Consider the following 71439-nt stretch of genomic DNA (forward strand, 5'->3'; position numbering starts at 1 on the left):
TAGGCTACAGCACCCCCCGCGACCCTGACGGAGAAGCGGCTTAGAAAATGGATGGCTGGCTGGATGGATGTCTATATCTATTCACGCAGTATATATCAGCAGCCAACATTATTCACAATGAATTATAAAACTTATTAAAATTATTAAAATGGCCAGATATTGTAATTATAGCTGATAATTACAGTGCTTGGATATACACTGAAGTTTTCACAAAAAACATCAAAAAAGAAAAATCTAAAATCTCTTTGATTAATGTCAGATGGAAGGAAAAAAAGAAGAAGAAGATAGATATTTCAAATATTTTTCTTGAGCAAAAGATCCAAGAAATATTATGTCTTCTCTGTTTATTACAGATCAAAGACTCATTCATGAGCAAATCATTTGCTAAAATTGATAGCATAGTGGATAACACTGCTGTCCCATGTGCAGGTTTAATTTACAGTCCAGGCAGGAATAAAACTGCTGTACCAATAACACACTGTCAGCAAGCAAGTGTTCAAAAATAGCATCATATCTCATTGTCTTTGGGATGTCCACACAGGAAATGTTAGGTCAAAACAATTTAATTTGTATGGGTGATCATCTCAGCTATGTAACTTACACTACATTTCCAAAAGTATTCACTTGTCTGCCTTCACATGCATTCTTAATCCATAGGATTTAATATGAAGTCAGGCCACCCTTTGCAGCTGTAACAGCTTCAGCTCGTCTGGGAAGGCTTTCTACAAGGATTAGGATTGTGTTTAAGGGAATTTTTGACCATACTTCCAGAAGTGCATTTATGAGGTCAGACACAGATGTTGGACGAGAAGACCTGGCTTGCAGTCTCCGCTCTAATTCATCCCAAAGGTGTTCTAGTGGGTTGAGGTCAGGACTTCCAAGTCAAGTTCTTCCACACCAAACTTGCTCATCCATGTCTTTATGGACCTTGCTTTGTGCCCTTGTGTGCAGTCATGTTGGAACAGGAAGGGGCCATCCCCAAACTGTTCCAACAAAGCTGGGAGCATGAAATTGTCCAAAATCTCTTGGTCTGCTGAAGCATTAAGAGTTCCTTTCACTGGAACTAATGGGCTGAGCCCATGTTCCGAAAAACACCCACACCATAATCCCTCCTCCACCAAACTTTACACTTGGCACAAAACAGTCAGACAAGTGCTGTACTCCTGGCAACCGCCAAACACACACTCGTCCATCGGATTGCCAGATGGAGAAGCGTGATTCGTCACTCCAGAGAACACGACTCCTCTGCTCTGCTCCTCTGCCCTGAGTCCATTGTTGGCGCTTTACACCACAGCATTTGACGCTTTGCATTGCACTTGGTGAGATGACTTGGATGCAGCTGCTCGGCCATGGAAACCCATTCCATGAAGTTCTCTACACTGTTCTTGAGCCCATCTGAAGGCCCCATGAATTTTGGAGGTCTGTAGCAATTGACTCTGCAGAAAGTTGGTGACCTTTGTGCACTATGTACCTCAGCACCCACTGACCCCGCTCTGTCATTTAACGTGGCCTTCCACTTTGTGGCTGAGTTGCTGTTGTTCCCAATCGCTTCCACTTTGTTATAACACAACTGACAATTGACTGTGGAATATTTAGTAGCGAGGAAATTTCACAATTGGACTTGTACAGGTGGCATCCAATCACGACAACACACTGGAATTCGCTGAGCTCCTCAGAACGACCCATTCTTTCTACAAATGTTTGTAGAAGCACTCTGCATGCTTAGGTGCTTAGTTTTATACACCAGTGGCTATGGAAGTGGTTGGAATACCTAAATTCAATTATTTGGAAGGGTGAGTGAATTTGGCAATATAGTGTATCTTCAATATAAGTCCGATTTTAGATATAACATATTTAGCTACATATTTTGCATGGCAATATCAGTGAATTATTATTTTCAAATTACCTTTGTGGACAAACATTAATAACACAACTAACTTGACTAAATAATGGAACTTTTTTTTTTTTATTCCAAGCTAGTATTCAGGTGGAACAGTGCAATGTGTCAAAAATAAAAACATAAACAGAAGTGCACGACATTGCTCTCTGCCCTTTGTTAATTATAGTTGTTCAGTTAGGACAAGGCACCAGCGTCCTAGAGCAAGACTCCTAGGACTTTCACCCATTACAGCAAGTAATCTTATACTTGCTGCCTTTCATATTGTGGTAATGATGCAGAGTAAGACACAGGGAAGGCCAATGATTCCAACATGAGAAGTGCTCTTTATTAAAGAACAAGGCAGAAAGGCACAGTGAACTCACAACGCCAAAGGCTTCACTCTCATGGTGACCGACCCTAACACAAAATACCCACACCTCCAGACTACCAATAACACACACCCACATCTTTACACCAACAAATAACAACTTTAAAGTCCCTTTCAAGAGAGCATGCATCTACCTTGAGCATCAGTGCTTGGCTGCTCGCATGGCCGTGCCTGCCGAGCCTGCTGGAGACAGTGCCAGCCAATAGCCGGTCACTGCAATATATGGATTATGGTATGAACTTGTTTGATATAGCATGAATTTCATATATGCGTTTTATATATGGTTTGTAGCATGAATGTTTTTGCATGAAATGCAAAAAAGTAATTGTTCATATCATTGTATCACTAATGTATATAACTCACTGCTCTACTCGCACTGAGAGTTCACTTCCCTACCCCCCAAAAAGCATTGGTTGGCTTATATAGTTTATACAGATTATAACTATATAGTGTGGTTTTGTGTTTAAGGCAGTGGAAGTCGTAATATAAATCATGGGAGGTCTGTGGTGGCCTTCACCCTCCCTAACCATTACGAGTGTTCAGCAGGGAAGAGATGTACTACTCTAGGAACTGCTCATGATTAAACTGGGAGAAAAAATGGGGGGAAATAAATAAAAAATTGATTTGAAAAACCACACACACACACACACACACACACACACACACACACACACACACACACACACACACACACAGTCCCCAAAGGAAAATGAGAGCAAGCTTTTCTGAGCCAAGAGAGCAGCAGGGCTGCAGATGGAGTAGAGTGATGGCTCCCCTTCTCTCCCTCAGGTCCGCAGGTTGGGGGTCTCACACCAATCACACACACTCCCACCTCACCTCTCCCCCGCAATGTCTGCTCTTTCCCTGCTGATCCCTAGTCACAACTTCATTTTTATTTTGCTGATGAAATTGAGTTTGACTTTAAACCCATTCCTATTAGTGTCACACCAGTCTAAGGCACCAAGACTGTTAGTGAGAAAGTCAGCGAGTGTATTACTAGATATTTTAAGGGGACACTTCAGTCAAAATTAAAAATGTAGTCATCACTAAATCTACTGCAAGCATTACTTGCTATAGTGGTGGCTCGATAGCATTGAAGAAGAGATTTCCCAGTTTAAAGACTAGGAAAAAACACCTTTAATGAAGTATTATGAAGGTGGGAGGAACTTTTGAAAAACTACATGTACTTTAGGGTGGGTACATGGTGGTGGACTATTTGATTACAATTTTTTGCAATGCAGAAGTAAGCTAGATAGTTAGTGATACTGCTAGAAGGCTGTATATCACATATGTATTTGTATTTCACACTAATTTCTTTATCAGTGTTGTGGGGTGGGGATTCGCAATTATTGTATGACATAATTGTGTAATGCATGCAGGGTATTGAAGTGAAAGAACTCTGATGAATGAAAAATGAAGGATACAAAATCATAAACCCTGTCAAACCAATGAGGCTGATGGGTGCAATGCTAGGCTATAGAGTATTACATTTGTACATAACAATTAACATATTAAATGCTAGTTTTAGCTAGTTTAAGTATATGTATCTGCACTCACTGTCCATTCTATCAGCTCCACTTACCATAAAGGTGCACTTTGTAGTGCCATTACATACAGGAGTCCATCTGTTTCTCTGCGTACTTTGTTAGCCCCCTTTACCCTGTTCTTCAAATGCCAGGACTCCCACAAGACCTCCACAGAGCAGATAGTATTTGGGTGGAGGATCATTCTCAGCACTGCAGTGACACTGACACAGTAGATCAGATAGCAGTGCTGCTGGAGTTTTTAAGCACTGTATCCACCTACCTTGTTTGTACACCTTTCAATTGTAGAGGCAATAGCTCATCTGTTTCTGCAGTTTAGTTCCTCATCAGTGATCACAGAACTCTGCCCACAGGAAGCTGGTCTGTGGGCATCCTGACCATCGAAGATCTTGGTAAAGTGGGGGGTGTTTAAATGAAGTATGCAGAGAAATGGATGGACTGTAATTGTCTGCAATTGTAGAACTATAAAGTGTACATATACGGTAAGATGTGGTTGTCGGTTGGTGTGTTTTCTGTGCACACTGAATAACTGGCGCCAAAGCACACATAAACACATACGTATATTACACGTATGGGGTGTTAACAATGGTGCCAGGCTGCAAATTGATTTAGATGTGAAATCTACGTCAATGGCAAAGTAATTTGTTAAATTAGAATTAACAAGTGTCTGGGAAGGCAGAGCACACCTGGAAAGAGTCTTCATGTTTCCATAGCTACCAGATCTGTCTTCCGTTTCAGCCTCAAACTGAGCAAGATTAACATCGATTGTCATGGAATAAAGTCTTATTCTACAGACCATTACTGAAACATTACAACCTACAAAGTGTTTATTGATTTACATTTAACCACCAATGTGACTTTTCTAGTCTCAGTGCTATTAAGTCAGACTAGTGGCGTTTCTTATTCATGCTCTCATGGTATGTATCTGTGAGCAGTTCATTGGTTAGAGTGGAGCTTTTAAGCTTGGTGTGATGGATCATTTCAGTTGGTGATGACTCTGTCTAGGGGTTGGGAGAAATGTTCTTTCATTACCATAGATGTCAACCCATAGCAAATGAATCATCACCTCTCATTGTCATAGATTGTCTCGCCTTGCTTTGTACTGTGACAGCCTATCAAATGCCAAACAACAGTCACACAATCTGTCAGCTTCATATCGTATTATTACCACTGACGGCAAAGAAATTCATGAAAATAAGATACAGAGGAACACTCATCCACATTGTCATCAGTAGTAAACCAAATACACTTTCCACTCGTTTTGATTGGAAAAAGGGAAGCGGATTCAAAAGGCTTTTGTCACCAGGTCTTTTGCAAGCATGTTTCAAATTCTTGTTGCCATGTGAACAACGAGAGGGGCAGAGTCAGAGGCTCAGTCAAAAGCATCTTCAGCAACTTAGGAAACTATATATAAATAAAAACACTTTCAATCTAGAGGTACTTTTCATTAAAAAAAAAAAAAAAAAAAAAAAGCAAGTAAATTAACTGTCATTCTGTCTATCTAAGGCTTAAAGGGCAATTCTAAAGAATTTTCAAAATTTTTACATAATTAGATGGTTAAGACAAATGCAAGTGACTTGATGTGAAATGTGCCATTCTTGAGAAACTTGGAGTAAGAACTGTTCACAATAATAGTGACAGGAACCACATTCCCAAATTGTTTGATTTTAAAAACCACCACACATTCACTGCCATATGCTGGAGACAGTTTAAAGATAGATTTGTGATATGGATTTTCAACAGCAAGAGTCTTGTAAGGCAAAATATTCCTCATAGAAAATGTATATATTGGATTTACCACCAATATACCATTAGTCACATATAAAAACTCAGACAACTGGTGGTTGGTCATTTAAAATAGCAAATAAAGTAGCTTTATTTTTGCTGTAGAAATAATGACCCCTAAGAACACCACTGTAAGCAAATCTGAGTGTTTCTCCACAAAGTACCATTTCACATCAAAACAGTGATTTTGCTTACATCTTAGCTACTGAATTTTGTAGAAATTGGACTTTAGCCACTTTACCTCTAGGCATACTATTCAACTACTACCACCACCATTAACTATCAAACTGTGAAACTAATTTGAAAGTTTATATAGTTATAAGAGTGAGGAACTAAAATATGGATCAACATACAAGTCATCAGGATTTAAAGGGTTAATTACTTAGCAAGCAAATCTAGGGAAACCTGAAGCATTCAAACTGCTAAGGCCACATTTTTCATTTCTCATATTTATTATTTCTTTTGTAAATCAAACATACATCTCTACAGATCCCAAACAAGCTCCATGTGAGAGACCAGACTGCCTCTAAAACAAGTGCCAGCTGTAGGAGCATCACTGCTTCAGTAAATGTGAGAAGGGTAACAGCATATGAGGACCACTAAATATAGTGTAAAATCACATAATTAACATGATCAAGCCACAGAAGCACATAATGCCAGATGGTATTACCCCAAGAAGTGAACATGTTTCTAAAAAGCAGTCAGGGCCACTTTTGCACTTATTATACACAATATTTACCTTTCATTTAGCATAGTCACTTTATGAAGTACTGTGATTCACAGTGAAAATACTGAAGCTTAAGTGCATTACAATGCAGCACCAACCAACACTGCCACAAGATGCGACCCAACCCTTTTGCACTCCATCTTACCTGCCAGAACTCTCTGCAGTCTCAAATGGACTAGAATCCATTACTGACACTACTACATAACATCAGGCTTAAATCTAGTCTGGGCTAGACAGCACTACTGTCTAAAGAGAATTTAAATGCTGGATGCTGGAATTTCAGACAGATCAATGGAGGTAAAAGCTGTTATACTAAAACTTAAAATCAATTTCATGTATGCTTCACAGTACAGTTAAATACATCTTGCAAAACCTGATTAGTGATGCATTAAAAAAAAGTCCCTTTATATTAACAGATGTTTTTTTTTCCCCTCTTGGCACACCAGGGCTGTTTACCATTAGTGCGGAAAAAAAAAAAAAAAAAAAGAGGTTGACAGTCCTTCCCACTGCCAACATCACTGAGATGATAAATATATTACAGAAATACATTACAATCTGTAAAGTTCATGAATACTGATGTGGGAGGCTGGGCAGGTGGTGTTCATTTATTCTTGGGCTGTGCAGCTATGTAGAGGGCCACTAGGCAGTAGAGAGCACCACCGATCGTCAGGGCCATGGTGGTCCTGTACAGAAGCCGATCAGGAACACCCCGTTTAAGGTGCACTGGAACCCCATCTGAGGACTAAAGAGAGAACACTTAACCCCATACTGAACAAAATGTGCATCTGTCCAGTAACTTTAAATACTGTTTTAATGGACATACCTGAAATATCTTCTGAAGGTCAGGCACCTTGTTGGCACCCATGTACTCTAGAGAAGCTCCTGACTCAGAAACAATTTTTGTTGGGGTTGCAAAGATCATAGTAGGGGCCTCAGAGGGTACATTAGGCCTCAAGCCCTGTAAGAAAATGGTTATATCAGAGACATTATAAATAGAGGACATGGTGTGCTGGTTGAAACATGCAATGGGCAGCTCATAATGCTCAACGTTGTGGGTGTATTATGGAAAGTAACACCCTTCAATAAAAAGGGGCAAATGCCTCATTAGTAAAGGCATAAGGGAGAAATGCTCATGCAAAGATGCCAGAACCACCTGAAAACTACATTGACACAAAAGACCACCAACTATTTACATGACTTGTCAGATTTTACCAGCGATACCAAATATGCTTTTACATATTAGCCTGGCCATCAGTTTTGGGTTTATAAGGCCCAATCCCAATGCCCCTTGCTCATACCACTTACCCCTCCATTTTGGGGGTTCATGTCTAGCGGTAGGGTGTCCCGATTTTTGTTGACACAGGAGTAGGGCTATGTGGCCCTAACAGTTATGGCTATGTGGCCCTAACAGTTATGAAAAGAAAAAAAAGCAGACCAAAGAAACTAAAAGGAGAGTTTTCCCATGAAAGAATTACAATAACCATTGCATAATCTTAATGTTTCAATGTATTATGGCCCTTTTTTTTTATAACAAGCATAAATAAACATTTATAGTATGCTGATGTTTCAGGAAGCTAGCCAAGTAAATTTCCTGTTCCACCTTAAATGGGGTCAGAACTGCTGCACCATTTAAAGTGGAACGGGAAAGTTCTAACAAGAAGATGGCAAATAGCTGACTTTACCATCATATCACCGAAGAATGTGAAAGTATACATTCCCAAAAATGTAACTAAGGACCAGCAGCGAAGTTGCTGAACTTTACTGGCCTCTGCCATCACAGCAGAGTGGAAGGCTTGCCTACAGAGCAGCATTAGTAGCCTGTTAATGAAGTAATGCTCCTTTGTTTGAGGGGTCCCATTTTTGTGGGGGAAGACTTGAACCACTACACCTTATAACTCTGTTTCAAAGGGCAAGGGGACACTCAAACAAGGGGTAGGGGTAAAAATAAATGAAAATTGGGCCTCTATCTACCCATTAAAGTAAATGGGTTCCTGGTCTTGGATGACTAGACAGCCTGGGGGCATTGATAAGACCACCACCAAGTAAGTGGGCAGACTTTCCTATAATGTAATAGGTTATATTCAGTTGTTTGGCTAGTTTGAATAGTTTAGTACAGAAGTCCTAAACTTCAGGAAGTTGGCTAGCCAGAAAGCGTGGTGTCGTGAGCTGGATCTTCAGCTCATTAACGTCACTCCGGTGAAGCGTCCTCTCTTTACTCATTACTGTTGGTAGTATGTAGTTATGGAAGAAAGCTCGATTAGGATTCAAGTTATTATTATTATTATTATTATTAATAATAATAATACATTTATATAGCGTCTTTCACAAACCCAAGGTCGTTAGGAGTTTCATCCACCACCTTTACAAAGTGAAATAAGCATTCCCACCATCATATAATTGAGGTTGCTATAAACCTATAATCAGGTTTATGTCTGTGGCATTCATCATTGATGTGAAGATCATTTATCAGCAAAGATGGATTATATTGACAGAAGGGAGCCCAAAGAAATCTAATGGACAGGAAGCATGCTGATGAAATGACCGATTAAAGACATGCTTCCAGTCTCAGTCTGAGATGTTAGCCTTTATCTAGCACTAATCCCTTCCTAGTCTAAAAGAACTGCCCTTTAAGTCTAAGGCAGAAAGCCTCCACTGTCAGTCATTACAATCAAATGTCAGTTGTCTCACTTTAGAAACACCTAGAAAACCTAGCGTTAACCAACATTAGATCCAACCACAATTATATGATTGTAGCAACGCTTATTTCACTTTGTAAAAGTGGTGGATGAAACTCATAACTTGCATCCTAATCGAGCTTTCCTCCATAACCACATCCTACAAACAGTAACGAGTAAAGAGAGGACGCTTCACCGGAGTGACGTTAATGAGCTGAAGATCCAGCTCACGACACCGAGCTTGCTGGCTAGCCAGGTTAGCTAACTTACTTCCATTACGACCAGCAGAGATGAAGGTCATCAGACTATTTCACTATTTTCTTTCATAAAGAGATTTCCTTTAACAACATACCTGTGGGCTGTATGCTGTAGACAGTACAGTGCCCGTTAGTCTCTGGGTGAAACTGCTGAATTTGTAATACATTTTCTGAGCTGGACACGCTGCTCACCGGCTTCTCCTTCAGCTGGAGGAGTCAACGCGAGAACATGACGTCACGCACGTCCATCTCAGGATGTTGACGCAACGATCAACTGTAGTGTAAAGGAGACAAACTGTCCTCACACAAAAGCATCATTTTACTGAAATAATTACTCCCTCGGAAGTGAAGAGTGGCTACCAAAGAGAAAGAAAGTCGGTACTTTTTTACGCAACAAACTTAGTGACTTCACATTTTCCTGTAATGTTCTACCATACTTACTACCATTCTAACCCTACTTTCACAAGACCCATAGCGCCATACAAAGCAATATTAGCAAATAAACAGATCAGGGGGATGCTTGAAAATAAGACCATACTTACAGTGCCTTGCAAAAGTGGTCACCCCCTTGGCATTTCAGGTTTTGCTACCTCACAACCTGGAATTAAAATGGATTATTTGAGGGTTTGCATCATTTACAGAACGTGCCTACAACTTTGAACGTTTGATTTTTTTTTATTATTGTGAAGCAAACAAATGACAAAATAACAAAACTTCAGTGTGCATAACTATTCACCCCCTAATGTCAGTACTTTGTAGAGCCACCTTTTGCAGCAATTACAGCTGCAAGTCACTTTGGATAAGTCTGTAGGCTTGCCACATCTTGCCATTGAGATTTTTGCCCATTTCTCAAGGCAAAACTGCTCCAGCTCCTTCAAGTTAGATGGTTTCATCTGGTGAACAGCAATCTTCAAATCTGATCACAGATTCTCAACTGGATTAAGGTCTGGGCTTTGACTAGGCCATTCCAATACTTTTACACATTTCCCCTTAAACCACTCAAGTGTTGCTTTAGCAGTATGCTTTGGGTCATTGTCCTGATGGAAGGTGAACCTCCGTCCCAATCTCAAATCACTGATGGACCAAAACAGGTTTTGCTCAAGAATATCCCTGTATTTAGCACCATCCATCTTCCTGTCGACCCGGACCAGTTTCCCAGTCCCTGCTGCTGAAAAACATCCCCACAGCATGATACTACTACCACCATGTTTCACTGTGGGTATGGTGTTCTTGGGGTGATGAGATGTGTTGGTGGCACGGTGGCGTGGTGGGTAGCGCTGTCGCCTCATAGCGAGGAGGGCCTGGGTTCGATTCCCCGGCCGGGCGACTGGGGTCCTCTCTGTGTGGAGTTTGCATGTTCTCCCCGTGTCTGCGTGGGTTTCCTCCGGGTTCTCCGGTTTCCTCCCACAGTCCAAAGACATGCAGTCAGGCCAATTGGACATGCTAAATTGCCCCTAGGTGTGTGAGTGTCTGTCTGTCTGCCCTGCGATGGACTGGCGACCTGTCCAGAGTCCTGCCTTTCGCCCGAAGACTGCTGGGATAGGCTCCAGCATCCCCCTGCGACCCTGACGGAGAAGCGGCTTAGAAAATGGATGGATGGATGGATGTGTTGGTTTTGCGCCAGACATAACATTTTCCTTGGTAGCCAAAAAGTTCAATTTTGGTCTCATCTGACAAGAGCACCACACATTTGTGAAGTCTCCCACATGCCTTTCGGCAAACTCAAAACGCCTTCCTAGGTTTGTTTGTCTGTATGTAGGCTTTTTTCTGGCCACTCTTCCATAAAGCCCAGCTCTGTGGAGTGTACTTATGTACACTCTGTATGTTTACTCTATATCTGTGGCTTATTATGGTCATATGGACAGATACTGCAGTCTCTGCTTGGGAACTCTGCAGCTCCTTCAGGGTTACCTTTGGTCTCTGTGCTGTCTCTCTGATTACTGCCCTCCTTACCTGGTCTGAGAGTTTTTGTGGGCAGCCCTCTCTTGGCAGGTTTGTTACGGTACCATGTTCTTTCCATTTGATGATAATGGATTTGATGGTGCTCCAGGGGATCATCAGAGATTTGGAATTTTTTTATAACCCAACCCTGACTCGTACTTCTCAGCAACTTTGTCCCTGACTTGTTTGGAGGTCTCCTTGGTCTTCATGGTGTTGTTTGGTTAGGGGGGCCTTTTGCTTAATGGAGTTGTAGCTAGGAGTTAGATTGCACACAGGTGGACTTAGCATGTGACTAAGCATGTGACTTCTGAAGGTAATTGGTTGCATTACAACTTTTTAGGGGCTTCGTAGCAAAGGGGGTGAATACATATGCACATGCCAATTTTCAGTTTTTTATTTCCAAAGATTTTTTTAAAATATATTTTTTTAATTTCACTTCACCTACTTAGACTATTTTGTGCAGATGCACCACAAACAATTCAGATTAAAAAAACATTTAAATACAGGTTGTAATGTGACAAAATAGGTAAAAAGCCAAGGGGGTGAATACTTTCACAAGGCACTGTATGCAGGACAATCCTATATTTTCTTTTATATTTTACATTTGTTACACTGCACCTTGTCACAACTTACCAAGCACTTATTCACAGTATTCATAATATTTCCTGCATAGATTTCAAAAGTTGTGTCATCACTCTGTAGTCAGCATCATGCCCATATTAGGAACTCTAAACAGTTTTACCAATTGGTAAGAAGGGCATTTTCACAAATTGGTGCTATTGCAGCCTGTGGCAAGCAAAAATGTCCCAAACTCAATATGTTTATCAGATCCTAAGAAATATGAGGTTGTTAAGGATCAAACATACACATACTGCTTTATGCAAGCTAATACTGCACAGAAGAATGGGAGCCTCATCAAAACACCTGACATAAACCAGCAGGATTTGTCAAATGTAAGTTGTCCTGGCAGCAGCAGCCAACAGAGAGTAAGTTATTTAATGTTATGTGATCATACTCAATATCAGCTATGACATTTTAACACACAGGAGTGGTAGCTGGCTTGTAACCTACAATTAGCATTATTTACAACTGCTATGGTATCTCGTAGCTCAGATAATCCGCTGAATTTCTGGAGGAAAATGTTTGTAGGACAAAACATATATGATTTGGAACCGTTTTGTTTACCACAGGTCATAATAGCAAAATTTTCAAAAACCCCATCACTTCTCCCACAGTCTATGTGGAACGTAAGTTTCCAATATGGACACATTGCCAAAAATAGAATGACACACATCTTCAGAGGTCTAATGGTATGAGAGTTAAAGTGAAACACAGACGACTGTGAATTATTATTAATTTTTTTTGATGGTGGGAGGTCATTTCATTCTGTTGTTTCAGAACATGTGCTATGTGGACAAAAGCATTGGGATGTACCTCTTATTCATTGAATTCAGGGGTTTCATTCAATCCCATTGCCACAGGCATATACAATCAAGCACCTATCTGTGCAGTCTGCTTTTACAACCATTTGTGAAAGAATGGGTCGTTCTAAAGACCTCACTGAAGAGCAGGGTACTGTAATAGGAAGCCACCATTGCAACAAATCGGTTTGCGAAATTTCTTCCCTCCGAGACATTCCATAATTAACTGTGAGTGGTATTGAAAAGTGGAAACATTTAGGTACCTTAGCAACACCTTTGGGACTGTTTGTTTCTGAACTATATAAACTATATGTTGAACTGTTGTGAGTCAGGCCCTCTCGTCCAACATCACTGTCTGACCTCACAAATGCTCTGGATGAATGGGCAAAAATTTCCACAGACACACTCCAAATTATTTTAGAAAACCTGCCCAAAAAAGTTGAAGGTGTTATAGCTGCAAAAGGGAGAACAACTCCATATTCATGCATATGGATTTAGAATGGGATGTCATAAAAGCGCCTGTAGGTGTAATGTGTAGGTGACCCAATACTTTTGTCCATGTAATGTATACTACTTGGCTGTTGCTCACACCCTTCACTTTCAAGCCTGTAGTTTAGACCAAAAGGATCCCAAAAGCAAAATAATACAAATGTACAGCCTTTATTTCATATACTGATGTACTAAGGAGGACTGTAAGTGCTAAAAAGGTCCACTGCAGTTTTCTGAGTCACACTGCTTGTGTTATACCATGGGTGTGTAATAAGAGAGTAACCAGATTAATTTGCTCACAGCTTGGCAGCTTATACTTTTACATACATATTATAGGTTTAGATGTGGATGATATTAATGTATAGGCTAAGTGACAGCTAAATATATTGTCTAATACATATTACATCTATTTACACAAATATTGTTCACATTTGCTAATTCAAATATTTCCATATGCTTTGCAATTCATGAATTTCTGTAATAATTTGCACAGCAAACTCTTAAATTTAAGACAGCAAAGTCTTAAATGAACACTAATGTCTAACTAATCATATGAATGAATATGTTCATTTTAGGCTTAAAATGGTTTGCATATATGAACATATTCGCTAATAATATGAACTGTAACACATACACTACACTGGAATGTTCATATGTTTCTCTTTTTGTTTTATAAGGCCTGTCACATGAATCATGTGGATAAAATGCCCATTCTGAGTGGGAGTTGAAAGTGTTTAAGTGTCTAAGGTCAAAGCAGAAAGTGGAAGAACTGACATATATCATACAAATCAATAAGCATCACTTTATTTTCTTTTATGTTGAAATCTTTTACAATAAAGCTTGCCAAAAATGTTGCCTAAATATAAAATATTTGTACAAATGTTTTAAATGGTAGAAGACATGTATGCACACTTTTAAAATTTTTTTCATCTTTACCTGTGATTATCTACATAAGCAGCCACAGGGAGCATTTAATTACACTTTTGCAATACTCATAGCTTCACAGTTATAAAGCAGCCTGAAATATGTAAAGATGGAATGTGGTGGGAATGCTTAACATTAACTACACCATACTGATGCAGGACAAGCCTTTTCTCCCGTTTCTTTACAATTAATATTAGTTACAATGTACATTGTATTATGTCATCACTCACCAAGCTACTGTACAACACTGATAAGGGTTTCCTGCATAAGTATGACAGTTAAAGCTAAACACAAACCACTACTTGTGGCATTAAGAAGAGAAGACCCTTCTTGAGGCACTCATTCTTAGATTTCCTTCTCGCAATGTGTTTGATATCATCAAGTAAACAAATCTACAGGTGCAATCTTTTCATTAAATGTTTTTAATTGTTTTCTACTCATACTGCCCTAAAAATATGTTGTGACTCATAATCATAAGCTTTGCTTGGCTGGGTTGCTGAATGTTATTAAACCTCATTCAGAATCACTAAACCACTGCACAAACAAGGAGCCAATCCAGTGAAAGAGAGTGACTCGCTTTTGTGTTCACTCTACTTACAGTGAAGGAGGAGGAGAGTGACAGCCCTCCCACTGCTGAGTGTGTGGGTGAGGTGTTTGCTAATCAATTTAGTTAACACCTCTTGGTTTGCGCACTCATATTCCCAGAGATATAGGCTCCAGGTGGTGGCTCCATCCCTGTGCAGCAGAGCAGCTGATGTTTTGTTTCTAGGACTTAGGGAAGCGAACCTTCAGAATGTGACTGCACCGACCAAGATTTATTTTCAGTCACACAGCTGCATTTTGCTGCCATGAAAGGATAAACATTTAATGCCTAACTGTTTCCGCCAGGTCTATGCTCAGCTGTATTTTCATATTCTTTTGCTCCCATCTGCCTCTTCAAATATTTTATTTCTGTATTTCTACCATTTCCCTTAGGCCCTTCTTTCTTGCCCCTTGCTTTTTGCCCTTCATATTTGGATAGCTTTCAAAGCCAAATTGAACTGAATTAATGATCTAACGAGCTGGAGAAATCTCTCCATGGGAACAGAGTGTTTCTGAATGTGAAGCCAGACCAGGGCGCTTGAGGAAAGGCCGGCTATGGTCTGGAGAACAGTCAAGACCTGAAAACCTTGCCAGACACCCCTTATAGACAGCCATGCCATCTGGTGCCGGCTGTTGCCACAGTTGTCCTTTTTGAACACCACCAAACACAGGAAATGCTGTCTCTTTGGATCAGGTTCATTGGTTTTCATCTGTGCAGGGTTACAACGCAAACATTGGCAAGCATCGTATAGTTCCTTTGGACTGTGATTGTTTTGTGTGCTTGGAAATTTTTTCTCGTTTTTCTCCTGTTGCTTCCATGATGGATAAAGCAGAGGCATTCCAGTTTTTAGAGGTAATTTTTACCATTTATATTCAGATAAGTCAAAAATGTGAAGATGCTGCATTTGAAAGGAGCCATTTCCATAGCAGAAGTAGTAGTGTTCCTTACTCTATGTAGCTTAGCTTATAATTCAGGAGGCTGTTCAAGGTTTTAAAACAAAAGGCACAGAAGAGGAGAGACCAGGTGATGGGTAATGGTTTTGGGCTAAGGACCTGAGCGGTCCAGGAAAAATCAATAACTGACAGTCAGTTGAGAAACTCAGCGGAGAGACTTCGCACGCAGCGTGCTGAGCGGAATTTGAGCTCGTGGTAGCACTGCACAAAGCTGTGGTAGATAAAGGTAATAGGAAGAGCCAGGAGCACAATGCCACTCACGACACACACGCCACCCAGCACGCGCCCCGGCATGGTGATGGGATACATGTCTCCATAGCCGACAGTCGTCATGGAGATAATAACCCACCAACAGGCTGCCGGGATACTGGCGTAGTCCTCATTGCTGGTCTCCAGGTCCAGTCCATGCTCCAGGAGCTGGGCCAGGGCGCTGAAGATTGCCATGGCGACGCACACAAACACCAGGAGCATGACCATCTCGCGGTAGCACCTGCGCAGTGTCAGCCCCAGTGTTTGCAGACCCAGGAAGTGCCTCGCTAGCTTAATGAGCCAGAAGATGCGCATCATCCGCAGCACGCGGAGGGTGACTCCTGCTCGCTGCAGCTGCGGGTTCTCCCCTGTCAGGGCCGTCATGGCAACTGACACGTAGTAAGGTGTGATAGCCAGAAGGTCAATGATGTTCAGAGGTCGGCGCACAAACTCACACTTGTCCCGCGAGACAATGAAACGCACTATGCACTCGGCAGTGAACCAGCCAATGCATACTGCTTCAATGATCCTGAGAAAGAGAAGAGTGGGGAGCAAAAGACACAGAGTAAGTAAACTATGACTATGACTGTGAAGCACCAATAAGTGCGCCAATCATGTGTGCACAAACTTTTATCTAATACATAATAGTAATGAGATCAGTGAGATAAGTGTGAGGGGCCAGTTTCCCAGACTTAGATTAAAGGGGAATTACACCAATTGTTCAACATTTCTCTGTAATTCAATAGTTGAGATGCAGACATTGAGGGAGGTCTGATGTTAAATGTCGCACTGTTAAGAAATCTGAGTCAGTAGGTTTCATACAGTACATAGGTGATAGGAACCAGGGGTCAGTGTCCACAACGCAAATATAGCCATTTACAATCCAAAATGACCAGTGAAACTACACATGTTCTGTGTTGTTATAGGTAATGTTGATAAAAGTAAATAAAGATGATTATAATAAACATGTTTTTGTTTTGGACAGTAAAGGTCCTTACTACATTTTGCATGTACCTCTCTGCAATAAAGAGATTAAAATACGATTTTAGACTGAAGCCTTAACTCAAAGTTTTGTAAAATCATGTACCATGCACAAAACAGGCTGCATATTTGTATCCATTTCATTCTTGTCTGGTTCCTATCATCACCACTGTAAATGATGCTGAATAAGCTTCCATAGCACCAATGCACCTTACATCAAACCACTCTGAATGACTTTGTTTACATCTTACTCACTTCATTGTGCAATTCTGAAAAATGGGTGGAATTACCCTTTAAGCCCAAGCTTACAGTAAGAAGCATTTGCAATGGTGAGTCACCATTTGCACTGTAATCTATGTCTGGGAAACTGTCCTACAAATACTTGAGTGATTTCACACTTTTTTGACTTATTATAGACATTTATAAATGTTTAGAATGCAACCATGCAATCTGATTACCTTCTGTGGAACTTTAAGAAGTATAAATGGTTTCATGCAGATAGATATGTGAATAGTTGTTTGACAGTCTGTGGGTCTTGAGCAGCTTAACAGCAGGAAAGGCTGATGCTGCTCAAGGGATATTTTTGCTGAATTATTAGCTTATTAACTCAATTGGCAGCATGTGGAGTTTTTGACATTTCAGACTTTCAAACTGAACAAATTTACTGGTCACTGAACTGTTGACATTAACTGCAGAACAAAACACAGGACAAAGGACAGAGACCAGAAGCAGGGTGGAATGGTGCACTAAAGGGAGAGCAGCACCAGGCCTTACTGTGGGAAGGGGGGAGGCGTGTGGTGACGATGTTTTCACAATGAGTGTGTTTAAGTCTGCTCACAAATGCCAGAGCAACAGAAAAACAAACAACACACTTTATAAGATCTGACTGAAGACAAAACAGCAAATATATCCTCCTTATCACACGTCTCAACTAAAAGATTACAAGGGCCAATGTTTATTGGGTTCGGCTTATTTGTTTTATCATGAATTATTCCAGCTGAGCATATAGATAATGTGTTTAGAACTCATTAATCTGTCTCTGGCATTTTGGCAGTATTCTGAATCCCATGCATGACAAACCTCAATGTCTCTAATTTATTCCCTTTCTGGCTCCTCATAAACATACATTGACACATACCTGACCTCTGTGAAGGAAATGGAATCAGAATGCACAAGGCATGAGGACACATGAACATTTCAACAGACACTGGTAGAAAGAGACATTTGCCAGCAGTTGTAGGGCTGGAAATAATGAAGGAGAAACATCAGCCAATGAAAAGGGTAACATTTTATTTCATCCTGGACTATACATCAGATAAACTATTAAGATGGTCCAGAAACTCACATCTTGGAGCCACTACATAGAAATCAGCCAGTACTCAGAAGTATGCCTTTACTGTTTATCATTTAAAACAGAAAAATAATGTTACTTTGGTTCATGGATTCAGTCTGACATCAATGCTTTCCTCTGCCCTTATTTAGCTGGATCAATTAGCATGTTATGATGAGCTGCACTGATGGATCACTTGATGATGGCTGATAAATGGGCAAGTAATGGGCACAAAAATAGAAGAAGAAACCATAACAATGGCACCAGCTCCTCGAATTAGCACTAATGCTGCTGTAATTCAAATGCATTTCTCAAACAAACAAAACCAGCATGTGTTTGCTTTCCTTGATGGTGATGCACACACACGTATGTATGTATGTATGTATGTATGTATGTATGTATACACACACTGCCCAAAAAAAATAAATCCTAGGTCTAAATGAATGAAATATTCTCATTGAATACTTAGTTCTGTACACACTTGAATGTGCTGACAACAAAATCACACAAAAATCATCAATGGAAATCAAATTTATTAACCAATGGAGGCCTGGCTTTGGAGTCACAAACAAAATTAAAGTGGAAAAATACACTACAGGCTGATCCAACTTTGATGTAATGTCCTTAAAACAAGTCAAAATGAGGCTCAGTATTGTGTGTGGCCCCCACGTGCCTGTATGACCTCCCTAAAATGCCAATAATTTCCACCTGTGGTCTATTCCATTTGCACAACAGCATGTGAAAAAAAAACCCAATTCCAATGAAGTTGGGACGTTATTTATCATAAATAAAAACAGAATACAATGATTTGCAAATCCTTTTCAACCTGTATTTAATTGAATACACTACAAAGACAAGATATTTAATGTTCAAAACTTTATTGTTTTTTGCAAATATTCACTCATTTTGAATTTGATGCCTGCAACACGTTCCAAAGAAGTTGAGACAGGGGCAACAAAAGACTGGGAAAGTTGAGGAATGCTCAAAAAACACCTGTTTGGAACATTTCACAGGTGAACAGGTTAATTGGAAACAGGTGAGTGTCATGATTGGGTAAAAAGGGAGCATCCCTGAAAGGCTCAGTCGTTCACAAGCAAGGATGGAGTAAGGTACCACTCTGTGAACAACTGCGTGAGCAAATAGTCCAACAGTTTAAGAACAACGTTTCTCAATGTGCAATTGCAAGGAATTTAGGGAAGTGTCCTGTGGTCTGACGAGTCCACATTTCAAATTGTTTTTGGAAATCATGGATGTCGCGTCCTCCGGGCCAAAGAGAAAAAGGACTGTCTGGATTGTTATCAGTGCAAAATTCAAAAGCCAGCATCACTGATGGTGTGGGGGTGTGTTAGTGCCACATGGGTTAGACATGGGTAACTTGCACATCTGTGAAGGCACCATTAATACTGAAACTTACATACTGGTTTTGGAGCAAAATATACTGCCATCTAAGCAACGTCTTTTTCAGGAACGTCCCTGCTTATTTCAGCAAGACAATGCCAAGCCACATTCTGCATGTGTTACAACAGCGTGGCTTCGTAGTAAAAGAGTGCGGTTACTAAACTGGCCTGCCTGCAGTCCAGACCTGTCTCCCACTGAAAATGTGTGGCGCATTATAAAGCGCAAAATACGACAACGGAGACCCCGGACTGTTGAGCAACTGAAGTTGTACATCAAGCAAAAATGGGAAAGAATTCCACCTACAAAGCTTCAACAACTAGTGTCTTCAGTTCCCAAACGCTTACTGAATGTTGTTAAAAGGAAAGGTGATGTAACACAGTGGTAAACATGCCCCTGTCCCAACTTCTTCGGAATGTGTTGCAGGCATCAAATTCACGATGACAATACAATACAAAAAACAATAAAGTTTAGCCATTTGAACATTGAATATCTTGTCTTTGTAGTGTATTCAATTGAATACAGGATGAAAAGGATTTTCAAATCATTGTATTCTGTTTTTATGTTTTACACAATGTCCCCCCACACACACACTATATATATATATATATATATATATATATATATATATATATATATATATATATATATATATATATATATATATATATTTTTATATATATATATATATATATATATATATATATATATATATATATATATATATATATATATATATATATATATAGAGAGAGAGAGAGAGAGAGAGAGAGAGAGAGAGAGAGAGAGAGAGAGAGAGAGAGCACTGTGCAAAAGTCAGAGCCCAACCTTAATTTACTTATTTCCTAGTCAAAACGATCTTTAAGAACAAGCTAATCATATTTCAGGAGATAATTCTGAAGGCATGTGGTAATCTATTTGCATAAGGAATGAGAAAGAAAATTAATGTCAGAAGATAATAAGTAAAAAAATCAGATGCAGATCATAAAAATCCACAGGTGTTTCTATCCATCCCTCCTTGTAAGAATATGATTCAGCACTACAGGAGGATGAAAGGATGTGCAAAAAGCCATTATTCACAAAAGGAAAGAGACAAAAAAAAGAAGCTTTGTAAATTTCAACATCACTGTAAGTGTTTGGGATTACCTGGACTCCAAATCAGTGAATAATGCGACCAGTGTCTACGTTCTTTAAAAAGGTGGTTCTTTAGTAAAGAAAAAAGAAAAAAGTGTTCTTTAGTAAAGAAAATGGTTCTATATAGAACAATGAACACTCAAAGAACCTGTTGCATGACTAAAGGGTTCTTGGCATTGTGAAAGCGGTCTTCAGATTGTTGAACAATGTGCTATATAGAACCTTTTTGAAAAGAGTTCTATACAGCACCAAAAAGGATTCTTCTATTGTTACGATGTCAAGCTTGTAACAACAGAAGAACCCTTTTTGGTGCTATGTAGAACCATTATCTTTATTAAAGAACCTTTGAAGAACCATCTTTTCTGAGTGTGTAAGACTGAACTGTGGATGACTGGTAGAATTTCTCTACAGATTTCTTTGAAAAACTGAAAAGAAGATTCTTTTATGGATAGTAGATGCAATAAATAATGAAAAATGTTATTTATTTATACAAAATCTCTTTTGTTGTGACATTGGTGAGAAAGAAATGAGAGTTTTCTCTGACTTTTGCACGCACACACACACACAAACAGACAATCAATTGAAAGGGTGTCTAAATTGTGCACGGGTTACACTTTATGTTTAGTTATTTTTAATTATTAAATTCAAATAAATAAACAGTAATCTTGAATAAGGATTTGTAGAAACATGTCATATTGAATTTTATTTCATGCAGATATTGTGTAACTTCTCAAGACAAAAGGAGATGTCCAAACTTTTGCATTTATATGTGTATTGTGTGTATATATATATATATATATATATATATATATATATATATATATATATATATATATATATATATATATATATATATGCGCATAACATGCTTTCTAATGTAATGTTTCAAGCACCAGTAATCTTTTTTCTGTTATTTTATCTATTGTCATATCACGGTTTCTCACGAACGATTTGCAGTGACCCCTATCGGACAGAGGGAGACTTCATTACGATCAGAATAGAACCTTTTACTGACAATGGCTAATTGACTATTATCAGCTCTTACAGATGATGTAGGCTTTACAGTTAGATTTTTTCCCTGTGCTCACGGAAGCCCTTCCTCAAACAGGCTCTGAAAAAATGAGGATCGTCCAGATCGTTTCCCAGTGTCGTAAATGACTGCGGGCCGAATTTAAAACTTGCCCGTTACTCTTCCTCAGATTGTGGCATATGAACTGCACATTAGAGTCAAAACACTGCGCAAGTTGATTAATAAACAAAATCTATTGCGCTTCCAGCAGCTTTTAGCTCTCCTGCAGACACACAGACTGAACTGGGAGTAAAGTGAACTTTTATTCTCTGTAATACATTTTTGTTAACTCTGAATCTGGACTTTACATTGTGTTTTATACAGTCCCATCACCTCGGAAAGGCAGAGAAGGGGAGAGGAAAGATGAAAGTGTGGGCGTCTGTAAAATAAACCAGAACATGTCATAATCTGGGGCACAAACATGGACACAAAGACGAGACATGAGAGAGAGAGAGAGAGAGGGGGGGGGGGTGTGTGGGAGAGAGAGAGAGAGAGAAAGACACACAGACAGAGAGAGAGAGAGAGAGAGAGAGAAAGACACACAGACAGAGAGAGAGAGAGAGAGAGAGAGAAAGACACACAGACAGAGAGAGAGAGAGAGAGAGAGAGAGAGAGAGAGAGAGAGAGAGAGAGAGAGAGAGAGAGAGAAAGACACACAGACAGAGAGAGAGAGAGAGAGAGAGAGAGGGAGAGAGAGATTCTGTTCCAAGGCTGCTTATGATTCGCCGTAACACCTCATATCCAGATTATTAACTGCTTTAGCTGCTTCTCTCTCAAGATAAACGCAAAAACCGTGAAAGGAGTCTAAATGGGACCAAATGGCTGAGAGGGCACCGTTCAGGTGAAGTGGTCACATCACTTCAATCAGGATTACTAAATACAGAATGAAGGCTGAGAGAGGTTGAATCTGCTGTATCATCAGGCTACCTCACATTTATGCTCAGCGGCGGCTAAACTCAACGTTTTGTCAATGAATATGAATGGCCAGCAGGTGCCACGCTGTTAACTAAGGCAGGGGGCCCCGGATCCTCACACAGCTCTACTTCATGCTTGTATTATTTGTACAATAAAGTAGTGAACACTTTCTGAAACTTGACTCGTTGCCTGTTGTTCAACAAGAGCCTCGGCATCATTACGTATTTTGGAAATATAAGTGTGGATGGCAGGCGCCATGCTGCAAACTACCCAGAGCAAAAACTTCCAAGCACACAGCCAACACACGCTCGCACGCTCATCGTATACTCCTGTCCTGTCTACTCACCTGTGCTCCTCCACCGTATTATTTTTCGCCGTGTCCCAGTCGGGCAGCGTGCTCGCGCACAGGATGACCATGGAGATGATGACGAAGATGACGGAGACGGAGGCGAGCACCTGTGCCGCCACGGAGGACGCGGGCTCCTCGAAGGTCCTCCTCATCCTGGCCAGCCAGGAGCGCGTCTCCTCCGCCTCGTCCTCCGCCGCCTCCGCGCGCCGGGCCTCTTCCTCGTCCGCGCCCATCAGCTCCTCCTCGGAGAAGCACGTGTACGTGTCGGACATCCTGTCGTCCAGGCGTCGCTGGCAGCAGAACTCCAGGTGCGAGCTCTCGAGACCCCAGTAGAGCATCTCGTTGTAGAAGGACAGCTCGCACATCCGCGGCACGAAGCGCAGCTTCCCGGAGCGCACGTACAGCATGATGAAAACGAACGCCTCCGAGTGTCTGTCGAAGAAAAACTCGTTCCTCTCACGGTCGTAGTCGTCGCACACCTCCAGCACCTCCTTCTCGGACGAGCAGCTGTGCAGCCGGCTCACCCGACGCAGGGGAAAGTCCCGGATCACCTCCCGCGTGAAGGCGTACTTGGTGCCGCCGACGTTTAGAATACAGATGTTCTTGCCAAACTTCATCTTCTGCTCCACGAAGAGGAGGAGAAGGGGGAGGAGGGGAGGAGGAGCGGGGCGCAATAGCTGTTCACCTGTGTTTAGGTGAAAAAGCGCGAAGTGTCTTGGCCAAGCATAGCTCTTTTTTGCGCAATCTGGAGAGCGCTGTTTGCGCGCTGCGTTGCGCGGGAGGCTCCTGCACGCACTACTGTGGCTGTGTTTGTCCGTGCGTATCCCAGAACGTTGAGCTGAAGCCGCTGCTGCGAGTTTGCTACCAGGAGGAGCAGCACAACTAGCTGCTGCGAGTTGCCTCCTCGTCTGAACTCCAGCCCCCCTGAAGGGGCAGTTCGTACGGTGATGTCACGCCGGCGAGACTCCAGTCCCTTTACGCACTGTTACGCACGCGTGGCCGGCCACGCTGGTGCTTTTCCGCAGGGGAGGGCTGATCGATACTGTATTGATACCTCTGGTTCCGTTTCATTTTCACGATCGATCCTTACGTAACAATACAGAAGTCGAAGTTTCTTTTTTCTTTAACCAGTAAATATACCATAATTTTAATCTAAGTGAATAGACAGAAAACGTGAAAACAGACCAATGTAGCAATGAAGTAAACAGAAAAAGGTCGAAAATGAGTTTGTGGGAAAGGAACACACACTCAAGCATTCGTGATATTAGCCTAACATTAGGTTGTTTTAATCATTTTAACACCTGTTATTTCTTGAGGAGCACGCTTTTATAACAAGTTAGTGAATGGGCTGAAACAGGTTCTGACTGGAAAGTTTAGTTCACTTTTTAAGTGCATAATAAGACCTCTTAAAGTAACTGGATGGCTTAGGACTTTAGTCTCGGTATTACTGAAGTAAACACTGGTGATAGTGTCCATCCCTACTTTTCTGACTTCATGAGTTTGGGGTTAAATTTCGTTGAACAAGTTTGCTAATGCATCCTTTATATTTCTTCTGTCCTCTTTGCCGCCACAGTGTAGATACTAATCATTATTAGAGCGAGACCAGTGTCTTCAGTGCGCCACAGGCTGCCGAATTAGATTTTTAACTGCATTAAAGATATTTTCCTCCGTTTTTAAAATCCTCATTCAAAACCAAAACACGGAGTGCCAGGTGTGCATTTTGTACAGGTCCCCTTGAAATAAAAGCGCCAATGGCCTTAAGGAACGGATCCGCATGTCTCGACTATACGTTTTAATGTAATTCCTGCTTCATGAAATGTCGCTGAATCGCTCTTAGACATAGCGCGATTGGTTCCAAACCTTTTGACTCGTTTCTCTGAGTCTCTCACTCTCTTGTTTTTTCCATCCCTCCCTCCACTCTCCTCCTCCTCCCTCACTCCCTCCCTCATGAGGAAGCTCGTCTCCCTCCCTCCCTCTCCTCTGAGTTACCGTATTGTACTGTGAATCTTAGGAGGGGGCTCCTCAACAAAAACACAGAAAAAAGGGGGAAAAACAGAAAGTGGTCTCCCGCTCCTCTCGAGGGTCACCCCCACTTCTACTACAGTCTGTATTGTTTTACTAGTATTAAACACAAACGTTTTAGTCAGTTATTTATTATTATTTTTATAGTTTATGGTTTGGTTTTTAACACTCCGGGAGGGCAGAAATGGCGGCCAACATGTACCGGGTCGGAGGTATGTCAGTCTGGTATTTCTGTTAGCCAAAACACGGTCAGCTCACACATTTTGTGGCGAACTTTTAGCGTTACTTAAGCTGAACTCGAATAAGTGAGTACTTCACAGAGGCGGACAGACGCAAGGATATTTTGAAAGCGGTCGGTAACGTGGATTTGGGGGAAATGTTTTGGGGATTGATGTGGGTCAGGCCTCTAAACTCTGTTAGCCGCACTAGCATGCTAGCGGGAGAGCTAGCATAGCAACGCTCGCTAGCCTTATCAGAAACACCTCAATCAGCTAATCTGGCTATCAAACGGATGGCGATAGTGCATAAAACCAACTTTCCTCATAAATCCACCCTTAGTCTAGCGAAGCGCATTCCGTTTGAGTAATGAGTGGTGTGATTTTTTTTTTTTTGTTTAACGACGAAGTTTATCTTTGTGGCCATTTCTCTTCGGTTTGGCACACGTCCATTAGTTATGGATCCTCGAGCTAAGTTAAGTTAGCATTTTACAGCCACAGTGCTCACCTCGCCGTATCGCCGTAACATTAACTACCGTACAAACATTGTTGGTTTTATTTGACGTTACTGAATTTACTTGGACATTATTGTTGCTTACGTTACCATGTTTGCACAACAGTCCGCATTTTTGCCCCACGTACTCATTTTAGCTGTTTATCTTCGCCTTAATATTTTGGCATCGCCGTTTCGTGCAATTAGCCGGCTACAAAGTAGTAGATTAGCTGGCTGTGTCAGGCTGGCCGACATTGTTTCAATGGCGTCGGTTAAGCTGTAGCAGGAGTAAACGAATCTAAATGGGACAAACTGTTCCGTTTGTGCTCATGTTTGGGCTCTAAACTCTATTGAGATAATTGTGTCTTAAATTGCAGTGTTTTCTATCAGACTCAGTGCATCAGAATGTCACTGAAGTGCCCGTTAGTGTAAAGGTCGCTTACAGTCAAATATAGAGTCAGGCTGGTGGTTGTAACATAAATAACTGTGCTCTCATTCGCGCCATCGGGTTTATAGGTGTGAAAATGAGATCAGTTATTAAGAAGACTTCATTGTCGAGAACGACGAAATAGACCCTGTCACGAAAGCACTGATGAGACAGTTTTTGTCTGGTTGATCATATCCCCAAACCCAGTTGGTACGTCTGATTTTATAAGCTGCTTGTCCACAAAGTCCTGATTGTGTACGATGCACCCTGGAGTTTTCATGATTCCCGTGCAGCACTCAGTTACGATTGTGGGAGAAATTGATTGTCTTTTGCTGAAGTCTGTCGTGTGAGTTCCGAAGCTGTAATTACATCAGGTTTACTGTACTGTGAAGAGCACAGTGTTGTATCAGTTGTAAATAACTGTATTTTCTGCTCGTTTTTTCTGTGTACAGGTTCTACCTAATGTTATGATTTTGCTTTTTGGATTAACAAGCCAGCCTTGCAAAATGAAATACCATCTTTTTTTTTTCTTGCAGATTATGTCTTTTTTGAGAATTCTTCAAGCAACCCTTATCTGATCCGGAGAATAGAGGAATTGAATAAGGTACAGTTCTGTGGGAGAGTGAGAGCTGTTGTGGGTCTTTTTTGGGAGAGGAGTGAAAACTAGAAGGACAAATGGAAAGCAGGCCAGCACATCACTGGGGAAAATGACCAGGGTGTCTTTATGTATGTCAAATCTGTGGAAGAACTGGTCAGAAACGTTCAAGATGTAGAAATTATTAAAATGGAGCAACATGAACTTTCAATGGGCTTCACAAATGATTGACTTGCCGGCAGTTGTCAGAGCAGCTTCCTTCTGTTTTGCAAACCAGATGCAAATTTTATTGAGTCGTTCACAGAAAAAGATTTACAGTTTAGTCCTGGTCTCACACATTGTTGATCAGTCAAGACTTGTTCAGTGTGCGAAGCTTGCTTCTTTAGTTTTGCATCGGAGCTGCAAAGCTAACATGAATGAAAGCCTTTCACCTTTTTGGTGATGTAGTTCTGTTATATTAGTCTTGTAACCACAGCATAAAACTAAGGAAGCACTCTTAAGGAACACCAAATGTTTGTGGCTGATCAGTTATGTTTGGGCCGAGGGTAGAACAGCGTAAATATATTTTTTATTTTTTTAGTGAACTATTCCTTTAAGTTTTGAAGAATACTTTCGATTAGGTTTGTAAATGTGTGAAAGCTAGAAGTCCTGTTTTGTATATTGTATATACAAATATATTTGTATATAAGCAAGAGTCACAACCTTTTTGAGTTATCTTTTTGAATGTCTTTATTAAAATGATCAGTGATAATCATGCCTTAAATGCCAGCATACAGTGCAATTATTATTATTATTATTAGTATTATTATTATTATTTATTTTTTTATTTTTTTAAATTCATAATGATTGTCAGTTTTCAGATTGGATCCTGATGAGATTTGGACATTTTTCCCTACGTGTTGATATTTGTCTCAGAAATGTCTGTAACATGATACATGGTAGCAGGTGTTAAAACTGTTTTTCATATGGCAACAGAGGTTACATGGCACACACCTCTGCATTCCCTGTAGCTGTATATATACACAGTGTAATTATTTCATTCATTTAGATTTTTTCTTGTATTCTGAATAAATTCCACAGCCATTATGTAGTTGAACAGCAATGCCCAGTTCACACATTACATTAAAAAGTATTGGTAACTAGTTCTGACTTCTTAATAGATTGATTTCAGTAGTGCATCCGGTTAGTATGCTGTGCACTACCATGGTCCTTTTGAAATTATTTTTTTCCTGATCTACTTTTTTGAATTTTAAATGATATTAATGCAGGATCCCCTACTAAAAATGTCCCCTACTAAAATATGATAGATATCATATTATAAGCATAGATTCACAAATTTGAAAAAGTGTGTGGATTCTTTGCTGATATCATGAATTTTCCAGTTTGGCGGGTTGGTCTGTCCATTTGTTGTTGGTGTGACTTATCTTATGGCACGTCTGTCAAAACTAATGATTCACTTGTCTGGCAAATTTAATTAGCTGATATTTTCAGGCTGTTACTCTGGTTTTGCTTGGGTAATTCTGCATTCAAACAGACATCACATATCGTCTGCAGTGTTATGATGGCCTTGGCTTTAATAGGTTAAGTAACAGGTCATCTTTTTTGATTGATCAGGCTTTGATTATCTGGATAGAGAAAGCAGTGTGGACATGGTCAGTCTCATTAGGAAATGATGCAGTCATAAATCTGTATGAGTTTTGATCTTCAAGCTTTCGCTCGTGGGAAATTACATGTGTGAAAGACATAGTCAAACATTATACAAGTTTTTTTTTAATGAACCAGTTTGCATCAAGCTGCTGCCAGACTAACCTTTCACACCAGACTATACAATACAAGACCAGACGGTCTGGGGAGTGTCATTGATCCCCATTACCAGCTGATCTGTGTGCTAATACTTTGAGCAGGCACAAACACTGGTGTATGCACTGTATGTGCTGCCAATCGGAACTGGGCAGTATGTGCAATATATAGATCCTATCTTGCTTGCTCTGTTTAAGGGAGAGAAATGGTACTTTATTATCCATGCAAAAAGATTAGACAATCCAGTTTAAAAAAAAAAAAAGTTATGTGACTTGCGTAAAGCATATTTGCTTCATTATGCTTTCTGTTGACAACAACTTCAAAGGGGCTCCCCAGACAGCTTGGTCTGTAAAGCTTGCTGCAGCAGCAAGCAATATGGCTTATTAGATGAACTTATTAACAAATGCCTGTTCTGTGTTTTGTTTATATTGATGTACTAACTTTTTAAATTGCTTCCTTTGTGATCCTGAGTCTGTCTGAGTGATGCTAATTTCCTGTCTCTGAATGTACCTTAAGGTACATGGTTCTTAGTAGTATATTAGCATCTGATTTTTCAGCAATAATTTTTCATCGTCCTCTCTGTACTGCTGAATTGTACATGGTGGTCTGCAGTTTGTGTTCCTATATTAATGAAGTTGGTTTAGGAGACCAGACATGTATTTAAAGTGTGATGTGGCGACCTGATGGTGACCCTGTCTCTCTTGCTGCTTTCAGACGGCAAGCGGCAATGTGGAGGCGAAGGTGGTCTGTTTCTACAGAAGAAGGGACATCTCACAGAGTCTCATCCAGCTGGCAGATAAGCATGCAAGTGAGTGAGATTGCGTGAAACTAAATGGTGTTTGGTGGCAGTGTATGAGCATGTGTTTTAATGAAGAGTGTGTTTTAGTGCGATCCTGTCTATAAACAGTCAGGCAATATGCACTCACTGAAGGCTTTATTAGGAACACCTGTACAACTACTCACTCATATAGTTATCTAATTTGCATATTGTGTGGCAGCAGTGCAGTGCATAAAATTGCGCAGATATGGTCCAAGAGCTTCAGGTCGAATTCACATGAACCATCAGAATGAGGAATATGACCTCAGTAATTTTTAATCGTGCCACGATTGTTGGTGCTAGATGGGCTGATTTTAGTATTTGTACAACTGCTGATTTCCTGGGATCTTCATGCACAATAGTCTGTAGAGTTTTATTTTTTAGAATGGTGCAGTAAAGGAAAGAAAATTCAGGAAGCGCCAGTTCTGTGGATGGAAATGCATTGTTGATTAGAGAAGTTGATGGAGAATGGCCGGACTGCTTCCACCTGACAGAAGAAATCCGATAACCACTCTGTACATTTGTGGTGGATAGAAAAGCATCTCGGGATGCACAAGATGTCGAGCCCTGAGATGTATGGGCTACAACAGCAGAACCACGTTGTGTTCCACTTCTGCCAGCCAAGAACAGAAAGATGACGCTGCGGTCTTTCCAAAACTGGACAGTTGAAGACTTAAAAAACAGCCTGCTCTGATGAATTTCGATTTCTGCTGAGGCACAAATAGTAGGGTCAGACTTTGGTGCCAGTTGCATGAATGCATGGACCCAACCTGCCTTGTGTCAACAGACCAGGATGGCGGAGGTGATGTAAGGCTAGGTGGAATGTACACTTTGGGCCAGTTAATATCAGTCAGTCATAGCTTGTATGCCACAGCCTATTTGAGTGTTGTTGCTGTTGGCTTCCAGTATGGTTATGGACCATGTTACAAAGCAAAAGACATCTCAAACTTGTTTCATGAACATGACTATGAATTCTGTATTCTTTAGTGGCCTTCCTAATCATCGGATTTGACTCAAAGAGAGCACCTTTGGGATGTGGTAGAATGGGAGATTCACAGCATTAAAGTGCTCCTGAAAACATGGACCAGAATCTCAAAGGAATGCTTCCAGCATCTGATGGAATCCATGCCAAAAAGAATTGTGAAAGCTCTGTTGCTAATACTAGACAGCGGTAATTGCTTTGTTGGGGTTTCCTAATCCATACTTCAGGGGCCTAGAACTGCTTAAAAATGGTCATTGATGAGTCAATCGGAGTACATCTTCTGGAAAGTTTTTTTTTTTTTTTTTAATGCTATATTTAAAACCATGCATCGTTTAAGTTTTACTCAAGATGTTTTGCCTTTGGAGCTAAACTTAATGGACAAATGTTTTCACTGCAGGATCTCTCTGCTATATTTGAACATATTGACATAGTTCACTTTCAGTCTCAATAAACAGTGATAGACACTCATTATACTTGAAATTATAATGATGTCCATGGTGCCACCAGATCAGACAAAGACCAGCCAAATGACTTGTGTTCATAACTGTAGCTTGTCCCACCAATCAGATTATTTGATTGCCTAATGCATGCTGTCATCACTGGCCATGAGTAGAAGCATGCTGTGGAAAAAGTCTTTAAGCAGCTTTAATAACTTTTTGCTTGTAATACAGGTGGATCTCAGGGTGCAGTATAAGAGATGTTTCTGTGTTTTCCATAACATATATCTTACCTATTCACTTTGTGGAATAAATGAGTTTAAGATCTCCATTTAAAGTGGGTGTTTGGATGGTCTTATGTAATAGTCTGTGATTTTGTGTTTTGAGGACATTGTCTGCATTGGCTGCTTATACTGCTGCTTTTTTGTGGTGAAGCTCTTTAATACCTAATGATGAATGAACTGTGAATGTGGCACTTTGCCTGATTTAATGCTATGCGTTTTTGTGTGCAGAAGACTTGGAGGAAGAGAAAGAGAGCCCTTCAGAGCCAGAGCTCAGCGAGAAACAGAAACACCAGCTCAGACACAGAGAGCTCTTTCTGTCTCGCCAGTACGAATCGCTCCCTGCAACACACATCAGGTAAACACACCAGCTCGTTCCTAGAGCCTGCGTACATCAGCATATGGTCAATAGGTGGAGGAGTAGCCGTTATTTAAATTTGGGCTATGTGAGCTAAACTGCCAGTGTTAACCAGACACAAGCAAGCAGCACCACTAGCATTGTGTAGAAGGTTCCTTTGAGGCTCTAGTGATAAATGCATTAGTAGCTTGGAGCTTTTAATTAAACGGCAGTCAGAGTGAGTTGTGTGAGGTTAGCTGAGACCTGCTGTGTGCTCCCAGATTGGTATTGCCCTCAAAAGAAAGGGAAAATGTTTTTTTTTTCTTGTTGTTAATCTCTTTTTGGGGGGGTGGAATTGAGTCATCGTGGTAGGCTATAGTTCTATGTGGGATTCTAGACATCTCATGGAAGACAAAAACCCACAATCCCATTACACACATATCTCTCTACTGGAGTCATACAGAATAGGGGCTCACCCCTTTGTCCTTATGTAGTCTGACAGTATCGCCCAGTTGCCCCAAATGTTTCTTTTCACGCTCCGTTCTCTCATCTGTGCTTATTTCTCATATCTCACCCTTTCCCATATCACCTCTCACCTCTTTATTTTTTCTCACTTTTTCTACTATGATCCTGTCTCTTTCACACACTCACACTTTCTCCAGTACTTGTGCACTCCTTCCCCCCTGCTATGCTGGGGCCTGCTGTAAGGGCGTCTGGGGGAGATGGTCTGTGTCGGTCTGTAGTTCTGAAGACTGGTGTATGTCGTTTATTTTTTCTTTTTCAGGGGGAAATGCAGCGTTGCCCTCCTGAATGAGACTGAATCTGTGCTCTCCTATCTGGACAAAGAGGTACCTGAGTACTTGCTTCTGCTGCTGTTGTTGCAGAATTTACATTACATTTAAAATAATAAGCTGACTTAAATGCATTTCCAATGGGATAATTTAAGAAACCATGTTTTGGATTTAATACACTTTCCTCCCTCATCTCTCTGTTGCACGGGCTCCCTCATGTGCTCTCTTGCTCTCTCAGGACACCTTTTTCTACTCGCTGGTGTACGACCCCACACAGAAGACTCTGCTGGCAGACAAGGGGGAGATTCGTGTTGGCCCCCGCTTTCAGGCTGATGTCCCTGATATGCTACCGGAAGGTGAGCAGAGTACATGCTCAATCTAGCCCTGCACTACTCCATCAATATCTGTGATAGTGTAGGTGTCAGTTATTCTATATATATATATATATATATATATATATATATATATATATATTTTTTTTTTTTTTTTTTTTTTTTTTCCACCATGAGAGACAGGGAGAGAGGTCTGGTTTTAAACTGAACTGTAATCTCAGGACCTTTGTTTATATGCACTTGATGAATAATGCTGCATAATGCACTTGATGAAAGATGATTTCTGCTTCCTAGGTTTGGGTTCTGTAACTTCTTTCCTTGCTCTGACAGGGAGGGTTTAAGGGGTGGTGCTGAGTATTTGCTACTGCAAAATGTCATGATAAGCTTGATTTGTGGCCACTAGTGCATCACAAAAGGAACAGTGTAGATTACAGTGTAGAATATCAGCAGCTACAATCAGTCAAGTGTGAAATTGCTCTTCTGTCAGTCTTTGACTTCACCTCCTGCTTTGAGCATGCATACTTTAACTGATTATATCCCCTTGTGCAAAGATCTTAACAACTCTTGGCATCGCCTGTTAAACATCATCCTTACAGCCTATTTTGTATATATTTTTGAATGAGTTTGCACAGCTCACAGTATTAAAATTAAGCTTTGATTCATAGTCCTTTGTCAAAAACCCTGCTCCTTATGAGAGGCACTGATGGAGTTTTGGAGAGATGCCGTTGTTGTTTGTGTACTTTCCTGTTACATATACTTTCATAAAATGTATAAATTTGGATTAAAATCAACCTGATTTAGCATTAAAGGAAAATCTAACACTTATTTCTGTAATCTAACAAATGCAATAAAATTATAAAACAGACAGTTTAGCGGTTTCCCAGTGTCACCTAAATTTTGTGCTCTTCAGAGTTATTGCAAATACATCATGTATTTATATGTACACGATACGTATATGTATACGAATAGTAAACAATCTGATAAATGCTTCTTCTCCCCATACAGTTATCTTTTTTCAAATCAAAGAAATGTAAAATGAAATGCCATTTTGCATTGACTTGATGCTAACTTATTTAACCAATAAGATTTTGCCTTTAATCAGTAGGTTTTATCACTTATTCAGTGTTGCAGGCAGTACTGTAGAGGTGAGAGTGATTTGTAGTTGTGGAGGCACTACCTTTTAATAATGCCCCCCTGCTTTCTACCTTTCTCCTTCACTGCTATTTGGTGCTATTTGTACACTTTGGGAATTTTGATTGCTATATCAGTAGGCCCTTTACTGCCTGCCTTGACATGTCCCATTTGTTATGAGTCCTGCAGTGGTTTCTGGAATCTGAACATTTCACTGTGGAATTGAAGGAAACTGAGTTTGGTTGCCTGCACCAGGCTTAAAGAAGAGTGTAGTAAATGTGACGTCATTGTGGTTCTGTGTGGTTTGATTTATTGGAAGAAATTGACTGACTTGTATTCGAAGCACACTTCCTTTTTCAAATAGGAGGACTGCCTGTGTAATCATGGCTCTACTTCAGCAGGATGCTACCTACAACTGCTGGAACAGAAGTGATTGTCTGGACTATATGTCTTGATGGTTATGCATTGTAACACCTGGGATGCCGAGACCTGGTGTGTTTGTTTCTGTAGGAGATAGTGTGACTGGCCCACTCAATTATGGTTTAAGTTGAAAATCTGTGGTGTTCAGCGCTGCTCAGTGGTGTTTGGGAAGTGTGTGCTTTATCATAGAAAGTCTAAAGATTTACTGAAAAACAGTGCACAGGGCTAAATTGTGGGAACACTAATTGCATGCAGCCTCCTTGTCCATTAAATTTTGTATTCTTATGTTTCAGGATGGTGATGACTAACAAAACAAATAATTGTAATGCCATTTTATAGTAGCACATCATCCCTAAATAATTAATTTGTCCTGTTGCCTTGGTCACTATAGATGTATTGAACTCCACTGGCTAATATGGGTCTGGTGCTGCAGGCAGTTCCACACACCTACAGTTCATCTGTGAAGTAAATAATCAGTGCTCTGCCCCCAGCACCCCCTTTTACCCATGAGAGTATTTCCTCAGTCTCTTCCCAATTATAAATTTGCCAAGTCCTTTAGATTAGAGTTGATTGGGATTTGAGAAGTTAAAACTAATGCTAGGCCACTGTTATCACTCTGACGGCTTTGATTGTATCCCCTCTTAACAAGAAAATGTGCTTCATTTCTCACTGTAGTGATTGATTCACTAAGTGCTTTGAATGAAAATGACTCAACATTGTGTGATAAAAGCTGGCACTATGCTTTCCTTTTTTTTTCCGTTGTACGGGCAGTCACCTGATATTTCCAGACATATGAAATGAGTAAATTAAATTTTTTTTCTTTTTTTCAAATCAGGGGAAGCAGATGACAGGGACCAGTCCAAGCTGGAGGTGAAGATGTGGGACCCAGAATGCCCTCTGACTAATAAGCAGATAGACCAGTTCTTGGTGGTAGCTCGGTATGGATGAGCATTCTGGGTTCATTTTGGTTGTATTGTTGTATTAAAATTATGTTCCATTAAAGTTGCAACAATTATAATGCTTTAACCAACAGTACACAATCTGCTTATATATTTGTAAAATATGTGTGTGTTGTGGTTGCATCTGCTTATCATTGCAACAAGTATTCATAATAAATATCAATGTAGATCATGTCTTGTTACAGTAAGGTTTCCAGTTTTATCTGTGAAGCTTTATGCTGTACAAAAAGTATGCTTTTACTTATAAACTGTGATCTTAATGCCAATATTGAATGTCACTGTGTTGCCAATTATGGTTGGTATATTATGTGAGAGAATAGAGTTTAAATTGATAGTTGTATTTTTTTTGTGTGAAGGGCGGTAGGCACGTTTGCTCGAGCGTTGGACTGCAGCAGCTCTGTCAGACAGCCCAGTTTACACATGAGTGCTGCAGCAGCATCGCGGGACATCACACTGGTACCAGCCTCAACAGCACCCTGTCTTGCAGCTCTTCTACCCCTTTCCAGAATAGCAGGCAGATCCCATTAATTTTCTCTATCTTTCCATTCTCTCCTTCTTTCTATAGTTCCATGCAATGGACACGCTGCACCGACATGGCTATGACCTGTCTAGTGCGCTGAGCGTTCTTGTCCCTCAGGGGGGACCTGTGCTCTGCAGGGATGAGATGGAAGAGTGGAGCTCCTCAGAGGCCAACCTGTTTGAGGAAGCACTGGAGAAATACGGCAAAGACTTCAATGATATCCGGCAAGACTTTGTGAGTGCTGCTCATATATGTCCATGCAAACCTCTAGCGTACATGTAACAGAAGCCCACACTTGACACATACCTGCGACTTGGAGACCTGGCCTGAACAGTCCCGAATGTTACAGCTAAATTTGAAGCCTGCTGGCATGCCCTAATGTTGACAGAGATGGGTTATTGAGCAATTCCAAACAAAGCTTTAGGCCGTAACTTGCAAAAGCATGCATGAGATTGCTAAAGTTATGTACATTGTGTGTGTATGTCAATACAATCTTTGTAATTTAAAAAAACAAAAAAAAAAAACAAAGTCTACTACATTAAAAATTAAACATATAAGCCTCATGTTGGACATTACTTTTTCTATTTCCATAAATTTGTAGTGCTAAATTACCTATAGGAACAAAGGGAAACTGGAGACTGGTAAATTGATCTCTGCAGTGGAAGGGGTGGTGAAGTAGAGGGGACTGAGATAGTAGCTGTAGTGACTCAGATAGAGAAATGAAGTGATGGTGGGTTGTGAGAGGGAGTGATGGTCAAGTTTGTTCCTCTCAGATAAGTTAGAACACTGGCCAAGACCAAGCCTGACCTTTTGACACCAAGTTGATTGAGAGAGACAGAAGAACTTGAGCTCATGAGTGTGTCTGTACCTGTGTCAGGGTCTGGTGTGATGGTGGCTGTTTTGGACTGATAGTAGGGTGTAGAACGGTATTTTAGCTCTGAAAAGGCACTTTCGTTTCTCTGGAGAGATGGCTTCTGACGAGACAGTGAAATTGACGTGCCCTTGGCCTGAGCTGCACCACAGGAGGACCAAGAGCAAGGCACCAGATGATGGCAGAAAAACCAGTGGTTATTCAGACACCCACTACACTCATGGTTCAGTAAATTGGAACAGGACTCCTTGTGCTGTTTAAAGAAATAATCCTACTAAGCTTTTTTGGCCTTTGCAAAGATATGCATGTGACGACCTTTGTGCTGTAGAGCTGAAGACTGACATGACAGTGGCTATTCCTGTTTCTAGCCTTTAGGTATGATTAGGCACAGGACCCGACATGGCTATGGCCTGTCGAGTGCACTGAGTGTTCTGGTCCTTCAGGGGGGACTTGTGCTCTGCAGGAATGAGATGGAGGAGTGGAGCCCCTCAGAAATACAGCAAAGACTTCAATGACATCTGGCAAGACTTTGTGAGTGCACAGACATGATGAACAGGGAGAGCTTTACAGGCTCACACTGTTTAAAGTTTGTGCATTAGCACGTTTTGGGAGATGAGAGCTTTTGTCCATGGACCCTGAAAGATTCAGATTATTTATCTGACCAGCAGCAGATACTTTCTCATGGCCTGGGTTAGATTCAAGATTCAAGAGTGTTCTTGCCATATCCCCAGCAAAACAGGCAGTTACACTGTGCAATGAAATTCTTACTTTGCTGTTCCTCCATTTACCAAATATAATCTTAGAAGAAAATAGAAAAAAATAGATAATATAAGAATAACACTAAAAGCGATAGTAAGTGCAGTTTTATGTGCAAAGTTGAAAGAAAAATCGGAAGTTACATGTGTGTATGTGCAAGTATGTAGAGCAGCTGTTAATAAAGTGCATATTGTAAGTAATAGACGCAAACAGTAGTGTTCTGACAACAGCAATACCGTGTATGTAAGGTGCAGTTATTGAGTGCAAGTGTCCTCACATTAAAAGTGAGGGGAAGAAATGGCAAAAAAGGCATACACATTTCAATTTCCTGTGTACTATAGCATTAGCTACCTCCAGAGGAAGCGTCAGTGTTTGTTTTAGTCTTTTCCTCACTGTCATATTCATGGGTGCCAGCGGTAAGGGACCAGAGTGCCAAATATTAAGGTATCTTGAACTGTTTTTAGCATTCATAATCAACGCGTCTGTAGTAGACAGGTGCTCATGAATAAACATGTGCATCTGTATGCGACACCGGAAGTCCTGTGCTGAAACTAAAGTAGCAAAATAAGGTGTTTTTGAGATTGTTCCAGTAATCGCTGTCTTGGCAAAGGCTGCAACAAACTACTGTTTTGGAAGTTAATTAATTTGTCAATTGAGACATGAGATTAAACAAGTGTTTTTTTGTTTGTTTGACAAGCTATCTTTTTAGGTAGCCATGCACCTCTTTTCTTCCTTTGGCTTGCAATTTTAGCTTTTTAGTCTTTGTAGAGCATTTCAGTAGATGATTTTTCATTCACCTTTTTTATGCAGAGTATGAATAAATATATGTAGAAAAACCTGGATGGCAAAGCCAAAAATAAAGAAATGCATAAATGTCACCAAAAAACATTTTTATGCTTAGACAGGGTGGAATAGTTTGTTTTAATAGTAAAGGAGAATTAAAAAAAATGTAATGGAAAAAGATTTATAAAAATCAAAATGATCATGTAGCGAGAGCAATAGTCACGTTTCAAACATGGTGGCAGATAAAAACGAGCTAGACCCGCACAGGGATAGAGCAAATATAAGGACAGGCTGAGGATCACTGATGACTGGTTTGAGAGCCACATACCTACGTTATTAATGTTTTTGTTTTTTTTTTCTTCAAGGATGCTGCTAATCTGTAAAGATGTTTCTTAGCAATTTTTGTAATCAGTGTCTGTGTCGGGTAGGGCCATGTATAGACATACAATACGTATTACAGTACCACATTTTTTTTTTAATCTTAATTTTAGGAAAACTGTCATGCGTAAAATCTTAAAAGGTGACTTTTTATGCAGGTATGTAGGTGCCTCCCTATAGGATAGGATATTTTGATTCACCTGAAATGATGCAGGATTTATTATTACAACACCATAGGTGCCAGAATGTACATACTTTTAAATACATTCACAGTGATGTGGGAAAATTCTAACAAAAAGCTGGAGAATAGGAAGCTGACTTCAGCCTCATCTAAATGTACTTACCAGAAAATGTTACCAGCATTAAAAGAATAAGTAGGATTTTTGATATCCTAAATCACCTTATCTGGGAGTAAGTAGTAATATTAAGTTGGACAATACAGTAGACTGTATGATATACTTGAATTAAGGCTGAAGTAACATGAAAAATACAAGCTACTATGCAATAATAATGATACGGGCATGGTGCTCGATAGGTAGGACAAATTGTTAGAACACTGAAGGGTTTCAGATTTAGCCATTGGTGGTGATGTTACTAGCCAGCTAGGTTTGCTAATGCTAGTGCTGTACCTCATTGTTTACATTGGACTGGAAGAGTAATCGCTGAAGATAGATCCAAACACTACCATTTAGCAGTTGGGGTTTATTTTCTTACAACGTTAATGTGAGCAACTAGATGTTGCGGTCTCGGTTTGAATTCAGTGCTACATTGAAGACGTCAAAGTTAGTTTCAATGACTTTGTGTTACTACTCTTGGAGTTAGTGTGATCTCTCTCATTTGTGCCATCTTTCTTCTTCCTTTCAGCTTCCGTGGAAGTCTCTGACTAGCATTATTGAGTATTATTACATGTGGAAAACCACAGACAGATATGTGCAGCAGGTGAGCAAATTTTAAAGTACATGGAAAAAAAGAAATATCAGGAATTATGTTTGCTCCATGCTGTTACATTAGTAGTTTTTTCGACTCTCTGCATTCCTGATTGTATCTGGTGCTAAAAGTTCTCATTATTTATTCAGAAACGACTGAAGGCAGCTGAAGCAGAAAGTAAACTGAAGCAAGTCTACATCCCCACGTAGTGAGTGTGAACATCATCCTACTAACCCTCCTCTCTTCCTTGAGCTTTTATGCAGTTCACCCTTGTAAACTTTAGTGTTTATTCATTGTGGTGAGGTTTTTTTTTTGTTCCTGTTTTTGCTTTACAGTAATAAGCCCAATCCTAACCAGATCTCGGTCAGTAATGGCAAGATGGCCACTATGAACGGTGCGGCAGGACCAGGCGGTTTCCACACAGCTGGTGGGGGCCGTGCATGTGAGAGCTGTTTCGGTGAGTGCCTCAGGACTCTTCACCTAGCTATAATCAATAGAGGTTCAGACAGTTCACTACACTATGCTGGGACATCTGTATGTCTGAAAGTTGCATTCTTCCATTGATAGTGAGAGCTGTTCTCCTGCTCGTTCATTTTCTAATTTGATTTACCGAGCTGTCAAACTGTGATCCATGTGATTAGTCAGAGTTTTAAAGAATCAATGCTGATCATTAAGAATGATCAAATGTGTCTGGGACTGATTTAACATGTAATCCATTACTCTTGAACATTGATTATTGTTTAAATGAATCCAAGAGCAGTTCATGGCCAGGGGTTGAGAGATGGAGAGTGGAAAGGGGGTTGGTTAATTATTTTATTGGTATTTTGCATGTCTCAGTTGCTGGGTTTTTTTTTTTTTTTTTTTTTTTTTTTTTTTTTTTTTTGTGCGAGTTTGCATGGTCAGCTAAGGCTAAAGCAGAGTTTAAAGATGGGTCTTAATTCATATGAAATTCAACAAAATTGTTCCTTTATACTTCATATGAATTATTCATGAATATGAATCTTGAACATAGAACATAATGTAATGTTTCTGCTCTACCACTGACATGTTAGTGTAAGACTGTGGGTCACACTCCTTTTTCTCTTCAGCCATGCAGTCTCCTCAGTGGTATTCCTGGGGTCCTCCGAACATGCAGTGTCGCCTGTGTGTCTCCTGCTGGATGTACTGGAAAAAGTATGGTGGCTTGAAGATGCCAAGCAGAGCTGAGGGAGCAGAAGAGAAAACGCCACCAAGCCCTGCTTCAAATGTAAGCACCTAGATGTTTGGTGATCGTGGCATTATACTGTGTATATAGTATACAAATAGCTAAGTCATCCTGCTCATCTCCTGAGTACATATTTCAAATATGATTTAGTAAGTGCTTTTTAGTGTAGAATGAAATGAATGCCTATTGCTGTGAGCAGTGGTGTGAGACATTGGCTGAAAGTATGCAGAATCACAGAACTCACTTAACTGACAAAAATGGACTAATTAGCTGGCTTAGGGCTAATTATTGTCATTAGGAATGTTAAGGAGAGATTGATCAGATGGTAGCCTAAATGAATCAGTTTTGGTCATAAATAGGCAAGGTAAAATCCTTCTCTCTCACACTCTTTCTCTGTTGTTCATTCTCACTCATTGTCACACACTCTTTTTCACCATCTATATTCCTGCTGCCCTCTCTTTCCGCTGCTGATCTCGTTTTCTTTTCTCCTTCCTCCACCCCTTCTCTCGACATCTTCACCTTTCTCGCCTGTTTATAGGAGCTGCGTTCCCACGGTCACACCCTGCGCCAGACCTCTCACATGGTTCCTGTGAGGAACAGCGGCAGTCCCAAATCCTCCATGAAGACCAAGCAGGCCTTCCTGCTGCAGGCTACGCGTCTCACCAAGCTGGCGCGTCACATGTGCCGTGACCTCATCAGGCTGCGTCGGGCCGCGCGCCGCCCCTTTGTGCCCATTAACTGTGGCGCTATAAAGGCGGAGTGTAAGAGCTCTTTAAATTCCTAACTTCAGTCTTTCTCTCTCCCACACACACTCGCACACAAACACACACACTTGCACACAAACACACGCTCTCGTCACCGCATCCCCCACTCTGCTACCCACTCCCACGTATCCACATCTCGCTGCCATTCCTCCCCTCCATTTCTGTCTTTTACTGTTTTTATTATTGTTATTATATTATTATATTATTTTGTTTTTTGTATTCCCCCCCCCCGTTTCCAATAAAGACTGCCTGTCCTCCATATTTTTGGGTTGCAATCATCTTTTCAGTTCAATTTTTTTAGGTTTTTTTTTTTTTTTTTTTTTTTTTTTTTGTCTCTTTGTTGTAAAAAAATAATTTCTAAAGGGTGGAACACAAATACACTTTACATGTCTCAGTTTGAGGAAGGGTTGGATTACATGAAAAACAGCTGAGTAGATCCCCTGTACCATTTCCTAAACATTATGGTAGATTGTAGTTGTATTTGCAAATTCATATAGAGTAAGCCTTATATTTACTAAAGCTACAATTTAAAATTGACCTTGAAATCTATTTTGCCTACAAGAAACTATATTTTGCACACCCTTTAAAGATGTATACTTCGTAATGCTCACTGTGAATAATACATTTTTATATTTGAGTGTTTCCTGTTCGGTCTGTCTTACCCCACCCTTCTTATTAGAGTAGATGATTCATTTCACTGTTGCTTGCTCCATTTCATCCCAAAGGTCATATCCAGCACACATTTTGTAATTGCATGTGTTTGCATGACCTGAGTTGTAACTCGGGCTAAGTACTGTAACTTTGTGTCCCTGTCTTCAGGCATAACTTCAAGTATATGATAAGGCTCCATAACATCAGATTTTAAAAAATGGTGCTGTATGTAATACCTTTGCTACTACAAGACCCAGGCAGATTTTTGTTTTAGGTCATTGCTACTTGTAATTAATATCCATCAAGGAGTTACCTTGTGAAATGTATTGTTTGTGGGTTCTTCTGAACCAAGTTACATGAAAGCCTGGTAGAGCTTAAACAGGCTTACACAATGTGTAAGCAGGAAGTGAAATCAATGTGAATCAATATTTAGCATGTCTAATATGCCCCTCTTTCTCAGGTCAGAGGGCTTAAGCACTTTGAGAAAGGCAGTGTAGGAGAGAGACAGCTTGGACAGTAGAGGAAAGAGCGAACTAAGTTTGGTTCAGGCAGAAATAATTTTGTATAGGCAAGCACTGGACAAACAGTGCATTGACCATCAATGTTATGATTCATGCAGTGCCACAAAGTTGCATCTGGTGACAGACTAATAGAGCTGCATTTGTGTGATATTAGACCACCACATGGTTATGGCAGGCTGCAATATTTTTTAAGTTAAAGTAAGAAAAGAAGTGCTAGATAAATTTTTACAAGTTGAAAATGAGCTGAAACCAGCATCAGTTTGTACTTTGTTTGGGATTATCTGTTTGTGAAATCTATAGTAAAAAGCATTTCTTGACCAACTCTCTGGTTTCACAGCTTTAATATTGTTTTAGGGAAATTCATTAAAAAAACAGAAAAATGGTTACTGTGGCTTATTACAGCAACACTGAGGTTCCAGGCATAAATCGCAAGGTAATATTATTCATTTTAGTTCTTTTGAAGAAATATGATTTACTAAAATGTTCTCTAGTGCACTTAAGGGTATAACACAGTTGATTTTCGTTTTTTTTTTTTTTTTTAAGAGTATTTTAATTATTTTTGTAAATGGAACCAGCCTGTAATAAAGTGAATTCTTAAATACAATAGCAAAGCATTTGAATTTCACAGTGTGTTATGGGATAGCCCAAGGAATGGTGAGCCATGTGAAATGAGTTGATAAAATCTTTTGTCCTGCCAGAGAGATATGAAATCATTGGCAAGTTGGGCTGATTGAGTTGCTTTCATGTAGCAAACGGCTCACGTAAGGAGAATGTCATTGACGGGCTGTTGAGGCCTTTTTTTTTGTGTAATTAGATCATGAATCATCTCAAGGCTTTAGTGGCTTTGTTCTCTCTGAGTGTATAATATAAGAAGTGGGAGTGAATAACACTCAGTGTTACTCCAAAACTAGTCTGGAAAAGTAATGACAAAATCATTTTCAGATCGAAACCTTTGATTAGATGAAGGCTCTAAGAGGTTCAAAATGATGTTTGCCTCAGTGAGTGAAAATGGTTCAGGTTTGTTTCTAGTCATTTTTCATGCAGTGTTTTTGTACAGGTTTATTCTTTAAATATGCCTTTAGTTCCTATTGTGGAGGTTTGCACAGTTAGGTTAGAAACCTCATTTGACAGCAGTCGATTTAGACATTAAAGCTTTTGTCAGTGATTTGCTAGTGCAGGTCACTTAGCCATAGACACATTGAAGGCATTGCAATCAATATTTGCTCCTCTTGTAAAACAAATCCAATGTAGACCAGCATCCTCAAATGAAAGTTTTAGTTTTGCTTTCCACTGAGAAGCAATTTTGTCTCCCCTAGGAGGCTGGATCTAAGGGCCAGTAAAGTGAACCTTTCAGTAACTCTCAAAGGACATTGGAGTTCACTTAAACAGATGTTTTCCACTTTCCTTTTTTTGGTGGTGGGGGGTGGGTCTGTATGGAATGGTATCTCAAGAGTTTCGCGTGCGTTTATCGTGTATTGAACAATGTGGCCACGTAACAAATTTGGATAAGTGATGTTACAAGTGGCGTTTTTTTCCCCCACATTTCTGTGGAAGTAGAATTTCTGACAGCAGCTTTTTTTTTTTTTTAAACCAGTCTGTTTTAGAGGATGGCTTTCTTTTTTTTTTTTTTTTATATAAAGCAGATAGATACTACAATTGGCAGAGCCCTGCAGATGCCTGGCTTCCTCGCCCTGTATCATGGCCTGTCCTAAGCTTCTCTGCCGAGTTTTGTGTTGCTTTTTCTATCATATACAATATTCCACTCTTTGCTTTCATTTCACTCCTGTTTCCACCCTCCTCCCCCTCAAGAGGCGTGTTTGTGTGTCCCACCCATGAGAAGACCTTTTTGACATCTCCATGTTATAAGGCATGGGGGTCCCCGGGGCATGCTCTTTGGTTTGTCTCCTTCTTTTCTATCCTATCTTGTGTTTTCATGGTGTCAATGTCCTGTGGGCAATCAAAAAAAACAAAAATAAAACCATGGCTGAAACCATCTTATCTGAGTCCTTGTAGTTTCATGTGTCTTGTGTACCTGTCCATCACTGTGCCACACTCACACCAGTAGGCCGAATGAAGCGACGGTCATATGAAATAGGCTTCCGCTGACAGCTTGAGTCTTTGGCTCCTGTCATTCTTTTCTGTCCATACCTTCATCAAGCGTGTTACATGTTTCTTTTTATGGTGTGTAAATGTGGATGTGCACACACCTATTTAATGCATCTCACCCATTTGGGCTGCTGTGAATGCACCTTCATGTTTCCTCTAGCCAACTTCATGGCATGATGGATAATCGGTTTTGATTTCATACCCATCAGCATGTTGCCCTTGAAATGAAAGCATTTCTGCTAAAATGTAAGTTTTTCAAATTTTGATTTCTAAGACGAGGATCAACAGTTTGAAACCTGGAGGCTTAGTGTCCAGCACATTTTGAAACTGCTGACAATTGCCCCACCAGGACTTAAATACTTCTCTTCTGAGGGCTGGTCTTAGATCTAAGGGCTAATTTCAATTTCGAGCTTTAGCCTAAATTAAATGGACTTAAATGTTGAAACCCTACAGATAGTGCAAGTTCAAGACTAGGCTTAAACAGTTCACGAAACCAGCTCTAAGGATTCAAAAACGTGTTTGCATGTAGTTTGTGCATGTATTGCTTTGCTTTGCAATCACATAATATACAATAGCACTAGCTAGGTCAGTAGAACTAATGATGGTTAATCAAAATAAGAAGTAAAGCCAAATATGCTTAATAATGGCAAAATGAAGATAATATCTGGTGATATTAGAGCCTTACTTTTTATTGAACAAATCAGAATGCACCTCACAAGTTCGTGTGTATCAGTAAAGATTCTCTTCTATAGGAACATATCTCATGATGAGATTTTATTTCCTATGGTTGATTATATTGCTTTTCACAAAAAGTCTAAAGTCTTCGTTTGCCAAGGCAACAGAAAAGAAGGTCTCTCAGAATCTTTAACCAGCTTCAACATTCCTGAAGATTTAGTGAATTTTTTAATGAGGTGAAGCTGGTCAGACAGAGACAGTAATGGGTGCCTTATGGTTATCAATGTGTTGGAGTTCAAGGAGTGGAAAAATGGCTTTAGCCTGAAGAAATGGTTGTGCAGCACAAATGTGATTTGACTTTGAATTTCCTTCTACTTTGTTCTCCTCACAAGCTGTCTATCAGTCAGAGAGGTACCACAGGGTGCAGTTTCACAAAGACATGCATCAGACTGACCCATTCAGTATGCACCATTCTGCTTCTGAGTGTGTACTTGAGAGTCTCTTGCTTGCTGCGGCATATTGACTTGGCCCTGTCTCTGTGTGTCCATTGCTGCTGGCTGATGTATAGATATGATCCGAGCGGCAGAAGGCATGACAGGGCGATCCACAAAGCCCAAACCATCCCAGCGGAGCACCCTGACCAGCATCCTGCAGTACCTTGGTGAGCCAAATCACTAAATGCAGGGACGCACTGCTGCTTCTTTAAACAGGTGTCCTGTTGTTCTTGCTGGAAAACTGAAACAGCGGCCATATTTGTGGTTATTGTTTCAGAGTCTCGTCCAGTGCCTCATGTCCAGCGTTCTCATCGTACACCTGGCCTGCAGGTCCAGCCCCCACGCCGCCTTCTCTCCTCTCTGCCTAGCCATGGTCCCCTCAGTATGCTGGGAAAACGCAGTTACCACCATCACAGCAGGGTGGAGTCTACTGAGAGAAGAGGGAATGCACCAGGACAAGGTGATTACAGACAAATGCATGTCAAGTATGAAAGACATTATATTATTCATTAGATATTATTAATTAGAAAACATAAACTGATTGTTTTTATTTATTTATTTGCAGAAAATCAAGGTCATATTGTGGCACCCATTCTGGTAGGTAGCTTTTACTACATTTCTGTCCTCTGTCTTGTTTCAGGTTAGGTTTAAAGAAAAGTCTAAGCACAAATCTATGTGAAGTATTTTACAGTATTAATCCAGGTATCTTCCATAAGTGTAGAAACAATATACCACTAATACAGAAATGATTTTTCCCTCCCAATGTTTTGGTTATGACTTTTATAAACAACAGATTTCATGCAATTGATGTCTCCTGCTGCTATTTTACTGCTGCATGCCCTCTTGTGGATAGTGATATGTTTCTGCAAACAAGCATAGAAACACAGGTAACAGAAGCCAATATGGCCAGAAAACCTGCTATGAAGCTAAAAGATAAACCATTTTCTGCTTTAAAGTTTTGGAGAATATAGTAATATATCTCAAGGATGTGAACTCTGAACTGAATTGTTTTTGTGCTTGTACAAGGCCATTTTGTACTTGAAAACAGGTCTGGTTTTATGCCCTATGGAATCCTATTGGAGCTAAGATATACACTATATTGCCAAAGGTATTCAAGCACCCAAACAATTGAATTCAAGTGTTCCAATCACTTCCATGGCCACAGGTGAACAAAACCAAGCACCTAGGCCTGCAGACTGCTTCTACAAACATTTGTGAAAGTGGGTTGCTCTCAAGAGCTCAGTGAATTCCAGCATGGTACCGTGATAGGATGCCACCTGTGCAACAAGTCCAGTGGTGAAATTTCCTCACTACTAAATATTCCACAGTCAACTGTCAGTGGTATTATAACAAAGTGGAAGCGATTGGGAACGACATCAACAGCCATGAAGTGGCTCATAGTGCGTAGAAGTCACCAACTTTCTGCAGAGTCAATAGCTACAGACCTCCAAACTTCATGTGGCCTTCAGATTAGCTCAAGAACAGCACAGAGAGCTTCATGGAATGGGTTTCCATGGCCAAGCAGCTGCATCCAAGACTTACATGACCAAGCGCAGTGCAAAGCGACGAATGCAGTGGTGTAAAGCGCCGCCACTGGACTGTGGAGATGTATTCTCTGGAGTGACCAATCACACTTCTCCATCTGGCAATCCAATGGACGGGTCTGGGTTTGGCGGTTGCCAGGAGAACAGTGCTTGTCTGACTGCATTGTGCCAAGTGTAAAGTTTGGTGGAGGGGGGGATTATGGTGTGGGGTTGTTTTTCAGGAGTTGGGCTTAGTTCCAGTGAAAGGAAGGCAGACAAGTGAATACTTTTGGAAATATAGTGTATATAGAGTCACATACAAAAGTTTGAAAATCTGGTCAGTTTTCATGTTTTGCTGGTTTTCTATGTGGAAGTAGATTGATGCATCCTCTACAGAGAATGACTACATTTTAGTGTGCAGTTTCATGTTATTTGTTGAATTTAACATATTGGTGAAAGAATAAAATGTAAAATAAAAATTTTCCCTCAATATGTTAAATTTACTGGAAAATTAAATGTTTAAGGGAAAAATGCTGATTGAAGTCAGCTCCAATCATAAATCATGGTTCATTTTTCTTCTGTACTATGACATATTTCTAAATGAAAGATGTAATCAGGAATGGTCTCTGAGCTAAAGATGAAAGTTTAGTCTAGACTTTATTGCTTGCTATTATTTATCATCATGGAAAAACAGAGTATCTTCAAACTCTCTCTGCTTCTCTCCATTTTCTTCTAATTACCCTTTGCTTTACTCTCTGCCTGCTCACCTCTTCACTTCCCTCTCTCAGCAGCATAACGGCCGGAGCGCCAGTGGCCCCAGCCTACGACCCAGCAACTTGATGTTGCGTAAGAGGCGGCCTAACTGGATTGATGCGCCAGATGACAGCTTTTTCCTTGTTTCCAGGGAGACCAGGTATGCCTAACAAATGTCCATCATGGCATCTCCTTGTGTGCTTTTTCATTCGTGCATCTATGCTTCAGGACACTGCACATGCCAGTGGTAACCCCCTCATACTAGCTCATATTTAGAGAAGAAAATTAGAGGCTTAGCTAGAGCATAACTCCTGTTTAGAAAATGCAATACACAGCAGGTCAGAGACCTCACACCTCACTCATATATGAAGAAGCAAAGCAGTACTTCAGGCCAAAGAACAGGTAGAATTTTGCTCTTTGTTTGGTACCTGTGGTGATTATTGACTGACTTGGCATGAGATGTCTAATTTATTTTCCCACATACTGATGCAGCCATCGGTTAACAGCCAGTGACACATTCAAATGACAGGGCCTGCACGTGTGTAATTACAGCATTCGTCATACCCAGTACTAGTAATAGCCAAGAGAGACTGATTCAAAGTTGGTCAGGCTGAAAAGTGACATGCAATTTCAAATTACAGGATCTGTATGTTCCTGTAATTAACAATGCGAATATATTTTTTGTCTTAAGTAGAATGCCACATGGGGGGAATACTTTGCTCATTTTTCTGGACTCTTTTAACAGAAAATCATAGGAATTGTAGGACCTCACTTACATGTATAGCTTTAGGGATGTGCTGTACAAGACTCCACAGGTAACCTGCAGGTGATCATGAATTAGTACCAAAACAAAGAATCAAGTATCTGAAAAACTCCATACAAGTCTTAAGTACTGCATGTGTGTAGACATTCTGTACTAGCTCTGAGCAGAATTAATTGTAGTAGTCCCATTTTAACTGGCCCGGTGAACCTTGATGAAGGGGGGAGGTCCACTTTAATGCATTCCGAACACTTTTACCCCAGTATTCTGGCTGGTATCATCTCAAATATGCAGATAATGATTACGTGACATGAAATCATACATTGTTAATTTTCAGTCAATAGAAATGTGAAGGAAATGTGAATATAAGTATCTTTTAATGGCTCACTTTTTACCACATATGTTCTACAGCATCACTTCCAACTTAATCTGATCTACACATCTGTCTACTAAGATGTGTACTCATTTTCTGAAGGGGATTATCAGTAAGATCTGAAGATCTGAAACCACTGAGCTGTTTGGAAATGAGATGCAAAGTAAAATGAACCAGGCTGCAAAATTAATACTGAGATGAATATTTATTTATTTATCTGTGGGTGGGGGTGTAAACTAGATGTAGAGGAAGCTTTTCTTTAATGCCCAATTGCATCATGGGTCACAGTGTGTTTGTGACTTCCTATGATTGACTGGCTGCTTGTCTCATTTCAGTGCTGCAGCCGTTAGACACCTGCTCATGGTAAGACCCCGCCCCACTGCTCCATCCACACCAAAACACATGCGCACCAACATGTTAGACAGGCTGAGGCCGCACCAGCTTAACTGTGGAGTCTGCAGCTCAAAGAATGATTTGGAATATTTCTGATCATTACATATGAAATGGAGAGCAATGTCTGACTCATCATAGGCAAGACCAGACTGCACTTTCCTCTCATTGATATCTTTTTCTCTGATTTTATACTCTTACTAGGGTTCATCTAGCAGCCTGGCTGAAAGTCATTTTATCATAAAAAAGATAATAGTTGCACTTTATTCCAAACAAAGTGGAGTTTAAGCCCACTGAAAGCTGGAGCTGGGGAGGAATCTGGAGGAAAATGCTTCTCCATTAATGCCCTGTCTGGATGAGCCATGACTGGCGCAGCTCTGTTCACTCTCATCCTGGTGCTGGAGCGGATGCCAGGCTAAATTTAGAGGCCCTGCTCTGAAAGATTAGCCTGTAACTGGGCTCAAAGAGGCTGAGACAAATGAGAGCAGGTCTGAGGCAGGGCCTGGCAGTCATGCTTTACATCATCATATGGGGTTACATACGGGGCTGTCTGGAAACAAAGATTGTGAAATCACCTTTCCACATATTCCGCATCTAAAATTGTCAAGAAGCATGAAACTCTGTGTTACCATGAGACAGTGAGGGTGTCATAAATCCATCTGCAGTGTCTTTAAGTCATAGGCATTTGTCATCAGCATGTTTATGACCAGTATTTCTGCTTATGCCTCCACATTCAGTCACTCTGGCAGGAACTCTGCGTTTGAAGTTCACTGTGTGTTTAGAATAAATTAAAGTTAATTTATGTTTGATCTATCTGGTAGTTATGTTCTAATTCTGAACATACACACACATGCTTTTGTTTTTTCTTTGTAATTTACAGAGTATGGCTCTGTATAAGTGCCCGTTGTCATACTAAGCTCATTCTATAATATATTGTTAGATTGGATGTTTGGAGCCATGGTTCCTTGGTTCCTCATTAGATCCAATCATAGGCACAAGGCGCCTATGAGCCTCATACATTTTGCATGAACACAAGAGCCAGGCATTCGTTCATTAGCCTGTTTATTGTGATTATGGCCTCAATCTTGTATTATATTATATTTAGATAATCAGGCCACACTGATTCATATTGCTAAGCTCACAAGCACTTAGGAAAACACTGTTTTCAGAACACCATCACTGTCACATGACACAGAACCTCTAGAAAGTCTTTTTCTTTTCTATTCTGTTTTTCCCTAACCCTACAAAACTGAAATATTTTGCTAAACAACAATATCACCAACATGTACTGTAATTTGTTTCATGGTAATTGAAATACTGTAGTCCATGTTTGTACTTTTCTGCATCATTTGTGTTCCCTCTGTTCTCTCACTTTGTGTTTGTGTGTGTGCGCATGTGTATACATCCACTGCAGTACAGGTTAATCTCAAGGGAGTGCAAGTTGGTAATGTAATTTTCTGTGGTTTAGACAAACACAAATGCCGCACGTCACGGCAACACAATGCCAACATTAGCTTTCTGTAATACAATAACATCATGGCAATTCCACTAAGAAAGATTTATGTGTTTTGCCCAGAGCTGCCGCAAGGGTTCAGTAATATCTAGTTAGTTCCTTAGTCACTAGGGACAAATCAGATGAGTCTATCAAAAGCAAAGCTGCAGATAAGCTTTCAATTCCTGCCCCATTAGAACATCGTGTTTATGATTGGATGAGGAGATTGTGATAACGATCAGGCAACGGCTTTGACAGTGTTTCTGAGATTATGATCCGCTGCTGATGCACTACGTAACATGATGCTTCATGCACAAGTCTTGGGTTACAAGGCAAAAGAAATATTGTGTAAGGATACTTCCAAATGCTTGATGCCATCTGAAACACTTCTGATTTTTGCTGCACATTTTACATACTTCACAATAAGGTTTGGTGAGTGAACGGTCATTATTTTCTGTTCTCTTTTGGTCTTAGGAAAGCCAGGAGGCTGCTCTCTCGTTCGCAGTTAAGAAGAGCTTGTAGGCAGCCGTGCGAGCAGATCAACCTGCGCAGGGTTCCCCAGGGGCCAGCGCAGGGGCCTGTGCTTGTGCCCCCTCACCCTAGTCTACGGATGCGAGGCCCAATCGTTATCCACGACTGACCCTCATCTGTCTCGTTTCAACTGCCTGCCCCTTTCCCTTTCTCTTCTCTTGAATTCTCTCTAACTCTACGACACTGGCTACATGTCCTTAAATGCCTCCTTTGGTTTCCAAGCCTTGCCCTCTACAGGACTAAAGAAATGACCCTAAAGCATTCCAAGAAGCATACTTAACTAACACTGTCCACTATGCCCTCACACACTTTCACTAAGAGCATCCTTAATGCTCCCTTCTGTCTCAGTAAAGCTTTGCTCTGGCAACTTCTTTAAGCTGTGAACATTGCTGATCTTCTTTGACAACCTAATACTTTGTGGCTGTATGGATTGAGCTAACAGGGTTCTTACGAGGCAGTAGTCAGGTGAAATGTCAGTAATTTCAAACAGACTCTTCTGAAAAGTATTTGTGTGCTCTTTTGTTTTTGTAATTTCATTTATTGCTGCATTGAAACCCTTTATTTCTCTTACCTTCTATGAATATTATGACATTATGTGAGCTGTTTTCAACTATGTTTGAGAGAACAGATAGTGTGTTGTACTGGACATTACTGGAGGACAGTATTATGTGTATAGCATGGCCCTTGCAAGTTACTGGTTATCCTCCAGTTTAAGCAATAGTCTTATCTGTTGGAGAGCTTGTCAATTTGATACAGTTAATTATGATCTTGTTTTGTACTTAAGACAACGTAATGTGTTTCTGACTGTACTGATCAGTGGAGGTCCATTTTACTCTTTGTGACTACTATATATATATATATATATATATATATATATATATATATATATATATATATATATATATATATATATTCAGGAGCACTGACTGGCCAGCAAGATTGACGGTACTAAAGTTTTGCTGCAAATGTAGTCCTAACAATGTGAATGATAGCTTTGGGCTACTTTCATTCACAGTGAATGGCATTATCCATAATCAGAAGAAATTATTTGCATTCTGACCCAAGTCCAGCAAGCTGAATGTGTCCTTTCAGAATAAAAGGAAGAGTGCAAAAAAAAAAAGAAAGAAAATAGAAAAAAAACAGAACTAAGAATGGCACTTGAATTTAGCACTTTGGCTACAAATGTAAGCTTACTTTCCCTCATATGAATTTTTTTAGATCTGAAAAACATACAAAAAAGGAGTCTCCCTAATGCAGATCCAGGCTGTTTATAACGCATGTGACAGTCACAATGATCAGCTATGTACTTATTTTTGATTTTTTCGCTTCATACATTATGTTGTGTTTCCTTGTATGTCACATGTGTTAAGTGAAATATGCTGAATAAAAAACAGATTGTAAGTGGTTGCGCATAATTAGACTAATTTTTTTTAGTTAATCTTTATTCATCATAATCCAACAAGTGAAAAAAAATAAATTTTTAACAGCAAGATATTTTGTATATTTCCAAACAACACAGTGGGACAGTGAAGACAAAAATGACAGTGAAAACAATATTTAACCTTACACATTTGTACTTTAGTTAAAAAGGCCCATATTTTTTTTAATGTATCAAATATGTAAGTATTGTAAGTCCAAACATACCACCCCCCCCCCCAATTTATATGATCTATATATGGAATCTAATGTTTATTTCAGTTGTTGTGATGCCATGAAAAACCCACACTTTTACATATATCTGCTTATTCAGCTTACATCAGTTTAGCTCCACCCATTCTTGTTTAAGTTATAAGAAGCTTCACAGCTCAAACTGCTTTTTTGAATAAAGCACAATACAAGGCAGCTAATTACAACAGAGGCCGTACACATATCAGTGTTAAATGCACAGTAACAAAAACCACCTGTTTAATTCTAAGGGATGAAGTGAGGTTGGAAAATGGTCACGTGGTGGTTTTGATATGTAAAAACACACAATTATAAGTGGGAAAAATAAAAAGTATGAAGGAAGGAGGAACTAACAGTGTGTAGACCCTTTAAATAAAAATGTATGCAAATGTGATACTTCACAATACTGACACTTTAAATTGCACAGTTGGTCATAATAAGTTCTCTAGGCATGTCTAGGTGATCTGGTTTCCTTGACACTCAGTTTAAACTTGGTGAATCCAGTGGAGTTGGCCACTCCTTTCAATGTATCACGGAAACCAGCGTTTGATAAGCAGTAGAGGATGGGGTCTAGAGCACAGTTTAAGTAGGCGAGGATTACAGACACACTGAACAGCTTGCCCACCACTAGATATGGAGAGCATGAGGAGACATCTTTGAGGAAGAGAGCCACTAGGCCTGTGATATAACTGGGCATGAAGCAGAAGGTAAACATGATCACAACAGTCAGAAGAAGGTTTACTGTCCGTTTAACTCTGCGATGCTCTCTGAGTCGGGTGTTATCACGTATGTGGTAATAGATACGCACAGAGCAAAAGAGTAACAACATGAAGGCCAGGATAAATTCCGCCACATAGAGAAAATTATGAACCTTCATTCCTAGTCCAGACTCTGTCCACATGTAAATATTATAACAAAGAGACACAGATAAGTTCTCATATGATCTCAAGAGCTGCGTCACTAGCAGAGGAAGACGAAGCGTCACCACAGCAATCCAGACCACACAGCTGATTCTTACTATGCTCCGAATGCTTAGGTTGCAAATGGTGTGGTGTGGGTAGACTATCCTGAAGAATCGGTCCACTGCCATAAGTGTCATGAAGGCAATACTTGCTGACTGGTTAACTGACAGCATAAACAAGGTGATGCGGCAGAAGACATCCTGAAAAATCCAACTTCCACGGATCACGCTGTCAATGTGGAAGGGAAGGCCAATGAGCAGCAGAACATCAGCCAGCGCCAGGTTAAGGAGGTAAACCGTACTGGGCTTCCAGGGAGCCTTGCAACCAAGGATCCATAACGCTAAGATGGTTCCTGGTATTCCCAAGATGAGCTCCAATATCAGCATCGGTGCTAACGTAGAGGCTACAAAGTCCTGAGCTTCCATGCAAGTGGTGTTGTTGCTCATGTTGCGCAGCGTTGACTTCACTTTGTAAACAGCAGCAAGGCTCCGACATCAGTCCCTAAACTGTCACATTTTCAATTAATATAAAATGATTGGCAAAAATGTCACAAAATATAAACAACAAGTCTGAGTATACAAAATGTAATTACAAGGCAAAAAGTGTAATAAGTTCTGCTTAACATCATTTTGACATGTTTAAAGTTATGTATAAAATTGTAGCCTATGGTAACTGACATTCTTTTTCAAACTGAAATTGAATGAAGGGGTAGCCTATTACTTTAATGTGTCTACTCTCAGAACTGCACCTTCAGAATTGACATGTTCTAATGTAGGATTATGAAATGAATTTGATGAATCTTGATGATGAATCTTTAAAAACTCTTTAAATAAACAAGGTTCATGGGTTCTTTAACAAAGACCATGGTTGTATATAGAAACATGAACACTCAAAGAACCAGTGCATGCATAAACGGTTCTTTGCATGGTCAAGTATTTATTAAATTATTTACAGAGGGCGTCTGATTTGAGTACTAGAACGACACAACGTTCCACGCTTTTCTAATATTTTACCCTGGGAATGTTCAGGAAGAATTTTAATGGCCTTAAAGAGATCTTAATTGGAGTATAATCCATCAGGCACTCTGTGATATTCCAAGGTAGTAGCTATTTATCACTTTTAAGGAAATTAATTAAGAAATCGATTCTACAAGAAACATGCAATCAGTGCAATATTGCAAGAAGGGTGTTTTCCCCACTCATGCAAAATGAGCATGGCAGTAACTAACAATGAGGACACTGAGGTCCAGAGAGATTTAATATAGAAACACTAGCGCTCTAATGAGCCATGAGTATAGCAAGGCTAACTAACCAGATGCAGATGGGATTTTCATTGTGCTGCATTTTAAAAACGGTAATATTTGATTTGATTATGTCCAATGAAAATCCTTGCGCTCTCGGCCAAGCTCCGCCTTAGTTTCCTCAGCCCTCCAATCACATCGTGGCAATTGTTGCTATCCGCCATTGCGTCAAGCCTTGTTATCAGCACCCGTCGTTTGTAACTAGCGCAGAGACTCAGAGGTTCTGTAAAAATGAGAAAAAACGCATCCCTTTGTGGGTTTGGATGGGTTAACTGATGAGGTTCAGTGTGGAAAACGGCGAAGAGAATACCCAACCAGGTGAACAGCTGCAGGGGTGATAGTGGGAAAAATTCCTGAGCCTGAACTTTTTTTCTCTGCTCGGGAGGTGAGCAGGGTGGGGGTGCTATGTATGCGACACACTTAAGACATAACTTGTTGGCCCCTGGGTGCAGATATATGTCTATGTATAACCCTGATCTTCATTACTGTCAGAATTTTTGCTTTTGAATTAGTCCCTTCAGTGATAGATTGTGTTGAATTTTGTTGAAATACATGAACAACATTCAGACATGAGATAAACAAACCCAATATAAGCCTATATTTCAGAAGCTTGTGCAGATTACCAGAACTCTTGGGACTAGCAGGCCTGTTCAGGAATCCATACCTGTTTTTAACTAGTCACATACCTTATTGCTTCTATAGCATAGGAGACTACAGATACTACATCCATACCAAGAACGGTCAGCAGGTGGCAATAACAATACTCCAAAGTAAACTAGGAATTGATTAGTAGCCTAACCATTGACTAAATGACATGAACAAGGACACATTAATTTAAAAAAATAATAATAATAGCAAACTATGCACCATTTATTTTAAAGATTTTGAAACAGTTACAGTGCAACAAACTCATAAATAATACTACAGCCCTAAAATTACTATTCAGTTCCATTTTCCCCAGGCTTAATATAGTTGTGTTCCATGGCTGAGTTTATACGTTTCGCGTTGACAGTGGAAAAAAAATTGCACGTGTATTTCCCGGGATTTCCTACTGAATCTATCAATTTGTTTGGTCAAAGCAAGTCCCGCCCCCCTGTTTCTGACTGGCTTAATGGCTAGTAGGCTAGGCCTTGGTGTTGGTTACAGTGAAACCTGCGCATGTCAGATCAAGAGAAGTGTCAGATCCTATGGTCAGATCACGAGGCCAGGGGTCGGCAACACGCGGCTCCGGAGCCTCTGATGCGGCTCAGCTTTTGAAAATAATTAATTTAATTAACGTATATTATTTTTGAGACTTAAAAAAATGTTCGGGCGGAATATCACAAACGTCCGGTATTTAGTTTCGGTTCGCTTGACTGACATGTCGGCGTCGTCACCCCCCCCCCCGTTCGCTAGAGTGAGATGTCGCCGTCGTTTTAATATATTATGTGACTCTCATTGAAATAAATTTCCAATTATTTTGCTTTTATGGCTCTGAGTCAAAAAGGTTGCCGACCCCTGCACTAGGAGAACCTTTTTTTTCTCGCAGACACGTCGGTACGCCGGAATTCCGGCTTGGCGCCTGAAAACTATCAGGCCTGCAGCTGTGTAACGGCACGCTGGCGTATCTCTGTGTTAGACGCTGCGTTAACATTACCAACATTACCCCGAGTGACTTTGGCTTCTTGAGATGTTCAGGTACGCAACACAAGAGGTGGGAACAAGTCATTCATTTGGAAGCAACAAGTTTTGGTACTCGAGTTCCGAGTCAAGTCGCAAGTCAAGACAGTTTCAAGAGTCTCAATTCAAGTTCCGAGTACAGGCAAGTCTAAGGTTAAATCCCGAGTCCTAAACAAGTCAGAAAAACAGCCACTAGTTCGAATTGAATTTAGATTACACCACATAAAAAACGACCCAAAAACTTGGAAGTTTATGGAAAAGACTGCAAAATAATGTCTAATGAAGCTGAAGTTGGCTTCTTCAGCAAGCCTCCAGGTCCCAGCATGCTATTAAAACAGAGAGAAGAGAGAGAGAAAGGGGGAGGGAGGGAGAGAGAGGTGGGGGGGGGGGGAGAGAAAGTGGGAGGGGGAGGAGGGGAGGGAGAGAGGGAGGGAAGGAGAGAGGGGGCTTGCAGGGGGAAGGAGAGAGGGGGGAGAGAAAGGGGGAGGGAGGGAGAGAGAGAGAGAGAGAGAGAACGCTGTGAGAAAAAGCTCTGCTTAAGTACAGCGTAGCTTTGACCAACAACAGCTGTGAATGCCACAGTATGTTTAATGTATGCTTTTTTAGTAATGAAAAACTAAGATCCTAGAGAGAAAAGAGACAAAGAGAGATAAGTTAAAGTGATTTAGTAAAGATATCAGCATATATTTAAAGATGAGAATAAATATGTAAATAAATAGTCAAATGATTAATAAAGTGAAACAGGGTAACTGGAGTTAAAACAGTCGGAACCGTAATAAGAAATAGAGGGATAGGAAAGGTCTGTAACAGTTATCAATGAGCAATAATTTGATAATGAAAATAATAATAACAATAATAATAAGTAATCGATAAATTGACGTGGTCAGTTTCCAGCAGTTTATTCAACATTTGATGATGTGATATGAGATGTAGCTTAGGTCACTTTCTGGCTAAATGGACGACAGTAAAACGTTGATCCTAACCTGCCCTGAGGACGAGAAGTTTTAACGCTCAACTATCAATCTGTGATATGTATTCCAGCTATAATTAAATGTATGGATCCTTTTAAAAGCCATTAGAACATCATTTTCAGTTGATCAACTTCATTAGTACTTACCTCTACACAGCCACTCCAGCAGTCGTTGTCGTCATATTTCGGAAATCCCAGGATTAAGACACGGTAGAGTTTCCAAAGAAAAAAAGGGAAGGAAAAAAACCCACTACGCTTTGGTTTAAATGCAGAGAGTCAAATGTAAATAATTTCTTCTGATATTTATTTGCTTGCTGAAACGTTGACAGAGCTGACAAAGGAAACCAACTTATCTGGTTTGGTTTACTTTGTCAGGGTAAAATATTAGCCTACAGTCTGTCTTGGTCATCAGTGCGGTGTCCTCTGGACACGCCCCCTGTTTCTCCTCTTCCGGCGGTGTTGTGACAGAAACAGAAAGAATTACACACTGTTTATGAAAGAGGGGAAGTGTGTTGTAATTATATTGTAATTATAACGATATTATTAGAGGACTAACTAATAAGTGTAGCATGTCTCGCCGGTTCCAAAAGAGAGCCTGTCAGTTTGATTCAGTCCTGTTTTGTACTGGCCGAATCACTGCACGGCTAACGTAACTATTCCCTTACAGCAATTTCATCGAGTATAATATAAGGTTTCTGTGGTGATGTAATTAACCTACAGTACTTTTCTAATAATCTAGTTTCACCTCCGTATAATATTCATGTGCTGTCATATAGCGATCTGTGGTGCTTGTGTATAGTATCCTGTACTGAATTATACTGTGACTCTGAATTTACTGTAAGAAACCCGTGTAGAGATGAATACATTGTTACTGTAGGCGAGATCTTTCTGACTTGGGAGTCGTGCCCAGTGGTCTGAACAGACACGTTGTTTTTCACGATTGTAACCTGTGTTGGTCGGGCGGAGAGCGGAGCTCCAGTGGCGCAATCGGTTAGCGCGCGGTACTTATATGACAGTACACTGCAGAGCAATGCCGAGGTTGTGAGTTCGAGCCTCACCTGGAGCAGAGTTTTGCCTGTACCCTAACCGGTACGAGCAGCAGCTGGACACGGCCGTGACCTTATATGCTTAATGTAGATCATTTACAATTGCTCTGTGTCCTGTCAGCGAAAGTGCTGTGCAAAAATATTGACTGCCTGATCTACGTGGCTTTTGACAAATTTTGTGTGAAACTGAGTGATAATTAACGTACCTTCTTATTTGTGTTATATATATATATATATATATATATATATATATATATATATATATAAACTGATTATGTGGACCATCTCAGCGTGGCCCTGCAACGGTATTTGAGTTCGCATGGACTCTGCTATTATTCAAACAGCCGTGTTAGCTGGATCATATTGCTGCAATTAGGGGTGTAGGCGCTAGGGGTCAGCATTGCCTCATTTCTTTCAGCAAAAGCTTCTACCGTATACTGTCATATCATTATTACCGCCATCAGTTTATTATGGCTAGTGTAAAGTAAAGTAAAGTAAAATTTATTTATACAGCACTTTTCACAGACACAAGCCACAAAGTGCTTTACAAAACATAACACAATATAAAATATACAACATGACACAGTACAACAAAAAATAAAACAAAACAGGACTGGGAACGCCTTTGCTGCCTTGGCCATTTATCAAAATGCTTGCTTAAAAGGGTAGGTCTTTAGTTGCTTTTTGAAAGATTCCACAGAATCAATTGATCTTAAAAAGGGGGCAGTGTATTCCACAATTTAGGGGCGAAGACCTCGAAAGCTCGATCGCCACAAGTCTTTAATCAAGAACGTGGAACAGACAGTAAATTTAAATTACTCGACCTAAGAGAACGAGCTGATACATATGGATGAAGCAGATCAACCACATACATAGGAGCCTGACCATGCAATGCTCTGAAAGTAAGTGTAAGGATTTTAAACTGAATCCTATACTCAACAGGAAGCCAGTGTAATGAAACTAACAGAGGGGTAATGTGAGACCGTCTATTTGACTTGGTCAGTAACCTTGCTGCAGCATTCTGGATCACCTGCAGTCTGTCACGAGCAGACTTACTAAGTGAAGAGAAATACGACAGTACAGTAATCAATACGAGATGAAATAAAGGCATGTATAAGCATCTCTAGCTCCACCCTTGAAACTACAGTCCTCAATTTACTTATATTCCTTAAGTGGAAAAACAAGATCTTGTCAGTTGTTTAATATGTGTGTCAAATAACAATGACTGATCAAAAATGACACCCAGATTATACAGTGATGGGTATTGATCCACAAGGTTTCTACGATGGTAAAATATTATTGGCTTCTCAGTTACTGTGTGAGCTATTTGCTGAGTAGCTCAACACATTCAGCTTAACACATCCGTTACAATAAAAATACAGGCTATATGTAATATAATAGCATGCCTTATAAAAAGAGCTTACATTAATACATACTAATGCTTGGCAGCAGAGAAGACTGTGCTATAAATAGAGAGGTTAAAGCAAATCACTGTCATTCCTCAGTGGCTAAATAACTGAAGCATAGCACTCAGCTCATAGCGCTCAGCACTGTCTTTCCTGAACACTAAAAAGTGCTGGATTCCCCTCTGACAAAACTGCCTCAGTAAAAGTGACTTTCTAAAAGTGTACTTAATCAAAGAGTGAATATTACATTGATTTACATGTAAAAAGTACAAATAAACATGTTTTTAAAGAATTCATGTTTTATTTGTCAGCAGTAAATTTTAATAATGCCAGCTGCTGCATGTTTTCGGGTCATTTCACATCTGTGAAAAATTAACTAAAGAAATTATGCTGGGTCGTGTTCATGAGAACAGTATTTTCACCATTTGTTTATTTATTTGCTTACCTGCTTGCTTGTGTGTACACTTTCTTTTTTTTCTTTTTATGCATTTGCCAAAGACAGGATGAACAGTGAAGCAGTTTTACTCTGATACTTCGTAGTGTTGTTCTTTATCAGTGCAGCTTTCTAAGTTTTAAAAACTCTGAAACATCAGTAGTCCCTGAGCTTAATACTCAGTCTGGTTTTATTGATTGTGGGAGAGAGGTGATTTCACTTAAACTGAAGGGCCAGACATCTGTTGAAGATAAAGGTCAGTAAACCAAAAGACTTCATGATCTCCTGATCTTGATTATCTGACTATCTAGGGTAAAGAGTTTTTGTGAGGCTCATTGAGAGTTATGTTTGGGTCAGTATGCATGTGTTTATCTTTCAGTTCTCTGTGAGTTTGTAGCACCTTTATTCAGCCATAGTGTAGAGTAAAACTGTTTTAGCCAAAATAAACGAAACAAAAATCCCAGGGAGCTTTCTCTTTAATATACGTTGTTAATTTCTGTTTCATCTTTCTTCTCCTTTTTCCCCTCTTCCAATGCATGTCACAATCACCTCCTTATAGCCTTATTGGAAAATGTCATTTGTTTACTGGTAAATTATTAAGAATTCTATATCTTTCTTCTAAACTACAAAATTTTTTATAAGCATGAAGTATTAGTGCTTTGCGCTGTGCCTGATTATACTCACGTTCATGAGTTGTTGCCTCAGTTATTGAATATTATTTTACATTTGTGGGGCTTTTTTGATCCTTTCATGCTGTCATGCTGACATTCCTGAACTGTTTGATTCCTGAGGGGCTAATGAGAGTGCGGTGTGAGGCCTCACATAAAGTAAGACAGACGAGCCAAGAGAAGAGAGGTCGGAATAGTTGGATAGAAGACAGTTCTTCTTGGATGAGCATTAGAGGGTCTTATAACAGATAAAGAAGAGATCAGTTGAAATGTTAGAGCTGGATATAAAAGCTATAGAGCTCAGTGAGAACAGATCTCCTGAGCATCTGTGGACAAAGGTGATCCTTAAGCACAAACTTTAAACTACACTTCATAGTGCAATCCAAAGTAGAAAGGAGAAAGAAACATGTACATATTTCTAAAATGTTGTTCATAAATAATTGAAATTAAATTATGCAAGTTATGGAAGAGAATTCAGAAATTGTCCTGCGGCAATGATTCTCTATGATTGCTGGAAACGCTTTTCTGAGAAACTGCCTGATTTGCGCACATCATTAACCAAAAGAAGCATCCTCTACATTAACATTTTGCTTTTAATCACATTCACGCTGTCTTAACTACCCGCAGCTGTGGTCAGGAAAAGAGAACTAGGAGAAGTCCATCAGGAAAGATGTGGATAGTATGTTCATTGAGGAACATTTGAACACAGTGTTCAGAAAAGTCTGTTGCTTTTTCACAGAGTGAAAATTAGAAGGAGATCAAGATTTAAACTGCAGGAAGCTGCAGGAAGAAATAGAAAATAGTCAACAATCAAAAGAAATAGTCAACGTGATGGAATGACCCTCTTTAAGTTATATCAAATTTTATTTTATTGCCATGTCACGGTTCTTGGGTACCAATAAAATACAATCAAAGCGAATGCGTGGCTGAGGTCAAGTTAGAAGCAGCATGTGTTTGCTTCAGTTTGAGGCTTTCTGATTTATATCAAGCTTTGAGAAGTTTGGACGGGCTATATTGAAAAGAAATAATAAATAAAGGAGCAAAAAAGATAGAGGAAACGAAATGAGTAAACGAGGAACGCATACAGGCATGCACACACGTCGAGGAGGAGGCTGAGTGGATTGAGGGGATCAGATTTCTGTGGTAATGGCTGGGCGGGTCAGTGGTTAAACTGCTCTCACAAACACATTCCAGCGCTGAGGCAGAGCGCATCTGGTGTGCAAGTGCAGACAGGAGCCGAGCCAACCGTTTCCTCCCAGCATCTCTCTCTCTCTCTCTCTCTCTCTCTCTCTCTCTCTCTTTCTTTCTCTCTCTGTGTTTTAATAGCGTGCTGGGACCTGGAGGTTTGCTGCAGGACTTTGAGGTAGCATCTGTGCTCTGTAGAGACTTGATTGTATTAAATCTTCACCCAGCATCGCAGGCTGGAGGTTTTGCTGTGGCATTTTCATTTGTGTGAATCTTTAACCGGCATCCTCTGTTTGTTCAGTTTCTCTGCCTCTGCTTTTGCCACTGTATGTTTTACTTTGTCTGCGCTTTCTTATTCTTATCAGTCACTCATTCAGAATCATAAACTCTTAACAATAAAGGTTCCCACATGCTTCTTGGGTTTGATGTATGGTTTTGCCAACAAAAAGTTAAAATTGGTATAGAACCTTTACATTGTGTGTGGGCTATTTAAAGAGTCTTTGCAGCTCATTTTCAAAAAAGGTTATGTAGGGAATCAAAAGTGGTTCCACTATGGCATTGCTCCAAAGAACCTTTAAGAGTGCATTTGTTTTGTAACGTGGCAGGCCAAGAACATGGAGCTTTATGTTGTGTCATCATGATTCATATATACATGTATACACTGTATTTCCAAAAGTACTCACTCACCCAAATCATTGAATTCAGGTGTTCCAATTCAATGGCCACAGGTGTATAAAACCAATCACCTAGGCATGCAGACTGCTTCTACAAACATTTGTGAAACTGGGTCGCTCTCAGGAGCTCAGTAAATTCCAGCATGGTACTGTGATAGGATGCCACTTGTGCAACAAGTCCAGTCGTGAAAATTCCTCGCTACTAAGTATTCCACAATCAACTATCAGTGGTATTATAACAAAGTGGAAGTGATTGGGAATGACTGCAACTCAGCCACGAAGTGGTAGGCCACGTAAATGACAGAGCGGGGTCAGCGGATGTTGAGGCATATAGTGCGTAGAGGTCGTCAACTTTCTGCAGAGTCAATTGCTACAGACATCCAAACAAAGCCTTCAGATTAGCTCAAGAACAGCATAGAGAGCTTCATGGAACAGGTTTCCATGGCATAACAGCTGCATCCAAGCCTTACATCATCAAGTACATTGCAAAGCATCCAATGCAGTGGTATAAAGCGCCACCACTGGACTCTAGAACATGTTCATAATCTAGAGCAGATTATGGTGTGGTGTTGTTTTTCAGGAGTTGGGCTCAGCCCCTTAGTTCCAGTGAAAGGAACTCTTAATGCTTCAGCAGACCAAGAGATTTTGGACAATTTCATGCTCCCAATTTTGTGGAAACAGTTTTGGGATGGCCCCTTCCTGTTCCAACATGACTGTGCACCAATGCACAAAACAAGGTCTATAAAGACATGGATGAGTGAATTTGGTGTGTAAGAACTTGACTGGCCTGCACCTCAACCCGATAGAACACCTTTGGGATAAATTAGAGCGGTGATTGTGAGCCAGGCCTTCTCATCCAACATCAGTGTCTGACCTCACAAATGCGCTTCTAGAAGAATGGTCAAAAATTCCCACAAACACACTCCTAACCCTTGTGGAAAGCCTTCCCAGAAGAGTTGAAGCTGTTGTAGCTGCAAAGGGTGGGCCAACATCATATTAAACCCTATGGATTAAGAATGGAATGTCACTCAATGAGTGAGTGTACTCAGTGAGTACACCCCTCACATTTCTGCAAATATTTTATTATATCTTTTCATTGGACAACACTATAGAAATGAAACTTGGATATAACTTAAAGTAGTCAGTGTACAGCTTGTATAGCAGTATAGATTTATTGACCTCTGAAAATAACACAGCCAAGTGAGTACACCTCACAGTGTACATGTCCAAATTGTGCTCAAAGTGTCAATATTTTGTCAGTATTTATTATCTAGCACTGCCTTAATCCTCTTGGGCATGGAATTCATCAGAGCTGCACAGGTTGCTACTGGAATCCTCTACCACTCCTCCATGATGACATCATGACACCTTGCGCTCCTCCTCCTTCTGCTTGAGGATGCTCCACAGGTGCTCAATTGGGTTTAGGTCTGGAGACATAGTTGGCTAGTGCATCACCTTTACCTTCAGCAAGGTAGTTGTCATCTTGGAGCTGTGTTTGGGGTCGTTTTTGTGTTGGAAAACTGCCATGCGGCGCAGTTTCTGAATGGAGGGGATCATGCACTGCTTCAGAATGTCACAGTACATGTTGGAATTCATGTTTACATCAGTGAACTGCAGCTTCCCAGTGCTGGCAGCACTCAAGCAGCTCCAGACCATGATGGTACCACCACCATGCTTGACTGTAAGCTAGAGACAGTTATCTTGGTACTCCTCTTCAGAGTACCACCACACATGCTGAACACCATCTGAGCCTAACAAGTTTATCTTGGTCTCGTCAGACCACAGGACATGGTTCCAGTAATCCATGTTCTTGAACTGCTTGTTTTCAGCAAGCTGTTTGCAGGCTTTCTTGTGCATCAGCTCCAGAAGAGGCTTCCTTCTGGGACGATGGCCATGCAGACCAAGTTGATGCATTGTGAGGCGTATGGTCTGAGCACTGACAGACTGATCTCCCACTTTTTCAGCCTCTGCAGCAATTCTGGCAGCACTCATGCGTCTATTTTTTTAAGCCAACCTCTCGATATGATGAGTGAACACGTGGCTTATCGACCCTGGTAAGGCTTGTTCTGAGTGGAACCTGTCCTGGAAAACCCCTGTATGACTTTGGCCACTGTGATATAGCTCAGTTTTAGGGTGTTAGCAATCTTCGTATAGCCTAGGTCATCTTTGTGGAGAGCAACAATTCCATTTCTCACATCCTCAGAAAATAATGAGTCACAAGACAACAGGGAGGGACAACACAATTGGGCACAATTTGGACATGTTCACTTTGTGGTGTACTCATTTGTTTTGCCAGCTATTTAGACATTAATGGCTGTGTGTTGAGTTATTTTCAGAGGACAGTAAATCTATACTGTTATACAAGCTGTACACTAACTAATTTAAGTTATATCCAAGTTCCTTTTCTATAGTTTTGTCTAATGAAAAGATACAGAAGAGGAAATGTGAGGGGTGTGCTCACTTTTGTAAGATTATTTATATATATATATATATATATATATATATATATATATATATATATATATATATATATATATAAATAGATAGATAGATACATACATACATAGATAGATAGACCTCTAATAGGAACACAGCTTTTTAAAGGGTTCCTAAAGCACTGGCTACCAGGGTTATAACAATGCATCGTGACATTGTGATATTGCAATGTGAACAGTTGGTGACAGTGCATCATGGAGAATGGAAATTCTATTAACTATGTCGTCTAATGCGGATTCAGTGTTTGGACAGCAAAGTTTACCTTTAGGATATTTGTTCCTGAATTGTGAACAGAAGAAAAATGTTAGTTTTTAAATTTTTTCTGCGTCTTTTGCGCACAGCAACTGCAGTTTACATTGTCTGAACAATGAATAGACCAATAGAAATGCTCCAAAACCACCTTTACAGTAACGTACATTAAAAATGAAGATTTTTAAAGTGTATGTGCACATGTATATTGGCACATGCACACAAATCCAGCCAAGGCTTAGACAGACTGAACTGGTGCCGATAAATATTTTTGGGCTGAAAAATAAAATAAAAAATACAGAGATCAACTCACAGTTAGAAACGATGCTTCTATGTGGCAGCAATGGGGCAGCCTTCTATGAGATGGTGTCTAATGCCAATAGCAAGTTAACAGAACAATTATGTTATATTTCCCTTTTACTCTTACCTGATCAGGTGTTACAAGCCTCAATCATCTGTGCTTACTAGAGCTGCTATGTTGAGATTCACAGTGGTATGTTGTTAGCCACGTTAATATCTAACACACCTAGCTGTTAGCTTGGCTAACATACCTAACATACAATAAAAAATCCCATAACAAAAAAGTAACATTATCATTTTGGTGGTATACATGAATAAATCCTTTGCAAACGATCAACACTCTTCCTGACACTCAGCTCTAGTGTTGTCAGTAAGATATGCAACAACATGATTATAGTCCTAATTTTTTCTTCATTTGAATCTTCTGAGAATATTGAATCATGAGCCAGATTGAATTGTTGTATGGCTACAACAATATTGTTAACCCACATGCACAGATTACTAATCAACAGCAGCTATATTCTGTTTTAAACATCACTCAGCATCAGCTTAGAAACACAGGCCCTGAGCTGTCACCAATTGCTCACACTCAGTAATTTCATTCCTTCATCCACAGACAAAAGAACAAAAGAGTGGTTATCTTATTGTCTCAAGCAGATCATTTCAGGTCTTATTCATCCAAGTTTGGTCCCCTTGTGTGATTATTATAAACACACATTCATTCACACTCTGTTCAGTCCAACAGGACCCTCAGAACTATGCTGCAATCTTTTTCCTTTCTTTGTTTCATGTTTTTCTGGTTTTGGCTAAATCTCTCACAGCTGCTCAGCTGAGTGGTGCCTGAGACATTGTGTTCCCCTTTTCTCCATTGAGACATCATTCAGTACAGCTCCATATTCCTCAACATACTTCTCAACTGAGGACACTAAGGACTTCAGTTCCCACTGCTGAGTGGTATGTGTGTGTGTGTGTGTGTGTGTGTGTGTGTGTGTGTGTGTGTGTGTGTGTGTGTGTGTGTGAATATATATGTGTGTGTGTGTGTGTGTGTGTTGATGGGGTGGGTGGGGGTGATAAGACAACTTGTCCCCTGAGTTATAGTCATATCAGTGAATGTACATTCACTCATTGAGGGCTTGTGCTAGTGGCTGATGTCTCATTGACAATGTATTTAAATCTCTGCTCGTGGGACATGTGGTTTTGGTTTGCGGAATGAGTCATGAATAAATTAGATGACAAAAGCTACGGAATGTGTGATTAAAACCTTGGCAAGATTCTTAATTAATCTAAAGTCCCATTGCCTTTAAGTCTGCAAAAAGTTTAGTCCCAAAGCCTTCAATCAACAGAGCTTTGCATTTATGATATTGCTTTATTGTGAACAGAACATGAAACTGGACTTTTGTATATGGTAAAATTTTTTGAAGTATTCTGAATTCATTTCAAGGCTAACTGTAAAATCAGTTCAATATTTTTTCCACATACACACATACAAAGACATGCGCAGATGCATCCCAAGGCTTGGACCCTTCTGGTGCAGTGCTGATGTCTATGTATGGTTTGCTTCCATCAACTGAAAAAGACAAACAAACAAACAAACTAATAACAAATAAAGACATCAATTTCTATTGAACCGTTATGCTGCTATATGACAGTCTATGAGACATTACTTAATGCCTGTATCAAGCTAACAAAACAATCTCTATTTCACACCATAACTGCTCTTGGATAATGTCTTAATGTCTGTGCTTCCTAGAGCTGCTATTTTGAAATTTACGTTATGATACTAACAAAAAATTAGCATTATTGTGCTGGTTGTAACAGATCAGTGAAATCTACCTATGAAGCAAATTCAGGTTATGCGTTACAATGCAATGTAAAGCTGTATGTGGCACCATATCTGATTTTCAGAGCAAAGAAAACAAAGAAGTTCATATGTATGTGCATATATTGACTGTTTTGAGCACATCAGCCATGAAATTGGAACGGATGTTCACAAAAATGAAACTATTTGATACCTATTTTCCTTTGAAAGCTGGTATGAAAGCCCTGCTGGTCCATGTGTACGAGCTGTTCCAGCGATATTGGTAGAGCTCACTCAGTAATGTGATGGTATTTTGACAACTTCACATAATGTTGGTAGTATGTTTTTATCATTCTAAAAACAGGGATTTATGCAAGGAATTGTGGACCTTATTGCTGAAAGTAATTTATAGTAATAGTATAATGGATAACACCTTGGATACTGACGATATGGGTCCAATTCCCTGTTCTGGCAAAAACCAGTTAAACTGTACAAAATTAAATTTCATTCAAACTGAAGATCTCCATTGCCTCCAACCTGTCTGTGCTTGGGCCTGTGTGTCAGATTTATTCCCTCATGGAGTAGCTGTAGATTTCTCAAAATGATCTCAACCTGTAACCCAAATCTGACAAATAACAACATATGTAAAGATTTACCTAAGTACTGAATCCATCCTTCACAGGACTGAATAAGGAAGAAGGAAAGTTATCTACTATTTCAAAGAGCTGCAAATTGCAATGTGAAACTGAATGGATTAAACAGCTGTACATTTGAGTTCTTTTGCATGACAGGACTTACAAGCTATCATAATCATCATTATAATCATCATCACTACTCCCCCTTTTGTCTGCTTTATCCTCCCATGATCTGCTGCTCTCTTAAGTTCTTCAAAACTGGGAAAAGAAAAGTGTAACCTTTTAAATCTAAGTGGCATTTTTTCTGGAAATGTGCAATTGTTACTGATTGGACTCACATGGATTCAAATAGAATTAGTTTGTAGGCCAAGCTCGGAGGATGACCTCAAAACCAAGAGTTGGACCTTCTATAAATGTATGTAATACAATTACAGATGATAAAATCATATGAGCTTCGGAAAGTCAAAGCTCATATGAAAAGCATAATTATGTCTCTGAGGATCAGCATCATGCACATGGATGAAGAGTAACGTCATTTCTCCTTTGCTGTATTGTCATGGTGGAGCACTGAGACGGATGTGTTCATGTGTGCTTTTGTGGAGCTTGATGCTGGGATTATTTAGTGGTGATCCAGTCCATCTGACTGTCAGCTTTGCAGGATCTCATGTTAAACTCTGTTACTGTCTTCTGTGACACGACCTGTTTGATGCTTGTTAAAGTGTAATTATGTTAACATATTTCCACATGGAGACCTGCCTGTTCACTCACTCAATGTTTTTTTTTCTTTCCCTCTTCAGAATGAGAAAAAGCAAATGTTTTAAAGTAAGTGAAAGTAAAAGTCCATGCATGTCTCATTTTCCCCAGTTTCAAGGCTCAAGAACCTCAAACCTCCTGAGGCTGTACAGTGCAGGCCTGAGGATAATTTACTCCTGTTGTCCCTCAAGTCAGATGATGGCTGTACCGTGCAACTCTTTGGATAAAACTGGATGCAGACAGATGAGGAGCGTGTGAATGGGGTGATGTTCTTAAAGCCTGTGGTATTTGTGGTCACAGCTAGTGGATTCGCATGGGCCCTCCCTGATCCATAGTTCTAGCGGAGAACATGTTGTTCCCTGGCCCTCTGAATGCTGGAGGATGAGTAGCCGCGAGGCTGTGGTGATGACTGGACAGCGTTTCTGCCTTTTCTCTCCTTTCAGGCTACAATTAGGGCTAATTTTAGAGGCTCTAACAAGGGTCAAACGTCCATAGTACACATTTTGGGTTCTGACTAAATGTTGGTCATAAGAGCAACCACAGATACTCAAATCGCTCATTCTTTTCATCCTTTTCAGTGGCGTTTTCATTTCCAGAGCAGATGGGACATAACTCTTCTATAGATCACACATAGCGAACAGGCTGGCTTGAAGAAATGAAGAAGGAGCAAAGGTTCATCCGAAGAAGAAGCCTACACACAATTTATAAGCACTGAGCTTTAAATGGCTCAGTTTGTTTCCATTTTTAAAAATGCTGAAAATATTAAGTATTGTGACGTAGGGATTTGGGGAGAGTATTCGAAAAGCAAGAGTGATGTTCCTTTACTGCAGATATCTTGGATGAACAAACATTCCCATGGTTGTGGTTTATTTTTATAGGAAGTACAGAAAAAGTAGTGCTTGGACATCTAAGTGGAAAGGAAGCAGGGGGAGGAAAAATAAATGCCAGAAGCAGACCACTTGGACTGGGCTGTCGTTGTGTGTCCCAACCCTTTCCCTTGTCACTTCCTTTCTACTGAGCTGTTTTTCATACATTGGCATACGTTGTGCAAGGCCAGTCTAGCACAGATTGGACACGCTGAGGGGGGGCATGTTTGGTCTTGGCTGAGAGGCAGGGCAGATAAGTGAGTGCTCTTCGATGGATGGAGGATAAACACATGTGCCATGCCTGTAGCACTCCCTGTCCTGTATGAGAATGCTTATCTGAATAAGGGTCAGAAGTCTCAAAGCCGTCCAATTGACCCCACCCCTACATCTTCTTTTCATCAACTTGTGCTCCATAAATATTGACTCTGGCATGACCCGGGAGAACGTCGCCTCAGAATAGGCCGGAAAGGTCCCCCCCCCCTCTCTCTTCTACACTTTAAGAGAAGATTAAACAAGCATCCCGTATTTGCCTCCTTTTCTGTGACGATAAAGGCCAGAGAGTGCGAGAGAAACACTGTCGAGACGGCGCACAGATGTGTAAACACAGGGCTCATGAGAACGGGCGTGTCAGCGTGTGCTGATGTTTCCCTGAGGGAGACCCCCACCCCCACCCCTTCACTCTGATCATGTTCAGGTGTGCATGGGCCTCTGGCTACCTATTAACTCTCCTACAAGAGGATACTCTGCTATATTTTGCCTTGAGGTTCTTCTACCAAGACCCTCAAAGACTTTTCTATGCCTTATTTTAACCCAGGCCAATTCAGTCAGAATGACTTGAGGCATTCCTGTGGTATATTTCGATGAAGATCAAACAA

The 71439-nt window shown here is 40.2% G+C and overlaps 4 protein-coding genes and 1 non-coding gene across 12 annotated transcripts; 2 read left to right on the top strand and 3 right to left on the bottom strand.

Moving 5' to 3' along the window:
* Positions 1-5659: 5659 nt before the first annotated feature.
* LOC108429329 (cytochrome c oxidase subunit 7A-related protein, mitochondrial) lies at positions 5660-9508 on the bottom strand. Its single transcript, XM_017701002.2, has 3 exons — positions 9351-9508; positions 7147-7281; positions 5660-7065 (listed from the first exon to the last, which is right to left on the bottom strand). Exons 1-3 carry the CDS (start codon positions 9420-9422, stop codon positions 6925-6927), a joined length of 348 nt encoding a protein of 115 aa, XP_017556491.1. The 5' UTR covers positions 9423-9508; the 3' UTR covers positions 5660-6924.
* Positions 9509-15407: 5899 nt separating this feature from the next.
* Positions 15408-24063, bottom strand: kcng3 (potassium voltage-gated channel, subfamily G, member 3). The gene is made up of 2 exons (XM_017703121.2): positions 22986-24063; positions 15408-16344 (listed from the first exon to the last, which is right to left on the bottom strand). The coding sequence occupies exons 1-2, from the start codon at positions 23603-23605 to the stop codon at positions 15699-15701; spliced, it is 1266 nt and encodes a 421-aa protein (XP_017558610.1). The 5' UTR covers positions 23606-24063; the 3' UTR covers positions 15408-15698.
* An 894-nt stretch (positions 24064-24957) lies between these two features.
* mta3 (metastasis associated 1 family, member 3) lies at positions 24958-52363 on the top strand. 4 transcript variants are annotated; one of them, XM_037544033.1, is made up of 20 exons: positions 24958-25222; positions 26682-26749; positions 29255-29348; positions 31289-31415; positions 32179-32242; positions 32424-32541; positions 34904-35006; positions 35384-35483; positions 35593-35781; positions 39200-39274; positions 39412-39470; positions 39598-39719; positions 40351-40508; positions 41005-41227; positions 45752-45844; positions 45955-46137; positions 46243-46274; positions 47992-48113; positions 49422-49449; positions 51443-52363. In XM_037544033.1, the coding sequence occupies exons 1-20, from the start codon at positions 25195-25197 to the stop codon at positions 51488-51490; spliced, it is 2034 nt and encodes a 677-aa protein (XP_037399930.1). In that variant the 5' UTR covers positions 24958-25194; the 3' UTR covers positions 51491-52363. The 4 variants fall into 4 exon arrangements, with proteins under 4 accessions (XP_037399930.1, XP_017558548.1, XP_017558555.1 ...); XM_017703066.2 differs by having other exon boundaries at positions 24959-25222; positions 47989-48113; XM_017703059.2 differs by lacking the exon at positions 49422-49449.
* A 541-nt stretch (positions 52364-52904) lies between these two features.
* Positions 52905-58461, bottom strand: hcar1-4 (hydroxycarboxylic acid receptor 1-4). 5 transcript variants are annotated; one of them, XM_017703099.2, is made up of 3 exons: positions 58203-58461; positions 57072-57411; positions 52905-54632 (listed from the first exon to the last, which is right to left on the bottom strand). In XM_017703099.2, the coding sequence occupies exon 3, from the start codon at positions 54570-54572 to the stop codon at positions 53610-53612; it is 963 nt and encodes a 320-aa protein (XP_017558588.1). In that variant the 5' UTR covers positions 54573-54632; positions 57072-57411; positions 58203-58461; the 3' UTR covers positions 52905-53609. The 5 variants fall into 5 exon arrangements, with proteins under 5 accessions (XP_017558588.1, XP_017558565.1, XP_017558596.1 ...); XM_017703076.2 differs by having other exon boundaries at positions 52905-55649; XM_017703107.2 differs by lacking the exon at positions 57072-57411.
* Positions 58462-59027: 566 nt separating this feature from the next.
* On the top strand, positions 59028-59121 carry trnai-uau. Its single transcript has 2 exons — positions 59028-59065; positions 59086-59121. It is a non-coding gene; the product is annotated as a tRNA-Ile (tRNA).
* Positions 59122-71439: the final 12318 nt, after the last annotated feature.

This window comes from Pygocentrus nattereri, chromosome 13, assembly GCF_015220715.1.
Source record: "Pygocentrus nattereri isolate fPygNat1 chromosome 13, fPygNat1.pri, whole genome shotgun sequence".
NCBI classification, from domain to species: domain Eukaryota; kingdom Metazoa; phylum Chordata; class Actinopteri; order Characiformes; family Serrasalmidae; genus Pygocentrus; species Pygocentrus nattereri.

Excerpts from the sequence above, each read along its gene's own strand:
- LOC108429329 (XM_017701002.2), bottom strand. The coding sequence starts at position 9,422 with ATGTATTACAAATTCAGCAGTTTCACCCAGAGACTAACGGGCACTGTA. Across the intron at positions 7,282-9,350 it reads CTACAGCATACAGCCCACAG|GGCTTGAGGCCTAATGTACC; the intron begins GTATGTTGTTAA and ends ATTTTCTTACAG. Across the intron at positions 7,066-7,146 it reads ACCTTCAGAAGATATTTCAG|TCCTCAGATGGGGTTCCAGT; the intron begins GTATGTCCATTA and ends TTCTCTCTTTAG.
- kcng3 (XM_017703121.2), bottom strand. The coding sequence starts at position 23,605 with ATGAAGTTTGGCAAGAACATCTGTATTCTAAACGTCGGCGGCACCAAG. Across the intron at positions 16,345-22,985 it reads AATACGGTGGAGGAGCACAG|GATCATTGAAGCAGTATGCA; the intron begins GTGAGTAGACAG and ends TCTCTTTCTCAG.
- mta3 (XM_017703049.2), top strand. The coding sequence starts at position 25,195 with ATGGCGGCCAACATGTACCGGGTCGGAG. Across the intron at positions 25,223-26,681 it reads CAACATGTACCGGGTCGGAG|ATTATGTCTTTTTTGAGAAT; the intron begins GTATGTCAGTCT and ends TTTTTCTTGCAG. Across the intron at positions 39,275-39,411 it reads CAGACAGATATGTGCAGCAG|AAACGACTGAAGGCAGCTGA; the intron begins GTGAGCAAATTT and ends TTATTTATTCAG.
- hcar1-4 (XM_017703107.2), bottom strand. The coding sequence starts at position 54,572 with ATGAGCAACAACACCACTTGCATGGAAGCTCAGGACTTTGTAGCCTCT.